The sequence below is a fragment of the Triticum aestivum genome, chromosome 7D (assembly GCF_018294505.1).
Source record: "Triticum aestivum cultivar Chinese Spring chromosome 7D, IWGSC CS RefSeq v2.1, whole genome shotgun sequence".
In the NCBI taxonomy this organism is placed as follows: Eukaryota; Viridiplantae; Streptophyta; class Magnoliopsida; order Poales; family Poaceae; genus Triticum; species Triticum aestivum.
This window is the reverse complement of record NC_057814.1, coordinates 312784193-312856281: the sequence shown is the minus strand read 5'-3', so window position 1 is coordinate 312856281 and position 72089 is coordinate 312784193. Positions and strand designations below refer to the sequence as shown.

At 47.3% G+C, this 72089-nt stretch overlaps 1 protein-coding gene across 1 annotated transcript; it reads right to left on the bottom strand.

Moving 5' to 3' along the window:
* Nucleotides 1–33681: 33681 nt before the first annotated feature.
* LOC123163744 (transmembrane ascorbate ferrireductase 2) lies at nucleotides 33682–58678 on the bottom strand. The gene is made up of 4 exons (XM_044581105.1): nucleotides 58404–58678; nucleotides 40287–40335; nucleotides 34312–34511; nucleotides 33682–34199 (listed from the first exon to the last, which is right to left on the bottom strand). The coding sequence occupies exons 1-4, from the start codon at nucleotides 58551–58553 to the stop codon at nucleotides 33894–33896; spliced, it is 705 nt and encodes a 234-aa protein (XP_044437040.1). The 5' UTR covers nucleotides 58554–58678; the 3' UTR covers nucleotides 33682–33893.
* Nucleotides 58679–72089: the final 13411 nt, after the last annotated feature.

Here is a 72089-nt window from a genome sequence, read left to right as displayed (position 1 = left end):
GTGATCAATAACTGGTTTGGCGTCTTTCTCCAAATTTATTTTGTGTTGACATAGAGTGGGACTAATGCCCTTAAGATCATCAAGAGTATATCCAATAGCAGCACGGTGCTTCTTCAGAGTTTTCAATAATTTCTCTTCCTCCTTCTCTGAAAGGTTAGCACTAATAATAACAGGATATATCTTCTTTTCATCAAGATAAGCATATTTAAGAGTATCAGGTAATGGTTTAAGCTCAAACACGGGATCACCCTTGGGTGGAGGAGGATCCCCTAGGATTTCAACAGGCAAGTTGTGTTTCAGAATAGGTCCCTGTTTAAAGAATACTTCATCTATTTCCCTTCTTTCATTCATAAACATATCATTTTCATGGTCTAGCAAATATTGTTCTAAAGGATCATTAGGAGGCACGGCAATAGAAGCAAGACCAATAATTTCATCTTTACTAGGCAATTCCTCATCACGGGGTTGTCTACGAAATTTAGCAAAATTAAACTCATGAGACATATCACCCAAACCAATAGTAACAACATCCTTTTCGCAGTCTATCCTAGCATTAACAGTGTTCAAGAAGGGTCTACCAAATATAATGGGACAAAAGCTATCTTGTGGGGAACCAAGAACAAGAAAGTCAGCAGGATATTTAACCTTCCCACACAAGACTTCAACATCTCTAACAATCCCAATCGGTGAAATAGTATCTCTATTGGCAAGCTTAATTGTAACATCGATATCTTCTATCTCAGCAGGTGCAATATCATGCATAATTTCTTCGTATAAGGAATGAGGTATTGCACTAGCACTAGCACCCATGTCACATAAGCCATGATAACAATGATCTCCTATTTTAACAGAAATAACAGGCATGCCTACAACAGGTCTATGTTTATCTTTAGCACCAGGTTTAGCAATTCTAGCAGTTTCCTCACAGAAATAAATAACATGCCCATCAATATTATCAGCCAAGAGATCTTTAACCATAGCAATATTAGGTTCAACTTTAACTTGCTCAGGGGGTTTGTGTGTCCTAATATTACTTTTGTTGACTACAGTTGAAGCTTTAGCATGATCCTTTATTCTAACAGGGAAAGGTGGTTTCTCAACATAAGCATCAGGAACAATAGGATCATTATAAGTGATAGTCTTTTCTTCAACTTTAATAGGTGCAACTACTTTTACTTCAATGGGAGGATTATATTTAAACCACTTCTCCTTAGGGAGATCAACATGAGTAGCAAAGGATTCACAGAAAGAAGCTACTATCTCAGAGTCAAGTCCATATTTAGTGCTAAATTCACGGAAAGCATCGGTATCCATAAAAGATTTAACACAATCAAACTTAGGTGTTATACCTGACTCCTTACCTTCGTCGAGGTCCCAATCTTCAGAGTTGCGTTTAATTCTTTCCAATAAATCCCATTTGAATTCAATAGTCTTCATCATAAAAGAGCCAGTACAAGAAGTATCGAGCATGGAGCGATTATTGAGAGAAAGCCGAGCATAAAATTTTTGAATAATCATTTCTCTTGAGAGCTCATGATTGGGGCATGAATATAACATTGACTTAAGCCTCCCCCAAGCTTGAGCGATGCTTTCTCCTTCGCGAGGCCAAAAATTATATATATAATTACGATCACGATGAACAAGATGCATAGGATAAAACTTCTGATGAAATTCCAATTTCAATCGTTTGTAGTTCCATGATCCCATATCATCACATAGCCTATACCATGTCAATGCCTCTCCCTTCAAAGATAAAGGGAAGACCTTCTTCTTGATAACATCATCGGGCATACCTGCAAGCTTAAATAATCCACAAACTTCATCCACATAGATTAAGTGTAAATCGGGATGCAATGTTCCATCTCCTGCAAAAGGATTAGCTAGCAGTTTCTCTATCATACCCGAAGGAATTTCAAAGTAAACATTTTCAGTAGGTTCAGTAGGTTGAGGAGTAGCTATTTGCTTCCGGTCGGGGTGAAGATACCCCGAACAAGCCCCTCAAAGGATTGTTTTCCATAGTAACAAGTGACAGTAAATTTCAGCACACTATATAAATTTTTCCTTACCAAATTCCACCTACCAAAGGCGCTTCACTCCCTGGCAACGGCGCCAGAAAAGAGTCTTGATGACCCACAAGTATAGGGGATCTATCGTAGTCCTTTCGATAAGTAAGAGTGTCGAACCCAACGAGGAGCAGAAGGAAATGATAAGCGGTTTTCAGCAAGGTATTCTCTGCAAGCACTGAAATTATCGGTAACAGATAGTTTTGTGACAAGGTAATTTGTAACGGGTAACAAGTAAAAAGTGTAAATAAAGTGCAGCAAGATGGCCCAATCCTTTTTGTAGCAAAGGACAAGCCTGGACAAACTCTTATATAGAGAAAAGCGCTCCCGAGGACACATGGGAATTATCGTCAAGCTAGTTTTCATCACGCTCATATGATTCGCGTTCGTTACTTTGATAATTTGATATGTGGGTGGACCGGTGCTTGGGTGCTGTCCTTACTTGGACAAGCATCCCACTTATGATTAACCCCTATTGCAAGCATCCGCAACTACAAAAGAAGTATTAAGGTAAACCTAACCATAGCATGAAACATATGGATCCAAATCAGCCCCTTACGAAGCAACGCATAAACTAGGGTTTAAGCTTCTGTCACTCTAGCAACCCATCATCTACTTATTACTTCCCAATGCCTTCCTCTAGGCCCAAACAATGGTGAAGTGTCATGTAGTCGACGTTCACATAACACCACTAGAGGAAAGACAACATACATCTCATCAAAATATCGAACGAATACCAAATTCACATGACTACTATAGCAAGACTTCTCCCATGTCCTCAGGAACAAACGTAACTACTCACAAATCATATTCATGTTCATAATCAGAGGGGTATTAATATGCATAATGGATCTGAACATATGATCTTCCACCAAATAAACCAACTAGCATCAACTACAAGGAGTAATCAACACTACTAGCAACCCACAGGTACCAATCTGAGGCTTTGGGACAAAGATTGGATACAAGAGATGAACTAGGGTTTGAGAGGAGATGGTGCTGGTGAAGATGTTGATGGAGATTGACCCCCTCCCGATGAGAGGATCGTTGGTGATGACGATGGCGATGATTTCCCCCTCCCGGAGGGAAGTTTCCCCGGCAGAACAGCTCTGCCGGAGCCCTAGATTGGTTCCGCCAAGGTTCCGCCTCGTGGCGGCGGAGTTTCTTCCCGAAAGCTTGCTTATGATTTTTTCTCGGACGAAAGACTTCATATAGCAGAAGATGGGCACCGGAGGCCTGCCAGGGGGCCCACGAGGCAGGGGGCGCGCCCAGGGGGTAGGGCGCGCCCCCACCCTCGTGGCCAGGGTGTGGGCCCCCTCTGGTATTTCTTCGCTCAGTATTTTTTATTAATTCCAAAAATGACTTCCGTGAAGTTTCAGGACTTTTGGAGTTGTGCAGAATAGGTCTCTAATATTTGCTCCTTTTCCAGCCTAGAATCCCAGCTGCCGGCATTCTCCCTCTTCATGTAAACCTTGTAAAATAAGAGAGAATATGCATAAGTATTGTGACATACCGTGTAATAACAGCCCATAATGCAATAAATATCGATATAAAAGCATGATGCAAAATGGACGTATCACTGTACGTGGGTGACACATGTCGCTAGGATGAGAAGGGTCAGGGGCACATTCGTCCATTTTCTTCGGGCGAGCGGTTTTTCACCTCGGCTATAAATACCCCTCACCCTCCTCAGACTGCATTTACCCCGCTCGACCTGGCTCCCCTCGCTCGAGCTCTCTGACCTATCGCCGCCGCTACTTCCATCATCGCCGGTGAGGAAGAGCTTCACTGCCTCGACCTCGTCGCCGTCGTACTCGCGCCGGCCACGGAAATCTTCACTCCGCCGCCGCCGTAGCTGTCTTCCACCGCTGAGTTAGTGCATGGAAGATCTGAATGGACGAACTTCCCATCTACAACTCCCAGTTCGTCGTGTTCTTCGTCAAGGGTAAATAAAATCTATTTTTACTGCCCTTGTTGATTCTGATGATTTCAGAAAATCTTCAAAAGGTGTTTATTCTTCAACTTCCACACTCATAAACACCACACCTGCATCTGTTTCTTGATTTGTTTCTCTAAGCAACATTTTTCTTCAAGATTCCTCAATTGTGTGGATTTTCAATCTATACAGCTCTGGAACCTAAGTCAAAGATCCCTTAGTGAAATTCCACAAGACACTCCTGGTCAAATTCCTCAAACTTGTTTCTTTTGAAAAAATTCTGAGAACGCATATGACCTCTCCAAATTCTTCGCACCTATACTCTGTTCACAAGTACACATGTACGCTGCTGAATCTCTAGGTTCTCATCAACTTAACTCATTTGCAGCGTTCCTCGAAGATAAATTGCATACGTCATCAGAGAATTCCAATGTTCAAAATCCTCAGCTAAAGAAAATTGCTGATGGCAAGAGACCTCAGAAGGGAGGTAAGAGACCAGAAGTGAATACTGCTTTTGAGATACCTGATGACATCTATGAGGAATATTGCACTCCTGATGAAGCCAAATATGGCAAGGAGAACAAAAATCAGCGCAAGGTGCGCATACAGAGGATCAAAAGGAGATGGGCACGGGAATGGAGGGAGTACACATATGTAACTCCGAAGTACATGAAGAAATTCGCTTTACACCCTCCTTGCCCAAGACCTCCATTGGCACCAGGCCTAGTTGCAGATCCCACTAGCCTCAAGTGCGGTGAGGACTATCTAGATAAATGGGCAAAGCGGCAAGCCAAGTTGGCCAAAATGGCCAAAGAAGCAGTGAGGAAATTCAATGAAGATTTTGTTGCTGCCACTGCTGAGGCCTCTGCTAGCAAGCCCAAGAAGCCTGCGCACAAGCCCAGTTCCTCAGCAATGCCCTCACGGCCAAGCTCATCAAAGCCCTCATAACATATTCCTCAAGCAGCTCCAGTCCCCACTGTTACAAAACCTTCAGCTGCTGCTGCAAAGTCCTCGGCACCTGTGCACCTCGCCTCTTGCCAAAGGACCACTGGTATCTCTATTGCTTTAGGAGCATCTGCAAGTTCTTCAGCTCCTCCTCAGCCCTCAACAAGCCCAAACTTTGCTGAAGACAAAGGCCATTGCTGGACGAGGCACAACGCCAAGTCCTCACAAGAAGCAGGTTGCCTTCCATGTGCCGTCTAGTGAAGATGAAGCTGATGATGAGGAATTAGCACAAATCATCACACGCAAACAGCAACGGGCCGCTAGAGCCAAAGGCAGCGAAGTGCCTCTTCTGCTGGATCCCAAGTTGATCCTAGACTTCATTGATATCTGGCACAAGGACCCCAACACTCATATGCCTGATTTCAATCTTACGCCTGGCCAAAGTCATATGCTGACTGTCTTCATAGGCGAAGAAAAATGGAAGTTTGAAAAGGCCAGGCAACTGAAGAAAGCTAGTACAAGAAGGAGCGATTTTTGAAGAAGCATGTAGTCACTATGACTCCTGATGAACTTGTGGCCATGCAAACTGAGATCAAAGCACTCAGTGATGAATTTGACGCATACCGTGCAGATTGGCTAGGAGCCAAAGTCAGATTCGTCAGAATGGCGAAGGGATTCACCTCAAATGTTGCAGCCTCAATGCAACGAGAAATTCCTTAGGCTAAAGCATCTGCTCGGCCTACTGAAGAACATGCTAGCACCGCTCCTGAAAATCAGGCTGCTGAAGAAAATGAGAGCACCAAGGCTGATGAAGAAATTCCAGCCGCTGTTGAAACTACCAGGGCAACCTCTAGTGTTGCGCCTGAAGAACAAGCCAGGCCTGTTGAAGCATCTACTACAGTGCCTGAAGAAGTTGAACAAGCTAGGGCAACTGCATCAGTTGTGCCTGAAGAAACTGCACCAATTTCCTCTGCTCCTCCTGCATAGACAAGCATCAACCTTCCTTCTGCATCAGAAGCGAACAAAACCAAGGCTGCGAAGTGAGCGGCTGTGAAGAAAAGGAAAGCATCTGCTTCCTCGGAGTCTTCAGCTCTGAAGAAAGTGAAGACTTTGACAAGCTCCTATGCAAATCCCATAGATGTTGTTCCAATATCAAGCATGCCATCAAAGGAGATTGTTCCCTTTGGTGAGGAATATGTGATTCCAAGTGAATCTGATGAAGAAGATCCTTCTGCTGCTACGTCAGAGCAGATTGATGAAGAAATTAAAGTGGACAATATCACTTCAACTCCATTGGTTTCATCGCCCATGCCTCAGTTCACAGCTGAAGAGGCATGCGTTGAAGAAATAGATGAGGAAGATGAAGATGTGGATATTGGGTCTACAACTCCAATTCTGAATGATGACTACTAGGAAAGTCATCACCCCAATTCACCACTCTACACCCCTCTACAACAGATTCCTCAGTCCCCGGTTCAAACTGAAGAAATTCATACGGGCTCTGAAGAACATCAAGCTTCTCTTCTCACTATTCCTGATGAAGTTCCAGCCACTAGAGCTGATGATAATGTAGCTGAAGAAATGGAGACCCAGGCTGCTGCTGATGACATTGCTCCTGAAATTCCTCAGCCAGCGGCTCCAGAGTTTGTGATTCAAGAGGCTGTGGTGACTTTGATTGCTAATCCTCAGCCTACGCCACAGAATCCTCAATCCAAGAAGCAGAAGTTCAAGGCTGAAGAATTCTTCAATGAGCACATTTTCTTCATTGACTACAATCCATATGACTCTGCTCGTCTTTGACGCAAGCGTTTTTGGACTGCTAGCCAGATGAACTTCTATTCCTCGCTGCTGTTTGATAAAGACAAGATCTTTGACCATGAGCAAATTCCTCATGTGGACATGGAGTCTCTACCTTGCTTCACCCCAGTCCTCAGTGTTCTTCATGACGCTGGGTTGCTCAACCTCTGCACCGACATCTGCGACTGGAATGAAGAGCTCATTCTTCAGTTCTATGCCACGCTGCACATCACTGGCAATGTTAAAGATGTGAATTCATGGGTATTGGACTGGATGACAGATGATACTCACTACAAGGCTTCGGCCTCTGAATTACTTCATGACATCTTAGTTAGTCCTCCTCCTGAAGGTGCAAGGCTCATCTATGCTGACCTTGAACTTTCTAATCATCTGATGCAAGTGCTAATGAAGCCTTTGAAGCCAGGCCAAGCTCCAAGGACCAAATTTCTCGTCAAGGAATTGCTCTATGTGCCATGGACTGTGTACAGGATATTGACCAAAACCCTCAGTCCAATCAATGGCCACAACTCTGATGATGAAGGGGTTGTTGGCATCATGAAGAATCTGCTATTCAACATCATTCATGGTATTCCTATCAACTACCACGATTTCTTCATGAGAACTTTGGCCAATGTAGCACTATCACCGTTTGAATTGAAGCTCTACGCTCCCTGGATCATGAGATTCATCAGATCAAGGTCTTCAATCAACTACAAGGCTGATTTTCAAAATCACCTCGGCTATTTGCCCCCAATTGAAGTCCTCAAAAGGGCTATTTCCTCAGCTAATGTGAAGGGCAAGGCGCTGTTATTGATGAAGGCACTCGTCCATTGGATGGATAGTTTCGAAAAGCTACTTCATATTCCACCAATGATGACTCTGCCACACATGATACTGCCGCAAATGCTTCAAAGCAAAATCCTCAAGCCACTGCTCCACGGGTGATGACTGATCGTGAGCTTCTCCTCGGTCTTCATCAGAAGGTCAATCGCAACCACAAATGGGTCAAGCGTCAGTTTGGTCCAATTCTTCAGAACATGACAATCACGCAAAACACTGTGAAGAAGAACCATTACTACCTCCATGAATTTTTTGATCGCACCTGGACTGTTTTGTCTCACCTCTATGGTGATGAAGATCTCAAGCAAATGGGCTTCAAGCAGGACTTTGACTGGTCTCAGCCACCTTCGAAGAAATTCAAGAAGGTCAAAGTTCCTCACTTGGTAGCCAGCTCATATTCTTCATCACGCGAGACTGATGAACATGAAGACTTGGACGACACTACAGCAGGCCCTACATCAACAGACGGCCCCAACAACGCTGGCGCTCCTCCATCGACATCATGATGATATTCCTCAGGGGCATTAGTCCTCATTTTTCGTCCCTTTTGGTCATTTGATGACAAAGGGGGAGAAATTTGAGTTAGTCTTCCAGCGGTTCTCTATATATGGGCATTTTTTTGCTAAGTTACAACTCTCGTTCTTCTGAAGTATTTGTTGGATCGAGTTGTAAACTTAAGTCCGATGGTTGTCTGATACTTTTGCTCTATTTTTCTGCATGCTATTTCCTCATATATGTTAATGCACGCATGTTGAATTACATCAGACACCATATTTCATCATGCATTTCAAATTCTTCATATCATATGTTAAATGCGTGTATGAATTACAAGATATAGGGGGAGATCTCCATGATTCTACTCTACAATGTGCAATTGCTATTCAAGGCAATTTCCTCACATATGCACATCTTCAGGGGGAGTTCTTCTATATCTTGCAATCAAATTCCTCAATATCAGTATCTACACTTCATATGTTTATCCCCGTTGAAAACTTAACCTATATTGTCATCAATCACCAAAAAGGGGGAGATTGTAAGTGCATCTAGTGCCCCTTAGTGATTTTGGTGTATTGAAGACTTATAGGTTAAGGGACTAATGCGTTTTTTAGTGTACACAGGTCTATAAGTCTATGAGGAGTTTGATATTTACAGTGAAAGTCGACCCCTAAAAATGAATGTCTTCAACTGAAGACTTTGGCTTTCTGAAGACTTTGAAAGTGAAGAATTTGGTGTGATCCTGAAGACTTGATATTCATGCGAGGAATATGAAGCGTGAAGACTTTTGTTTTCATAGTTTCGTTTTCTCTTTCTTGAGTCATAGGAAACACCGTACTGTTAAAGGGGGTCGAGGTAAAACTAAGGAAAAGTTTCCAAGTGATGCTCATCTCAAAATCCTACACCTACCAAACCTTTCGAGTGAAGCCATTGGACATCTCATACAGTTCAGTCAATTTCTTTAGTGACAAAAGATGAAGATCTTCTGGTCTCTGAGGATATTGTTCTGACTGAGGAGTTAGGAATTCGCCAGTGCGGATTGCCTACAAGTGAGGGACATGATAGCCCTGAGGAATTTGATAGTCAATTTTCCGACTGTTGCTATGCTATGCGCCAGCTGTTCCAAAATATCTACCCACCTAACGGTCATATCATTGAAGGGCACTTATGTCTTATCATGTCGGGCTGCTCCCTAGGCTATAAATAGCCGGCCCCTACAACCACTAGCTGGTTGGCTGCTCCGAGAGAAACTAACACTTGTCATTAAGAGCATCCCATCCTCCTAGGACTTTGAGCAAAAATCATCAAGTGAGGAAAACCCAAACCCAAACACCTACAAACCCAAAGTGATGAGCATCACTGAAGATATTGTTCCTGTGTGGAACCGACGCTTGTTACCTTTGAGGACTGTGTATCCTCCAGACAGTTAGGCGTCATGGTCTAGAGCATCCAAGAGGAAACAGTGGATCGCCGAGTGACCGAGTCTGTGAAGGTTTGGAAGTCACCTGAAGACTTACCACGAGTGATTGGACGAGGTCTGTGTGACCTTAGCTCAAGGAGAATACAACGAGGACTGTGTGTCCGGGACTGTGTGTCCTCAAGTTTAAATACCTAGCCGCTCCAACCAGACGTACTACTGTCATAGCAGTTGGAACTGGTCTACCAAATCATTGTCTTCACCGAGCTACTGGTTCTATTTCCTCAACCCTTCCATTTCCTCATTCACATGCTGAAGTACTTGATCGTTACTGTTTAAAGACTTTGACTGAAGACTTTCTCAATTTCCTCAATCCCATTTCTTCAGTCAGTTTGTCTTCAGCCTGCTTATCCCGTGTTTACGCTACTTGTACTCTGTGCTTGTTTTCATTTCATCATGATGACTGTGCTACTGCTCAGTTATGCTTGCATTTGAGTACTTATTCCGCTGCTAGTCATTCGTGACTTATGAATTTCCTCACCTTGAAATTCCTCAGTGACGAATTTGTAAAAATCGCCTATTCACCCCCCCCCCTCTGGTCGATACAACGCACTTTCAGATATCAACATTGCGTTAAAATAATTGTGATGTAGTATGATGATATGGTATCCTCCTCTGAATGTTCGAGTGGCTTGACTTGGCACATGTTCATACATGTAGTTGAATCAAAACCAACATAGCCTCTATGATATTTATGTTCATGGTGTTCATATCCTACTCATGCTAGTGTCCAATGTTACTTATGCATAATGCATGTTCATGACCGTTGTTGCTCTCTAGCTGGCCGCTTCTCAACCTATTTGCTAGCCTTTGCCTGTACTAAGTGGGAATTCTGCTTGTACATCAAAAACCTTGAACCCAAAAGTTATTCCAGATGAGTCCACCATACCTACCTATATGCGGTATTACCCTTCCGTCCTAAGTAAATTTGCATCTGCCACCTCTAAAAACTTCTAAGAAATATCCTTTTTGTGTGCCTGGATCATTCATGGAACGACAGGAGGTGGTCGGTATCTTCCATGCTAAGCGGGTTATTCTTAGGTCGAGTGTTTATTCACTCGCCATCGCACGAGAAAAGGGCGGTAATAGGGATGCCCAGTCCCAAATTGCAAAAATAGTTAATCTCTCAAATAATCAAATAAAAACTCCCAATGGAGTCAAAACCTTTACTTTTATCGCTTGGGAACCGCCACTAGCGTGCTTAGCATGGAAGATATTGATAACTGATAGTCGTGAAGTAAATGAGAAGGATGCATGTCTCAAAATATCATTTACCTCTGTTTAGAAACTTGAGCCTTGGCACCTCTGCAAATCACTGCTTCCCTCTGCGAAGGGACTATCTATTTACTTTTATGTTGTGTCATCACCTTCTAAAATAACCGCCAGAACCTGAGAGCGCAGTTGTCATAACTTATGCATTGTGTGTAGCTAATGTTGGGTGCATCATGACTGGATCTTTTCTACCATGAATTACAATGTTAAGTCGCTCCTTGAACTTTGGAGGTGCTCTGCATTTATGTTTTGCGGTCTCAGAAAGGGCTAGAGAGATACCACTATTGTCATATTATATCATGGTTGTTTTGATAACGTGTTGCCGTTTGAGATATCTTACTATTGCTCACTAGCTGATTATGTCATTGATATGAGTTAATATAATCTTTAAGAGTTATTGTCGGCATGGTTAGTTATAATGTTGGCTGAAAACTTGGGTGTTGTTTAAGCTTATTTATGCAAACAAGAGCAAAAGAGTTCGTAAAAGTTTTTCTTTTTCACTTTCAATTTATCAACTGAATTGCTTGAGGACAAGCAAAGGTTTAAGCTTGGGGGAGTTGATACGTCTCCAATGTATCTACTTTTCCTAACGCTTTTCCTCTTGTTTTGGACTCTAATTTGCATGATTTGAATGAAACTAACCCTGGACTGACGCTGTTTTCGGCAGAACTACCATGGTGTTGTTTTTGTGCAGAAATAAAAGTTCTCGGAATGTAACAAAACTTTGTGAGGATTTTTTAGACAATGAAAGAGAATTTCTGGAGCCAAGAGCCACCAGAGGGGGTCACCTGGGTGGGCACAACCCACCAGGGCGCGTCTGCCATCCCAGGCACGCCCAGGTGTGTTGTCCCCACCTGGTGGCCCCGCACACCCTGAAACCGACACTATAAGATCCTATTTTTCCAGAAAAATCAGGGAGAAAGAATTATCGCGATCCACGAGACGGAGCTGCCGTCACCTCCTGTTCTTCATCAGGAGGCCAGATCTGGAGTCCGTCTGGGGCTCCGGAGAGGGGGATCTTCGTTCTTCATCATCACCAACCCTTCTCCATTGCCAATTCCATGATGCTCCCACCGGGAGTGAGTAATTCCTTCGTAGGCTCGCTGGTCGGTGAGGAGTTGGATGAGATTCATCATGTAATCGAGTTAGTTTTGTTAGGGCTTGATCCCTAGTATCCACTATGTTCTAAGATTGATGTTGCTATGACTTTGCCATGCTTAATGCTTGTCACTTTGGGCCCGGGTGCATTGAACTCAGATCTGAACCATTTATGTTATCACCATTATATCCATGTTCTAGATCCGATCTTGCAAGTTATAGTCACCTACTATGTGTTATGATCCGGCAACCCCGGAGTGACGATAGTCGGGACCACTCCCGGTGATGACCGTAGTTTGAGGAGTTCATGTATTCACTATGTGTTAATTCTTTGTTCCGATTCTCTATTAAAAGGAGGCCTTAATATCCCTTAGTTTCCAATTGGACCCCGCTGCCACGGGAGGGTAGGACAAAAGATGTCATGCAAGTTCTTTCCATAAGCACGTATGACTATTTACGGAATACATGCCTACATTATATTGATGAACTGGAGCTAGTGCCGTATCGCCCTAGATTATAATTGTCTCATGATGAATATCATCCAAAAAGTTACCGATCCAATGCCTACGAATTTATCTTATATTGTTCTTGCTAAGTTACTACTGCTATCGTTACTGTTGCACTTGCTACAAAAATACTGCTATCACTGTTACCGTTACTATTGCTGCTGCCACTACTATCAAAACTATCATATTACTTTGCTACTGATCACTCTGCTGCAGATAATTAATTTCCAGGTGTGGTTGAATTGACAACTCAGCTGCTAATACCTTCAAATATTCTTTGGCTCCCCTTGTGTCGAATCTATAAATTTGGGTTGAATATTCTACCCTCGAAAACTGTTGCGATCCCCTATACTTGTGGGTTGTCAATCACTAAGGGAATCACAACATACATACTATCAAGATATCGAACACATATCAAGTTCACATGATTACTTGCAACATGATTTCTCTCGTGACCTCAAGAACAAAAGTAAATACTCACAAATGATAACCATGCTCATGATCAAAGGAGTATTAAATAGCATATTGGATCTGAACATATAATCTTCCACCAAATAAACCATATAGTAATCAACTACAAGATGTAATCAACACTACTAGTCACCCACATGCACCAATCTATAGTTTTGGTAACAAGATTGAATACAAGAGATGAACTAGGGTTTGGGATGAGATGGTGTTGTTGAAGATGTTGATGGAGATAGCCCTCCCCAAGATGGGAGAGTTGTTGGTGATGATGATGACGATGATTTCCCCCTCCGGGAGGGAAGTTCCCCCGGTGGAATCGCTCCGCCGGAGGGCAAAAGTGCTCCTGCCCAAGTTCCGCCTCGAGACGGCGGTGCTCCGTCCCGAAAGTCCTCTCCTTATTTTTTCTAGGTCAAAATGACCTATATACCAGAAGATGGGCACCGGAGGTGGACCTGGGTGAGCACAACCCACCAGGGCGCGCCTGGGCTCCCTGGCGCGCCCAGGTGGGTTGTGCCCACCTGGTAGTTATTTGCTCCAATATTCGTCAAATATTCAATAAAAAATCTCCGTGAAGTTTCAGCTTGTTTGGAGTTGTGCAGAATAGGTGGCCTGACGCAGCTTTTTCAGGTCCAGATTTCCAGCTGCCAGAATTCCCCCTCTTTGTGTGTACCTTGCGTATTATGAGAGAAAAGGCATTAGAATTACTCCAAAAAGCATTATTATGGATAAAACATCATAAATAACAGTAGGAAAACATGATGCAAAATGGATGTATCAGATACCATGCCAAGTTTCATGAATTTCAGACGAGCTTTGCATTTACAGGAAGTTAAAAACCAAGTTTCTCAATGTTTGCGGTCGTGCCACGATGCCGAGGTGTTTGAAATTCATTCCAATATCTTTCATGGCACCTAAACATGCACCCAAGGACATATATGTGATTTTTCAAACCATTTTGGTGAACTAGAGCATGTGCATGTAGTTCGAATTTGAATTATGCACATTAAATGACCTGAAAACTCAGTTAATGTATAAAAATGTCTAAATGAACCCTGAATAATTACAAGTTATAACATGACACTCCTATTGTTCTATGTTGCCTCTAGAAAAATACTCAAGGCGAGAAGAGGCAACGAATGTCATTTCGTCCACAAAGGTGACACATTCCCTAGCGGAACCACAAGGCTTCTTGTGAGAAGCTCTGGTTTGTGAGAAGAAGTTCGTGTGCGTTCTAGTCCAGAACCTCAAACGCTTGAGTTTTGCCAAGTCATAGGGTGACTCGCCAATGAAGAAATTCTTCTCTTTGAAGAATTTGGCACTATCAAACTTTGACCGCTTGAGGCCCTTGCCAATATTGGGCATCACGGGAACGGGTTGAAGATTTTGTCGTTTTGTTCTGACATCAAGTATTGGTCGTGGAGACCCGGTTGAATCATTTGGATCTGTACAGCAAGAGCTCGGGCAACTTCCTCAGCTATGGCAGTTGGAACTGTATCCGTGTCTGCTGAGGGAATTGAATCTGCACGCGGAGGAGACGTATTGATGACATCAACATCAGGGTCATCATGAGCAATGTCATCAGTTGCTGCAGCTGGAATTTCTTTAGGAATACTTTGGAGCGATGGTTGTTGTTCTTTAGAGCCAGTGTGTATTTCTTCAGTGCGCACAGGCGGCTGAGGCTCTCGAGTGAGGGGAGTGGTGACGGGTGAATTAGGGTGAGCTGCTTCCCAAAATTCATCATGAAGAACGGGCGTTGTTGCACCGTCAATGGCCACATCCTCTTCCATTTCTTCACTCAGTGGAGCTCGCTGAGGAGTCTGTACAATTTCATAAGGCATTGATACATTAGCATCAACCTCAATCTCTTCATCCATTTGCTCTATGGTAGCAGCAGAATTGGTATCTTCTTCATCATCTTCATCAGCCTGAGGGATTTGATAATCCACCTCATATGGAACCATTTGAAGATCTTCCAAATTACGTGATGGGGGCGCTGATGAAATTGGAATTGCATCAATAGGAATGACAATTGAAGACAATGTTGCCTTCTTTAATTTCTTCACAGATTCAGGCACAGGTCGAGCAGTCGCCTTTCTCTTCTTTGCTTCTTGCTTAGTAGCCTTTGTCTTCTTCACTTCTAATGCAGAAGGAAGGGTGATGAGCTTCAAAGATGAAGTCGTTGTTGGAGTTGTTACTAAGGAACTGGTTGGAGCAGTTTCATCAGGCGTGACTGATGCAGTCACCCTCGCAGGTTCTTCAGGCACGACACTTGCAGTCGCTGATGTCTCCAACGTATCTATATTTTTTTATTGTTCCATGATATTATATTATCTGTTTTGGAGTTTTATGTCCATTGATATGCTATTTTATATTATTTTTGGGACTAACCTATTAACCTAGAGCCCAGTGCCAGTTCCTGTTTTTTCCTTGTTTTAGAGTTTCGCAGAAAAGGAATACCAAACAGAGTCCAAACGGAATAAAACTTTCGTGATGATTTTTCTTGGACCAGGAGACTTGGAGTGTAAGTCAGAAGAGCCACGAGGTGGCCACAAGGGTGGAGGAGGCGCCCCCAACCTTGTGGGCCCCTCGTTGACCTCTTGACCTAGATCTCCTCCTATATATACTCTTATACCCCAAAAACATCCAGGGGAGCCACGAAACCACTTTTCCACCGCCGCAACCTTCTGTACCCGTGAGATCCCATCTAGGGGCCTTTTCCGGTGTCCTGTCGGAGGGGGATTTGATCATAGAGGGCTTCTACATCAACACCATTGCCTCTCCGATGAAGCGTGAGTAGTTTACCACAGACCTACAGGTCCATAGCTAGTAGCTAGATGGCTTCTTCTCTCTCTTCGATTCTCAATACAAAGTTCTCCTCGATGTTCTTGGAGATCTATTCGATCTTTTGCGGTGTGTTTGCCGAGATCCGATGAATTGTGGATTTATGATCAGCTTATCTATGAATATTATTTGAATCTCCTCTGAATTCTTATATGCATGATTTGATATCTTTGCAAGTCTCTTCGAACTATCGATTTGGTTTGGCCAACTAGATTGGTTTTTCTTGCAATTGGAGAAGTGCTTAGCTTTGGGTTCAATCTTGCGGTGTCCTTTCCCAGTGATAGTAGGGGCAGCAAGGCACGTATTGTATTATTGCCATCGAGGATAAAAAGATGGGGTTTTCATCATATTGCTTGAGTTAATTCCACTACATCATGTCATCTTGCTTAATGCGTTACTCCGTTCTTTATGAACTTAATACTCTAGATGCATGCTGGATAGCGGTCGATGTGTGGAGTAATAATAGTAGATGCAGAATCGTTTCGGTCTACTTGACACGGACGTGATGCCTATATTCATGATCATTGCCTTAGATATCGTCATAACTTTGCGCTTTTCTATCAATTGCTCGGCAGTAAATTGTTCATCCACCATAATAATTTCTATCTTGAGAGAAGCCTCTAGTGAAACATATGGCCCCCGGGTCTATTTTACATCATATTAGTTTCCCGTTAACTTGCCAATTTCCGTCACTATTCCATTACTTTGCAATCTTTTACTTTCTGTTCCATAAACCAAAAATCCAAAAATATTACTTTACCGTTTATCCATCTCTATCAGATCTCACTTTGCAAATAACCATGAACGGATTGACAACCCCTTTATCGTGTTGGGTGCAAGTTGGTGTTTGTTTGTGCAGGTATTCGGTGACTTGCGCGTTGTCTCCTACTGGATTGATACCTTGGTTATCAAAAGATGAGGGAAATACTTACTCTACTTTGCTGTATCACCCTTTCCTCTTCAAAGGAAAAACCAACGCAAGTTCAAGAGGTAGCAGGAAGAATTTCTGGCGCCGTTGCCGGGGAGATCTACGCCAAGCCGAGACATACCAAGTACCCATCATAAACTCTCATCTCTCGCATTACATTATTTGCCATTCGCCTCTCATTTTCCCCTCCCCCACTTCTAAAACAATTTTCGAAAAGACTTTCCCTTCTTCCGTTCGTCTTTTCGCTTGCCTTGATGTCTTATTTGGCTCGTTTGCTCGTTTGGTTGGAATAATCATGAATTTATTGCAAATCAGAGAACCTAAGATTTATGGATCCTCATCCGCTTGCTAATCTTTTTAAGAGATCCAATTATGATGAACCAATTACTAGTGAGTTTTGTGCACTAGATTATCTTTATGAAGTTTTGCTTGAAATTCGTGAATCAGAAACTTATGATGAAGTACTTTATGAAGTGATTCACGATAGATATTTGAATAAAAAGCATGATTGCAATGATGTTATTATAAATTCTATTAGTATCAATTGTGCTAATAATATGCAAAACCCTAAGCTTGGGGATGCTAGTTTTGCTACGTCCACTACTTGTTGCAATGATCATGATTGGGGTGATTCTTCTTATGATCTTGAAAATTTATTTAAGCCCCATGATGAATATGAGATTGATAATAATGTTTGCAATAATATTGAAACTAGGTTTGGAAGAGTGTCAACTTTAGATCCCACATATTTGGATAATGTTCAATCTTATGAAGTTTTTGATAAAAGTGGGTTCGGAGAGGTCATGACTTTAGTTGATGATAGCCCCACTATTTTGGATGAGTGTAAACTTTGCATGCATGTGGATCATGTTGAGAATATTTTATATGATAGCTATATTGTTCAATTTGATTATGATCCCACATGTAATTATTATGAGAGAGGGAAATATGGTTGTAGATATTTTCATGTTGCTAAATTACCTCTCGTTATGTTGAGATTGCTATTGTTTCTTTCCTATTCCTTGCATATGCTAGGTTTTGCTTGCTATGATAATTTGTTTGCCTATAAGATGCCTATGCATAGGAAGTATGTTAGACTTAGATGTGTTTTTCACATGCTATATGATGCTCTCTTTGTGCTTCAATTCTCGTCTTTCATGTGAGCATCATCGAAATTATCAATGCCTAGCTAAGGGCATTAAACAATAGCGCTTGTTGGGAGGCAACCCAATTTTATTTTATGTTTTTACTTTTTAGGTTCTGTTTTGCTTTGAATAAATCATCTAGCCTATGGTTAGATGTGGTTTTGTGTTTTAATTAGTGTTTGTGCCAAGTAAGACCTTTGGGATAGCTTACGGTAATAGTTGATTTGATCTTGTTAAAAAAAACAGAAACTTTGCACTCAGTCCCAGAATTGTTTAAAATCACAGAAGCGTGATAAAATCATGAATTGTTTACAGTAAATTGATATACAAATTGCCTAGGATGTCCTAATTTTCCAGGGTTTTTTGGAGTTACATAAGTATGCGAACTATTCAGGTTACTACAGGCTGTTCTGTTTTCGACAGATTCTGTTTTTCGCGTGTTGTTTGCTTATTTTGATGAATCTATGGCTAGTATCGGGGGGTATGAACCATGGAAAAGTTGGAATACATTAGATATTTCACCAATATAAATAAAAAATGAGTTCACAACAGTACCAAAAGTGGTGATTTATTTTCTTATACTAACGGAGCTTACGAGATTTTCTGTTGAGTTTTGTGTTCTGAAGTTTTCAAGTTTTGGGTAAGGATTTGATGGACTATGGAATAAGGAGTGGCAAGAGCCTAAGATTGGGGATGCCCAAGTCACCCCAAGGTAATATTCAAGGAGGCCAAAGAGCCTAAGCTTGGGGATGCCCCGGGAAGACATCCCCTCTTTCGTCTTAGTCTATCGGAACTTTTCTTGAGGCTATATTTTTATTCACCACATGATATGTGTTTTGCTTGGAGCATCTTGTATGATTTGAGTCTTTGCTTTTTAGTTTGCCGCAATCATCCTTGATGTACACACCATTTGAGAGGGACACGCATGAATAGTGATTTATTAGAACACTCTATGTGCTTCACTTATATCTTTTGAGCTAGGCAAAATTTGCTCTAGTGTTTCACTTATATCCTTTTAGAGCACGGCGGTGGTTTTATTTTATAGAAATTGATAACCTCTCGTACTTCACTTATATTATTTTGAGAGTCTCTAAACAGCATGGTAATTTGCTTTGGTTATAAAATTAGTCCTAATATGATAGGCATCCAAGAGGGATATAATAAAAACTTTCATATAAAGTGCATTGAATACTATGAGAAGTTTGATTCCTTATGATTGTTTTGAGATATGAAGATGGTTATATTAGAGTCATGCTAAGTGAGTAGTTGTGAATTTGAGGAATAGTTGTGTTAAAGTTTGTGATTCCCGTAGCATCCATGTATGGTGAACCGTTATGTGATGAAGTCGGAGCATGATTTATTTTTTGATTGTCTTCCTTATGAGTGGCGGTCGGGGACGAGCGATGGTCTTTTCCTACCAATCTATCCCCCTAGGTGCATGCGCGTAGTACTTCGTTTCGATGACTAATAGATTTTTGCAATAAGTATGTGAGTTCTTTATGACTAATGTCGAGTCCATGGATTATACGCACTCTCACCTCTCCGCCATTGCTAGCCTCTCTTGTACCAGGCAACTTTTGTCGTGCCATAAACCCACCACATATCCTTCCTCAAAACAGCCACCAAACCTACCTATTATGGCATTTCCATAGCCATTCCGAGATATATTGCCATGCAACTTTCCACCGTTCCGTTTATTATGACACGCGTCATCATTGTCATATTGCTTTGCATGATCATGTAGTTGACATCGTATTTGTGGCAAAGCCACCGTTCATCATTTTTTATACATGTCACTCTTGATTCATTGCACATCCCGGTACACCGCCGGAGGCATTCACATAGAGTCAAATCTTGTTCTAGCATCGAGTTGTAATTTTTGAGTTGTAAGTAAATAAAAGTGTGATGATCTTCATTATTAGAGCATTGTCCCATGTGGGGAAAGGATGATGGAGACTATGATTCCCCCACAAGTTGGGATGAGACTCCGGACGAAAAAAAAGAGGCCAAAAAAATGAAAGAAGGTCCAATAAAAAAATAAAAAAATGAGAGAAAAGAGAGAAGGGACAGTGTTACTATCCTTTTTACCACACTTGTGCTTCAAAGTAGCACCATGATCTTCATGATAGAGAGTCTCCTATGATATCACTTTCATATACTAGTGGGAATTTTCATTATAGAACTTGGCTTGTATATTCCCATGATGGGCTTCCTCAAATTGCCCTAGGTCTTCGTGAGCAAGCAAGTTGGGTGCACACCCACTTAGTTTTCTTTTTGAGCTTTCATAAACTTATAGCACCAGTGCATCTGTTGCATGGCAATCCCTACTCACTCACATTAATATCTATAAATGGGCATCTCCATAGCCCGTTGATACACCTAGTTGATGTGAGACTATCTCCTTCTTTTTGTCTTCTCCACAACCACCGTCTATTCCACCTATAGTGCTATGCCCATGGCTCACGCTCATGTATTGCGTGAAAGTTGAAAAAGTTTGAGAACATCAAAAGTATGAAACAATTGCTTGGCTTGTCATCGGGGTTGTGCATGATTTAAATATTTTATGTGATGAAGATGGAGCATAGTCAGACTATATGATTTTGTAGGGATAGGCTTTCTTTGGCCATGCTATTTTGAGAAGACATAATTATTTTGTTAGTATGCTTGAAGTATTATTGTTTTTATGTCAATATTAAACTTTTGTTTTGAATCTTACGGATCTGAACATTCATGCCACAATAAAGAGAATTAATGGATAAATATGTTAGGTAGCATTCCACATCAAAAATTCTGTTTTTATCATTTACCTACTGGAGGACAAGCAGGACTTAAGCTTGGGGGTGCTTGATACGTCTCCAACGTATCTATAATTTTTTATTGTTCCATGCTATTATATTATCTGTTTTGGATGTTTTATATGCATTAATATGCTATTTTATATGATTTTTTGGACTAACCTATTAACCTAGAGCCCAGTGCCAGTTCTTTTTTTCCTTGTTTTAGAGTTTCGCAGAAAAGGAATACCAAACGGAGTCCAAACGGAATAAAACTTTCGCGCTGATTTTTCTTGGACCAAAAGACACCCAGGAGACTTGGAGTGCAAGTCAGAAGAGCCACGAGGCGGCCACAAGGGTGGAGGGCGCGCCCCCAACCTTGTGGGCCCCTCGTTGACCTCCTAACCTGGATCTTCCTCCTATATATACTCTTATACCCCAAAAACATCCGGGGGAGCCATGAAACCACTTTTCCACCGTCGCAACCTTATGTACCCATGAGATCCCATCTAGGGGCCTTTTCCGACGTCCTGCCGGAGGGGGATTCGATCCCGGAGGGCTTCTACATCAACACCATTGCCTCTCCGATGAAGCGTGAGTAGTTTACCACAGACCTACGGGTCCATAGCTAGTAGCTAGATGGATTCTTCTCTCTCTTTGATTCTCAATACAAACTTACAAAGTTCTCCTCGATGTTCTTGGAGATCTATTCAATGTAATACTCTTTTGCGGTGTGTTTGCCGAGATCCGATGAATTGTGGATTTATGATCAGCTTATCTATGAATATTATTTGAATCTCCTCTGAATTCTTATATGCATGATTTGATATCTTTGCAAGTCTCTTCGAACTATCGATTTGGTTTGGCCAACTAGGTTGATTTTTCTTGCAATGGGAGAAGTGCTTAACTATCAACTTTGCACTTTTCTATGAAGATGGAAAATAGACACGGGGGCCATAAGTTTCACTAGTGGCTTCTCTCAAGATATAAATTATTACGATGGGTGAACAAATTACTGCCGAGCAATTGATAGAAAAGTGCAAAGTTATGATGATATCTAAGGCAATGATCATTAATATAGGCATCACGTCTGTATCAAGTAGACCGACTCCTGCCTGCATCTACTACTATTACTCCACACATCGACCGACTCCTGCCTGCATCTAGAGTATTAAGTTCATTGAACAGAGTAACGCATTAAGTAAGATGACATGATGTAGCAGGATAAACTCAAACAATATGATGAAAACCCCATCTTGTTATCCTCGATGGCAACAATAGAATATGTGTCGGTTCCCCTTCTTTCACTAGGATCGAGCACCGCAAGATTGAACCCAAAGCTAAGCACTTATCCCATTGCAAGAAAAACCAATCTAGTTGGCCAAACCAAATCGATAGTTCGAAGAGACTTGCAAAGATATCAAATAATGCATATAAGAATTCAGAGAAGATTCAAATAATATTCATAGATAAGCTGATCATTAATCCACAATTCATCGGATATCGGCAAACACACCGCAAAAGAGTATTACATCGGATAGATCTCCAAGAACATCGAGGAGAACATGGTATTGAGAATCAAAGAGAGAGAAGAAGCCATCTAGCTACTAGCTATGGACCCGTAGGTCTGTGGTAAACTACTCACGCTTCATCGAAGAGGCAATGGTGTTGATGAAGAAGCCCTCTGTGATCGAATCCCCCTCCGCCAGGACGCCGGAAAAGGCCCCTAGATGGGATCTGACGGGTACAGAAGGTTGCAGCGGTGGAAAAGTGTTTTCCAGGCTCTCCTAGTAGGTCTTGGAATATTTGAGAATATATAGGCGGAAGAAATAGGTCGGTGGAGTCACGAGTCCGTCCTTGAGGCCACCTCGTGTACTCCAAGTCCTCTGGATGTCTTCTGGCCTAAGAAAAATCCTCGTGAAAGTTTCATTCCGTTTGGACTCCGTTTAATATTCCTTTTCTGCGAAACTCTAAAACAAGGAAAACAATAATACTTCAAGCATACTAATGAGGCAATTATGTCTTCTCAAAATAACATGGCCAAAGAATATCCCTACAAAATCATATAGTCTGGCTATGCTCCATCTTCATCACACAAAATATTCAAATCATGCACAACCCCGATAACAAGTCAAACAATTGTTTCATACTTTTGATGTTCTCAAACCTTTTCAACTTTCACGCAATACATGAGCATGAGCCATGGACATAGCACAATAGGTGGAATAGAAGGTGGTTGTGGAGAAGACAAAAAGAAGGAGATAGTCTCACATCAACTAGGCATATCAATGGGCTATGGAGATGCCCATCAATAGATATCAATGTGAGTGAGTAGGGATTGCCATGCAACGGATGCACTAGAGCTATAAATTTATGAAAGCTCAAAAAGAAAACTAAGTGGGTGTGCATCCAACTTGCTTGCTCATGAAGACCTAGGGCATTTTGAGGAAGCCCATCGTTGGAATATACAAGCCAAGTTCCATAATGACAAATTCCCACTAGTATATGAAAGTGACAACATAGGAGACTCTCTATCATGAAGATCATGGTTTCGATGTACAAAAGTAGGGGCCTTTCTGTACCCATTTACTTGTGCACGGGCAGTCGTAGCCACACCTACGGCCAGGCTTGGTGGGGCAGAGGAAGGAAAGGTACGAGACTGCCAAGGCAGCACTCAAGCCAGAGGCATGAAGAGCAAAGGGGCAAGATGGACTTCCCCTGGCAACACCCTTGTCGGGGCAGCCTACATAGCTCCGGCAAGAGCCTTGCCGGGGCGACTTGCCCAACACCAGCAAGGCCGCCACCCTTGAGCCTGAGAGTTCCGACACCATCGACAACGTCGAGGCCAAGACTCAGGGGCGCCTGCGTGGTGGCATGCAGATCTTTGTGAAGACCAAAGGCCTGCGAGTCTAGATAAGAACCAGAAGACGAAGACCCTCTGCAAGATCCTTGCCGGGGACGGCCGTGAGACCCCGGCAAGACCCTTGCCGGGGGCATCTGTGGGGTCGCGGCCGGGCCCGCACCTACCAAAGTTCCGCTCCCCCGTGGCCGTTTCGACGTGGCAACCAGCCCACCAACTAGGCAAGCGCATGCGTGGCAGCATGCAGCTTCTAAGCCAACTGGTCAAGCACCTGCGTGGTGGCATGTAGATCTTCGTGAAGGCCCTGTCACCGCACCAGCACGGCGACCAGCTAGCCAGCATTCTACATGCCTCGTCAGCTTGGACGTGCGTCGAAGCAAGATGAAGCGGCGACGGACGGGACGAGCTCTGTTGCCGTCCCCGATAAAGTAAGTGGGCATGCAGGCAGCGCATTAAATGCGTTTGTCCAACGGTGTCAGGCAATAAACTTGTACACTGTAGATACTTTCCACCTCCTGTGTGCCACTGTGGCGACCCCTTTGACATATAAAAGGAGGCCCAAGGCGTACTGTGGAAGGATTCGGACTTTTTGGACTGGGCACGCATAGTAGCTAGTCCAAGAACTGAAGAACACAAGATAAACACAGACAATGTATTCAACATCAGCAGGCACCAGCGGCAATGTATTCAACATCATCTGTGGAAAGTGCCATGCTAGTCTTCTTCTTTGACAACCAACAAACAAGAGATTGTCTGAGGAAATGGCATGTGCCTAATGTAGACTTGCGATCCACACAATCTCCGGCGTAATCAGAATCAGAAAATCCATCTAGATCAAAAGATGAGCCCTTGGGGTACCATAATCCAAGTGTTGGTGTGTGAGCTAAATATCGAAGAATTCGTTTCACAGCCTGATGGTGTGATTCCTTCGGTGTCGCTTGAAATCGGGCACACATGCAAATGCTAAGCATACTATCTGGCCTAGATGCACATATGTAAAGAAGCGAACCAATGATGGAGTGATATATCTTCTGATCAAAATCTTTACCATTTTTGTTAGTGCTGAGTTGACCATTAGTAGGCATTGGAATTTTGAGGCCTTTGCAATCTTGCATGCCGAATTTCTTCAGGCAATCTTTGAGGTATTTCTCTTGAGAAATGAACATGCCATTGGGTTGTTGACGAATTTGTAGACCAAGAAAGAATTTCAATTCTCCCAGCATAGACATCTAATATTCTTCACGCATCATATATGCAAATTCATCACTGAAACGCTTGTTAGTGCAACCAAAGATAATGTCATCAACATATATTTGGCATATGAACAGTTCACCATCATAAGACTTAGTGAAAAGAGTACGGTTTGAACCCCTTTTTCTTCAGGAATTCCTTCAGAGTATCATACCAAGCCCGTGGGGCTTGCTTGAGGCCATAGAGAGCCTTGTTCAGTCTGAAGACTTTGTCAGGATGCTTTGGATCCTCAAAACCTGGTGGTTGAGCTACATATACTTCTTCCTCAAGCTTACTATTGAGGAATGGACTTTTCACATCCATTTTATTTAAGAGAATATTGTGACGGTTAGCATATGTAAGCAATATATGAATAGATTCAAGCCTAGCAACAGGTGCAAATGTTTCAGTGAAATCAATACCATCAACCTGTGTGTAGCCTTCTGCTACAAGATGGGCCTTATTTCTTACCACTTGGCCATTTTCGTCTTGCTTGTTGCGTTAGATCCACTCAGTGCCGATGATATTGTGTTTGCATGGACCCGGACAATTCACAAGCTCCCACACATTGTTGACTCTAATTGTTGCATATCTTATTGCATGGCTTGAATTCACTCAGGCTCCAGAAATGCTTCATCAACTTTGGTGGGCTCTGTGATAGAGACAAATGCGAAATGCCCACAACAGTTAGCTAGATGTGAAGCTCTTGAGCGAGTGAGGGGACCAGGTTCATTGATGTTGTCAAGGATATTCTCAATCTACACTTCATTCACCACTCGTGGATGACCTGGACGAGGGCCTTGTTGAGGTTGAGCATTTTCCTTAGAGTCATTTTCTTTAGTGGTAGCATATTCTTCATGACGAGGAATGATCACTTCTTCTTTAGCTATTTCTTCACTAGGCACTATTTCACCAGTGCCCATCAGCTTGATAGATTCCTCGGGAGTCATTTCATCTATCACAGGAGGCAGGCGCTCTCTTTGCGAGCCGTTAGTTTCATCAAACCGCACATCTACAGTTTCCGCAACCTTGTTGTGATAGGTGTTGAAGACTCTGTAGGCGTGCAAGTCCTTTCCGTAACCAAGCATAAAACCCTCATATGCTTTTGGTGCAAATTTGGAATTGCGATGGGGATCTCTAATCCAGCATTTAGCATCGAAGACTTTGAAATAACTTACATTGAGATTTTTATCAGTGAGAAGCTCATATGAAGTCTTCTTGAGGAATTTGTGAAGATATACCGATCGATGATGTGAAAAGCAGTATCAATTGCTTCAGGCCACCATCGACGAGGTGTTTTGTATTCATAAAGCATAGTGTGGGCCATCTCGACGAGTGTCCTGTTCTTGCGCTCAGCAATTCCATTCTGCTGAGGAGTATAAGGAGCAGATAGCTCATGAGTAATACCAAGTTCATCAAGATAGTCATCAAGTCCTATGTTCTTGAAGTCGAAGCCGTTGTCGCTTCTGATATGCTTGATCTTGATGCCATAATTCATCATGGCACGACTGGCAAACCGTATGAAGACACCCTACACTTCGGTCTTGAAGGTAATGATATGCAACCAGGTGTAACGTGAATAATCATCAACTATGACGAATCCATAAAGTGATGCTGCAATTGTTAGTGTAGCATAATGAGTGGGACCAAAGAGATCCATATGAAGTAATTCAAAGGGACGAGTAGTGGTCATGATTGTCTTCACGGAGTGCTTGGATCTGGTCACCTTTCCAGCCTCACAAGCACTGCAAAGGTGATCTTTGACGAATTTAACGCCCTCGACTGATGTGCTTATTCTTGACAACTATGCTCAAATTCCTCATGCCAGCATGTCCAAGTTGTCGATGCCATAGCTAGCACTCTGAGGCTTTTGCTAGTAGACGCGTAGCTGGTTGAGGGCCTAGAGAGAAATCTACAATGTACAAATCACCTCTCCTAAAGCCTTCGAAGACTTTTGACTTGTCAGATTCCATTAGCACAATGCATCTATATTTGCCAAAGATGACAATCATATCAAGATCACAAAGCATTGAGACAGACATGAGGTTGTATCCTAGGGACTCGATAAGCATCACCTTTTCCATGTGTCGGTCCTTTGAGATAGCAACCTTACCTAGACCCAATACCTTGCTTTTTTCCTTTGTCAGCGTAGGTGATATGCTTCAGATGAGATGGAGCAAGGGGAGCATTGGTGAGGAGATTCCTGTCACCAGTCATGTGATTGGTGCAGTCACTATCCAGAACCCATTTCGTAGCTTTTGGAGTATCATCCTTGGCACCTCTTGCCATGAAGCAATAGGTGGGAGCGTAGTCATCAGCACAGTCTTCAGAGTTGGTGGAGTCACCTTTGTCTTCATGATCGAAGATGGACTTGCTGACGAACTCAGTAGCGCAAACTTGCAACCTCAGAGTTAGATTCCTCAGCTTCCTTAGATTCTTCCTCAGAATCCATTTCCTTTCCCAATGAAAGCGCGACCTCTGCCAGAGGTGCTTTTCTTCTTTGATGAGGACTTTAATGAAGACTTTGACGACTTCTTCTTTTTTTCATCAAAATCGTCATCCTTGCTAGACTTTTTCTTCTTTGACACCTTTTTCTAGAGGGGGCAATCAGCGATGTAATGGCCTGGCTTCTTGCATTTGTGGCAAGTTTTTTTGTCGTATTCTCGAGCATAAGCTTCAGTGTTCTTCGAATCATACTTTGAAGGCTTTGCAAAGCGGTTCCTTTTGGAGAACTTCTGGAACTTCCTCACAAGCATAGCCAGTTCTCTTCCAATTTCCTCAGCATCATCAGTACTGCATTCATAAACTTCTTCTTCTTCAGATGAAGAAATTGCCTTTGCATTAGCCTTTGCCTTCAGAGCGCAAGGCCATCCATAGTTCGGACCATACATATCCCTCTTCTCATCTTGCTAAAATTCATGAGAATTGAGCCTCTCAAGAATATCAGCGGGATCAAGTGACATGTAATCAGGACGCTCTTGAATCATCAGGGCAAGGGTATCGAAGGAGCTGTCAAGACCTCAGCAATTTCCTCACCACCTCGTGGTCAGTAATGTCAGCAGCACCTAGTGCATGTAGCCCATTGGAGATAGCAGTGAGGCAATCAAAATTTTGTTGAACATTTTCATTATCAAGCCTCTTGAAGCGGTTGAAGAGATTGCGAAGCACATCAACTCGAGAGTCACGCTGAGTGGAAACTCCCTCATTGACCTTGGAGGGCCTATCCCAGATCAACTTTGATGTTTCCAGTGCACTCACTCGGCCATCCAGCCCTTTGTTGCGATGTTCACATACGATGTTCTTCGCTTGAGAGTCGAGTTGCTTGAATCTCTTCACATCAGCAGCCTTGATGCTAGGAGCAACAGTGGGAACATTGTTCTTAACGACAAAACAGAGATCGTTGTCAATTGCCTCAAGATGCATGCGCATCTTGTTCTTCCAGTAAGGATAGTCTGTGCCATCGAAGATGGGGCGCGCAGCAGAAACCTTGATCATACCTGCGGTCGACATAACTAAAACTCAAGGTGGTTAAATCAAAATCACACAGAATAAGGAAGTACCTTGCTCTGATACCAATTGAAAGCGCGGGTTATCTCCCAGAGGGGGTGAATGGGAAATTTTTAGAAATTCGTCAAACTCTGAAGAATTTGATGAAAATCAGAGTGAAGAAATAGAAATGCAAGGGAGCATAAGTCATCACAGAATCAGAGTACATGTAATTAGGATACGTAAGAGTGAAGAGCATGCAATCATATGGTCATACAAGCATGAAGAATATGAACTGAAGAAATAAAAGATTGCTTGATGAAATTCTTCAATTCAAGTTCGTCAGAGCACGGATCACAAATTCTTCAGCAGCGAAATAAAGTAAGAGAGGGTGAGGAATTTGAAACCAGGTTGGCTCGGTGAAGACAATGCAATTTGGTAGACCAGTTCCAGTTGCTACATCAACTGTACATATGGTTGAGGCAGCTGAGTCGCAACTCAGAGGACACATAGTCCTCACCGTTCTTGAGCTAAGGCCCGCAGACCTCACCCAATCACTCATGGTAAGTCTTCAAGTTAGACTTCCAAAACCTTCATAGACTTGTTCACCGCACACCACAATGACTCTTGGTGTACTCAGAACTTGACGCCTAACCGTCTGGAAGAATGACAATCTTCAAAGGTAACATGCGTCGGATCACACAGATCAATCTCTTCAGTGATGCTCAATCACTTTGACTCTCGGTTTTTCCTCAGTTAGGATTCTCTCAAAGTCATCAGAGAATGGGTTGCTCTCAAATGATAAGCGTCAAGTTCTCTTGGAGCAGCCAGCCAACAAGTGGTTGTGGGGGCGGCTATTTATAGTAACCCGACATGAATTGTCATAAATGCCCTTCTCTGATTCGACTGTTTTCAGGATAAGGATCCACTTGACAGCTAGCATGCGGCGCAGCAACGGTCGGAATTTGAACTCTCAAATTCGACAGGGCAGTCAATTTCCTCACTTTTAGGCAGATCGCACTGGCGAACTCCTAACTCCTCAGCCTGACCAAATTCATCAGTGATCAGATGAACTTCGTCACTGCCGCTAGCAAATGCGTCAGTTGTACTGGAGATTTCCAAAGGCTTCACTCGAAGTGGCTTTTGTGTATGGGTTTGAGTAGGTTTGAGCATCACTTTGTAAGAAAAGCCTCCCCCTTTCATAGTACGGTTTTTCCTATGACTCAAATAAGAAGAAAAGGAAACTATGAAAACGAAAGTCTTCAAGCTTCAAAGTCTTCACATCAATTTCTTCAAAGGCCATGCCAATTTCATCACCAAATTCTTCACTTGAAGAATTCCATTTTTAGGGGTCATCTTCCATGTGTTAAACCAAATCTTCAGGGACTCTTTCTCCTGTGTATACTCACAAACACATTAGTTCCTCAACTTATTTTTCTTCAATACTTCAAAACCACTAAGGGGGCACTTGATGCACTTACAGGCCTCGAGTTTCCTGGGAAGTACTCGATGTGGGCGGTGGGTGTGATTAAAAAATTAATCTAGTCGGGGGGCTTCGAGGCGCCCTCATGTCCCCTGCAGGGAGAGTGCACGGAGGAGGAGGTTTCTAGGCTTGGTTTTTCATCTGAATCGCCAACCTCACCTAGCTGATTGGTTATGTGTTTATTCATCATCGGAGAGTTCGGATCCAAGGTCCCCTTAAACAGGGTTCCGTTGGTCGAGCTCGTAAAAGGAGTGTAAAGCTCCAAGCAGGTTTCCTGGTCGCGCTTTGTCACCTCAAAGGGGCGCGATTTAGGATCTGGCAGGCCCTTAAATGGCCCGTTGGCGAGAGCCGTTGATGTGCCTATGGCGTCGAGGGAATTCTGATCACCAATTGGCGAGGCCATCGACCCTTAGCGATCCAACAACGGGCTCTCAATAAAAGCACCAATGTCAGTGTCAAGACCGGCAGACCTCGGGTTCGGGGGCCCGAGTTGTTAGATCGGATCGATGGGTAACAAGAGAAAGAACGCACAGCGTTTACCCAGGTTCGGGCCCTCTCTATGGAGGTAAAACCCTACATCCTACTCTTGCTTATATTATGGATGTATCGAAGTACAGAGTTGATCTACCTCGAGATCGTGAGTTGTGGTCTAAACCCTAGGGGTATGATGACGACGAATGTATTAATGGTCTCCATGGACTAAACCCTCTGGTTCATATAGGCACCAGCAGTATCTTGGGTTACACATGGTCGGTTTCCATCTAAGGATTTACATGCCGAATCTAATCAGATATACTTGAAGTACATGTCAAGTATTCGGTCGCCGCACATTGAAGGCCTCTGGAGTCCTTCCTCATTAACATGATGGTGGTCCGGCCCATACATTAGTCTAGCCGGGCTAGGACCCCCTAGTCCAGGACACCGTCAGGGGGGCAAGTAAGAAGAAGAAGAAGGAGGGGGGTCACTCCCCCTCTCTCCCGGTGGTGCCGGAACGCCGCCGGGGGAATCATCATGTGACGGCGATATACTCCAACAACTCCGTCATCTCCCTCAACACCTCCATCACCTTCCCTCATCTATTATCAGCGGTCCACTCTCCCGCAACCCGCTATACCCCCTACTTGAACATGGTGCTTTATGCTATATATTATTATCTAATGATGAGCCATCCTATGATGTTTGGGTAGATTCTTTTTGTCCTATGGGTTGATTGATGATCTTGATTGGCTTGAGTTGCATGTTCTATTTTGGTGTTATCCTATGGTGCCTTCTGTGCTACGCACACATGGGGGATTCCTGCTGTAGGGTGTTGCAATATGTTCATGATTTGCTTATGGTGGGTTGCGGGGGTGACAGCAGCCTAAACCCAAGAAAGGGGATTGTTGTGTATGGGATTAAAGCCATGGTTGGGTTTTACCTTAATGATCTTTAGTAGTTGCGGATGCTTGCTAGAGTTCCAATCATAAGTGCATATGATCCGATTACGGAAAGTATGTTAGCCCATGCCTCTCGCTCGTATAAAAATACGATAATGATTACCGATCTTGTTCTCAGTTGCCTAGGACAATCTCGCAAATCCTACCACCACTATTCCACACTCGTTATACTAACTTAATTGTTCTTTATTAAAGCAGCACCTAACTTTTATGAGGGCGACAGATTTGATGCAGGCCAGCGGGCCAAACCTGGCGTATCTATCGAACACTATCAAGTGTACTCGGCGGATCTTCTTGAAAAATCAGTAGGGTGGTTATTTTTCGCCTACAATCATATTCAATTCAATCTTATTTATGGGAATGAAAAAACAATAAATAGTTTGCCTAGCTACTCTGTTACATTTGATTTTTGCACCAAGGGCACAAAGGGTCATCGTATCCTATCCCATATACCTAAATAGTTGATCCCCACTAACTTCCATTTTCTCAACATGCAACTATGCCACCTCCTCATGCCACATGCATGAGAAAACACTTATATTAACATGCATTATGCATGTTACTCATATTCAATTTCCAATAACTTCAATTCGCTCAACATGCTTCTATGCCACCTGGCCATGCCATCATGCAAGGGAAAACACCCATATCAACATGCACTATGCATGCTACTCATATCAAGAAATATTCTACAACTATAGAATAATCAAATGCAATAAAGTTTATTTTAGTTTCAGTTCACATATTGTTAGTCTAAATACTAATGTTCCATACACCCAATTCTCACTGGAATAGTTGAGACATATTCCCGCCACAATGCGCGGGTATAATCTCTAGTTTTGCATATGGTTGGGACAAAAAAACTTCAAATAGTTCACCTAACTTTTTGGCTGCAATTGGTCTTTGCGCAAGGACGCAACGGGTCATCTAGTCTTACTTTGAAATAAAAAAGAACTCCAGTCCAGGGGTGACTCGAGTGGAACAAAACATCGATCCCCATAAGCGCGGCCTCTCACCGTTGCCTTTATACTACATAACATCTACAATTATCTCAAGAAGCGTAACATAATGAATCAGAACCATGTTCAACTACCCATATGCACGATAAACTACTGCAAGGCAGACTGAACATGGATTCTAAATCAATCAAGCAAGGCATGCTGGGATAAGTAAACCAAAGGAATATATATCAGGGAACAAAATCGGGCCATGACATGAATAGGCATCGAGCACCACTGAAAGCATTGTCAAAATAGGGGTAAATAGCATGGAGTACATTAAAAGTGGATAAACATGCATGACCATGACTAGATTCTATGCACTTCCCTAATCAATTGGGATATCAAGTTTGTAATTTTCTGACTAAAAATGAATTAATTATGATTTATGCATGCTTTAAATGATGAAATCAATATTAATCAAGTGAGTGAAATTTAAAGTGTTCAAAAGTGCAAACTAATGACTATTTTGAAAACTAGTCATTTTTATGAACATGATACATCAATAACTCGTCATTTTGGGAGTTATAGCTGAAGTGATATGAATTCCAGAAGTTTTTGAAGTGAAACTCATTTATGTGCCATGGCAGATTTGCAAATTGGTGTCATGGGGGAGCCAACAACGAAATTGGTTGCATCGACAACGTTTTTCTCTGAATGCTTTCGCATTTTGCCTCCACCGCATTACGCGAGTGTGATGTGTTAAACATTTGTTGAATGATTACCGTCAATGGGGTCCACATGTCGTGCCACTAAATAACCAGGGTTAGCATTAAACTTAAACAACTGCTAAGATAATGGTCAAGGATCTGGATATTATAGGGCTCGGTTAAACCAAAAGGTATGCAAGGCAAGAGGGAGAGGAGGCGGTGCTGGATCTGGATCAGGGAGACGTCTCTGGAGACAATGAGAGACTACTGCAACTAGTTCTTTCTCATATTCCAACAAATAACAGCCCAGAGGGCAATGAGAAAACACTTATATTAACATGCATTATGGTTACTCGTTCTATTTCCAATAACTTCAATTCTCTCAACATGCATCTATGCCACCTGGCCATGCCATCATGCAAGGGAAAACACCCATATCAACATGCACTATGCATGCTACTCATATCAAGAAATATTCTACAACTATAGAATAATCAAATGCAATAAAGTTTATTTTAGTTTCAGTTCACATATTGTTAGTCTAAATACTAATGTTCCATACACCCAATTCTCACTGAAATAGTTGAGACATATTCCCGCCACAATGCGCGGGTATCTCTAGTTTTGCATATGGTTGGGACAAAAAAAACTTCAAATAGTTCACCTAACTTTTTGACTGCAATTGGTCTTTGCGGCAAGGACGCAACGGGTCATCTAGTCTTACTTTGAAATAAAAAAGAACTCCAGTCCAGGGGTGACTCGAGTGGAACAAAACATCGATCCCCATAATCGTGGCTTCTCACCGTTGCCTTTATACTACATAACGTCTACAATTATCTCAAGAAGCGTAACATAATGAATCAGAACCATGTTCAACTACCCATATGCACGATAAACTACTGCAAGGCAGACTGAACATGGATTCTAAATCAATCAAGCAAGGCATGCTGGGATAAGTAAACCAAGGGAATATATATCAGGGAACAAAATCGGGCCATGACATGAATAGGAACAGGGTTAATCGTTCAATTTGCAGATTAAAAAAATAACAGCCCAGAGGGCAATGACACATACATATAAAATTTCCTAGGTTGAAGCAAGAAAGGTGTAGTTTATGACTAGCTGCAGCCCAAGAACAACACACCCATTTCCCTTCCATTCCCTCTCACTCTGAAGAACCTCGGTACGTGTCGATCTTGCCAGCTCCAGGGTTAAAAATAGCAAGAATAACAAGAGCTCCTAGTAGTATCAGCATCATCCCCAGTGAGTTCATCAGCATCGCTTCTGTGGAGAAGCGCCCGATCATTTTTGCACTCTGCATGAAGATTGACTTCTCCAGAAGTCCAGTCACGCTTGTGGCGATGGCAAGAACATAGAGAAATACACCCAAGAACACATGCCAGGGGAGCAGGGACGCTCTGTCGCTTCTAGATCCTCCAGGGTACCAGAAGGTCAAAAATCCAGCAGCCCACTGTGGAGATTCCATGAGAGGAGGAGAATAAATTATATAAGACCTCTTTATCTCTAAACAATTTAATAATGAAAACATCATAAATGCACATGAGATACCATCTCTTCTCTACCTGCAAGCTGAAGATGATGATGCAAGAAAGGCCCAACCAGGAGTGGAGTGTGTACAAGTGGTCAATTTCTTTTTCATCGTGGAACTTCCAGACAGCCCAGAGGCCAACTAGACTCAAAAACATGGCAAGGAACTGCAACGTAATGTGTACTAACTTCTTCAGTTTCTTGGTTCCTGGCACTGTCTTGTACGCCAAAAGAGCTGCATGAAGCACCATATCAACAAGAATTTATAAGATGTATACCCGATACAAATTAAATAACTGAATTCAACTCTAATGGTCTGGTCCCCAAACCTGGTCTTGGGGTTGTATCTTGTTATGACCGGTTTAGCTAGGCCCACCGGGCAATCTAAGCCCACAAGTTATCTTAGGTTAATTCTTATGCAAGTTATCTTAGGTTAATTCTTATGCAAGTTATCTAGGTTATAAATACTAGTAAAAGGGCCGTGCGTTGCAACGAAAAAAAATATCACACGTTCAAGATTTTAGCAATCCAATCACCGACTTGCATATGTCTAGTTCATTCAAGCACTGGCTCTTCTGCCATAACCTCTAAGCTCATCATCGCTTCACTGTGAAGTTGAGAGAGTATCCATATCAACACATATGCCAGATTATTGCTATATCTCACCCTTAGTCTTTTTAATTTTGAAGAGGCTTGTTGATTGTCTATTTGGGGACATATATAAATTGATGGGATCATATGTAAATTTGCGAAGTGGTACGCTTTTTTTGGAGTAGATGATACTTCTAATTAATAAAGAATTTTTTATGGTATCGAAAGCTGGCCAATGACCCAATAAAGAGAATAGTAAAATGGATGTGGCTGAATCATCTTCTAAAAAAAGGGATGTGGCTGAATCATAGGCAGCCCGTGGCACTGCAATAAAAGGTCGCTTTCCATTAAAAAATGAAATAAAAAAACATTCTTTCTATAAAAAGGCAGCTCGTAATGCGCCCAAGCGAGGAGAGGCCGAGCTCTTCCCCGTGATGCCATCTCCGCCGCCTTCCTCTCGGCTCCAGCCGGCGAGCCCAACTGTTCGCTATAACCTCGCGTCGCCGCCCTTCTCTATGCATTCTCCATTCCCTTCCTCCCTCTCCATGGTCCCCTTCTTCTCCCGTATCTCTCCTCTCTCATCTCTCTCTCCTCCCTGTTGTTCCTTATCCCTACTGCTCCTGTACAATGAAGCAATTTGATGGGTAAAGAAGCGTGTCTATCGATTGGAGAATAATTTTATTTGATCGGTGATTGATGTAAAAAAATCCTATTCGGTGAGTGCTCTCCCGTGTCCAGCCCGCTCGTGTGCCCATCGCATTTGCATCTGGCTGTAGACAACGATTCCATGAGCCCTCTCGCACGGACGACGAGTGTCGTCTGACCCCCACACGCATCGTTGTTTGTCCTCCGATATTATCTTTCTTCTTAACCGCCCTCATCCTCGTCTCTCCCCCCATGCCTTTTCTCCCCACACTCTTGATTCTCTCTTCCTTCTCTCCCCTTTTCCCTGTCCAGCGGGGAACTACCACCGTGCGCAGCACTCCCAGTCCCCCCTCAACGGTCGCCACTGCTTCAAGACCTTCCCCGTAGGCTCTCATTCCAGATCGGATCGGATCGAGGCCACCACCGAGCCTCCCGAGCGCCTCCTTTCTCCTTCCTCCACCATATTTCTTTTTCGGTTGGCCATGAGCCAGCCAGCAGGGGAGCTGCCTTCCAGGTCGCTGGAAGCCGGCACCCGTCCCGTCGTCCCCCCTTCGACCGACGCCGATAGAGCTGCCATCGACCGTCCCGAGCCGTCCCTCGCGCGCGCGTGCGCGGGGGGGGGGGGGGGGGGGGGGTTGTGTCTCTGCTTGCCATCGACCGTCCCAGGCCATCCCTCGCGGGCGGGACGCCTGTGTCTCTGCCAATTATTTGGTATTCCCAAGGTTTTCCATCTGAGTCGAGGGATTTGTAACCTCCCCCTACGTTGCAACAAAAGAAAATAAAAACACATACTTCTAGTACAATATAAGCACAACTTAAGATCCCTCCGCAGGTTCATCTTCTATATTTCAACATTGGCCACATCCGTGTTGTCGCTTATCCTCTTTCCTGCCAACCATGGTCGTGGTGTCCACCTGATCGCAATGTATCTGAACGTGGCCAATCCCAAGGTGATGGTCCCGGCCACTACCTAAACGCTAAACCCATACACACTTTCCGTTGAACAACATCGCCGCAAGTGAATGTCTAACAATTCTAACCTAATATCGTCGAGCTGGACATGCCCTTCCCGAGCCACGGCCTGCACCTAGTACATACACCATCTCTCATACGCCCATTCACTTTTAAATTGTATATTTGTTTTTGAAAATGCATCGACATTCTTTTTGAAATACATAAATATTTTTAAATCACATGAATTTCTTTAATTACAAAATATTAGTAAGCATGTGAACACTTCTTAGAATTTTTTTTGCGAATAGAACACTTCTTAGAATTACATGAACAAACTTTTCTTGATAAAAAGGTGAACAAATTTCAATTGGTGTGAGCATTATTTTGATATATGAACACTATTCTTAAAACTACATAAACATTCTAAAATTCATGAACGATTTTTAAAAACTACTACACGGCATTTTTTTAAAGGCACAACCACATAAAATTAGAACATGCGTAAATTGGATTTTAGATGTGTGGCAGGTGATCAGATTACACGTCTGCACGTCTAATTTTTTTTCTTGCTATAGTGAACGGGAGGAGAGCTATTCTCAATGATTTACTCTAGTTGTGCACTGAGCCTGTGCAATTTTCTCGTTCGTGACTACGTGGCTCAGTAAGGAAAAAAAGGGCACTACGTGGAATGCTACACGAAGGATATTTTGCTTTGACTGGTCAAAGCCCATCGCCAAGCGAAGCAAACCGTACAGCGCCGGAGCATTGCGCGACTGCCGGCGTCCTCGCCGCGCACGATAGTTGGGCTTGATTTGCTGTGCCAGCTATGGGCTTCGTTCGCTAGGCCTATTCTGGGTATGGAAGGAAACTGAAACTGTGACAACGAAAACTGGACGGACGAAATTTAGTACCACCTCATGTATATGTTTTAAATTCAAACTGAAAGCGTAAATTGATGGAAAGAAGCGTATTGTGACGGTGAACCCGACAAAGTCAATCCGTGCTTTATTATTATGGAAAGATAGGTTGTAAGACTCTTTTTGAAATCAAACAATAAGAAGAATATTATCTCTATTGCCGGCTCCCAGAGGAGCCGGAACCCTAGCCACCTCTAACCCTAGCCGCCGCCGCCATCCTCCTCCTATGCGACGGCGCCCAGCCGCCGGCGCGCCCGCTCATCGCCTCGCCCTACTCCATCCTTCCCCTACAACCTACGGAGCAGGTCCGGTAGGATCCCTGGTTCTACCAATTTGGTATCCAGAGACTCGGGTTCGATCATGTCGTCATCAACACCCACGCCGCCGCTGCCCATCATCACCACCGCCCCGATGACCACTGCCGGATCCCCAACGCCGCCGGCCCCGATCACCTCCGCGCCGCCGGCCCCCGTCACTTCCGCGCCGCCGACAACCTCCGTCTTCACGCCGGAGGAGATGACCAGCACCCTGGGGGACCTCGTGACGGCCGTCCAGGGCATCTCCCTGTACTTGGCCGGCCCGCACACCACCCCGCCGGCTGCGCCCCCTGCCTACAGCCACCCGGCGATGCACTGGCCGATCCAGACCGCGTCGGGCCCGAGCGGGACGCCCCTGCTGCCGTTCCAGGCGGGCTACACCGGCGGGCCCCCGCCGCTGCTGCACCTGCCCTGGTACTCGGTACCCGCGGCGATCGCCGGGGCCCATCCGTCGCTCCAGCCGCCGCCCGCCCCAGCGCCGTCCTGGCCGCAGTAGCCCGCGCCGGTTCTCGCGGCGCCACCCGCGCCTCCCGCGCCCGCCCCAGCGCCGCAGTGGCCGCACTGGCCCGCGCCGGCCCCAGCCGCGCCAACCGCGCCGGTCCAGCTCCCACCGCCGCCGCCCAGCTCCGGACTGGGCCAGTCCACACCGGGAGGACTTCCGATCCAGCAGGTCCGGTTTCCGCCGTCACCGTCCCCGATCCAGGCCTGGCTAACCGGGACGTCGCCACCGCCAGTTTACACAGAGGCCGGGGACCCACCGGTACCCACGCTGCAGTCTGGGGCCTTGTCCGGCTCCGCGGGGGCCTACGACGGCCTCCCCACCGTTGACCGGGCGCCGTCATCATCACTGCTCCGCACCGCCGAGCCGATCGGCCATGGCGCGCCGACCCAGACGCCGCCACGGTTCGCCAAGATCGACTTCGCCACCTATGACGGCACGGAGGACCCCCTCAACTGGCTCAACCAGTGCGACCAGTTCTTTCGCGGGCAGCGCACCCTCGCATCGGAGCGTACCTGGCTCGCCTCATACCACCTCCGCGGCGCGGCACAGACCTGGTATTACGCCCTCGAGCAGGACGAGGGCGCCATGCCCCCTTGGGAGCGCTTCCGCGAGCTCTGCCTCCTTCGCTTTGGGCCTCCGGTTCACGGGAGCCGCCTGGCGGAGCTCGGCCGCCTTCCCTTCACTTCAACGGTGCAGGACTTCGCCGACCGTTTCCAAGCCCTAGCATGCCATGAGTCGGGCGTGACGGCGCAGCAGCGGGCCGACCTCTTTGTCGATGGACTTCCGGATCACATCCGCGTGGACGTGGAGCTTCGGGGACCCCAGGATCTCCAGTCGGCCATGTACTACGCCCGCGCGTTCGAGCGCCGCGCGGTGGCCATCCAGCAGGAATCACCGTTCCGGACCGCTGGGTCGCTACCCGGGCCGGATTCCGCGCAGGGTCGGCCTGCGCAGGCTTCTGCGGCACCCCTCGCCGCGACCGCGGCGCGCCCGTTCCGCCGGCTCACCTCAGCCGAGCTACTCGAGCGTCGCCGCCAAGGGTTGTGCTTCAACTGCGACGAGCCCTACACGCCCGGCCATGCCTGCCCGCGACTCTTCTACCTGGAGGTTACAGACTACATTCCGGAGGACGCCGTCGCCGCCGACCTGGCCGCCCCAGCTGTCGAGAAGGTGTTTGACGCTGGTTGATCGCCTCGAGGAGTTCCGCAAGCGCTTCCCCACCTTACAGCTCGAGGACGAGCTGTTTGTGCAGGCGGGGAGAAGTGTTATGGCCGGTTTAGCTAGGCCCACCGGGCAATCTTAGCCCACAAGTTATCTTAGGTTAATTCTTATGCAAGTTATTTTAGGTTAATTCTTATGCAAGTTATCTAGGTTATAAATATAGGCTGTAAGACTCTTTTTGGAATCAAGCAATAAGAAGAATATTATCTCTATTGCCCGGCTCCCAGAGGAGCCGGAACCCTAGCCGCCTCTAACCCTAGCCGCCGCCGCCATCCTCCTCCTACGCGACGGCGCCCAGCCGCCGGCGCGCCCGCTCATCGCCTCGCCCTACTCCATCCTTCCCCTACAACCTACGAAGCAGGTCCGGTAGGATCCCTGGTTCTACCATATCTGCTAGGTGTCAATTCAGATTTTACTATTCAAACAAATGAGACTACTTAGTTTGGAGTTTCAGTCTATCCGAATCTGGCTACAAGTTGGATTGGGTTTCAGACATAAATAGGTAAAGTATGCTATTAGTTTTGCTTTGCGGTGTTTCCTTATATTTCTAATGTATACTATGTGACGAGTTGGGTGAACCAAACTTGGTTAGAATCATTTCCAGCATGCCGAGAATCCATATCATTAGCTACATAACATACTTTCTACATATAATTAACCAAGATATAAGATACAATGACAGCTTAGTCTAGTTGGAATACTATGGAACGATATGTATTTCATACATCTAAAATATTGTGCACATGCCAGAAATAGCCAAAGCAACACATTTGGCATGAAATTGAGTGAGTCCATACAAAAAATTATATGCCACAATAACAAGGCCGTTCTGAAACTAAAGTGTTTTCGTCAATATCACTGACCTTCAGCATTCAGGACTACCAATCCAATCAGCATTAGCACAGGGTGTACCTGAAAAGATGCACATTAGTATCACAAGAAGATGAGATCAATATACACAATAATAATATCTAGTGAACATAATTATAATAACCAACTTTGGTACTGCATGCAAAACCACAAACGCATAAACAATATGGTTGGTTATTGGTTGACAAAGTGACATGTGACAAGGCTGGATGTCGCGGCAGTGTTGCTGACAAATGGCATGCACTGAATCCTAGTCTGGTGGTCTTAATAGACAAACATGAGTGCATGACTGAAATAATCCTACTTTCATTCTGAGTGCACAGATAATGTGCACTACACATAGATGTGTACAAATGCAGCTATAGGATGTATGTTCCCTCCCAGACAATATCCCATGTGGAGAATTACTACGTGAAACGCAAGCAGCAGCACAAAAATATAAAAAGAATTCTAGTACCAACTGATTTGTAAAATCAATCCCTCCAAAGAAACATCACCCTGTTTTCCTGAAATCTTGTCATTTAAAGCTTATTGTTGAGATTAATGAATTGTCAAATGACACACAAAAGATATGTGACACAGAGGTAAACCCTACACTCAAGCACCCACCATTGCATGTCAAAATCTACAATCTTTTTTTCACGGAAAGGCTGATGTTTCAAAATGGAATGAACCGGAAACATTCCCCTTTTTTTGCTCAGAGACTTGTCCATCAGATCACATGGCATGCAGCGCAGCACTTCCCATGTAACACTCCAAAAATGATGGATGATCTGGCTGCATGAATTTGAGAAGTGAAGTACACAAAGAGTAATTTTTTCCAAGCAGATGTTTTCTTGTCTATTTCTCAGTTGAATATCAACTGATAAAAACAATGTTTCAAAAGAATTCCGACTTGCCATTCTACACACGGACGTTCAAATTTTCGGTCATTCATTATGCAAGTGTAAGCCCTGCACATCCCAAACACCACAAATATTATCCAAACAATTGCTAATTTCTACCTAAAGGGTTAGAAACTAAGTCTTAGTGACCACTTGTCATAAATGAACCTATTGTCCCAATCATAGTGCCACATCCCCGTCCACCGTCCTGACGTAGACAGACATCAGAGGCTTACCCTCTTCAATCGCTCCTCTCTCTTCTCTACCAAGTCTCATCCCCTACTTCAAATCCCTTAGCTGCATGCGGTTCACCTGTGAGATCCATAGCTGGTGCCTCACAATTGGTATTAGTCGCCACGATTGGTTCCGTCTGCCTCGCTAATCCTCTCGATAGAATGGTAAAATTCCACAATGAAGGGTGTGGAATTGCTTCAGTGAATCCACCCAAAATCACAAGCAGGGTTTGTTTGATGTAAAGACATGTTGCAACAGTGCCGTCGAAGGCTGCCGCTCCGACGGCTCGGACCAGTTAGCCATCGCTGCTATGGGGGAAAGCACCGACCAACTTTAGTCATCCACGGCGTCACTGCTCACCAAGTTTGACCACATGACCACTAAACTCGACAATTTTGGTAAGAAACTCATCACCACCCAGGAGAGCATGGATGAGATTTGTGATAAGGAAGCAATGCTCGAGGCAACGCTGGCAACGTCCACGGCAGCTCCCACACTCACGACGACCCAAGCGGCTCCTCTATGACGTTTGGGTGGTCCCTCATTTGGCGAATCAGTGGTTGCCATTACTGGGGATGCCAGATGGAGTGCCACCATGTACCGGGTTCATCACGGCGCCAGGCTCACCTCAAGATGGAGTCTAAACATGCCACGTCGATGTTCCGGGGCGCGGGCAAGTTCAGAGCGTGAGCGACCATGGGAGCATCAGCTCGAGCGGGATCGACCATGAGATCACGACCACAACCACTATGTCAAGTTGCCAAAGCACGACTTTCCTCGGTTCTCCGGTGACAACCCCCGTATGTGGATCGATCTCGCTCACACTTACTTTGACATGTGTCAAGTTCCTAGTCATCAATGGGTGTCTACCACAACCTTGTATTTGGATGGTGGGTGTCTTCCACAACCTTATATTTCGATGGCCATGTGGCACTGTTGTGGAAGGCATTCAAACGGCGCCACCGAGCTTGACCTTGGGAGGAATTCAATTTTGCTACTCCCTCCGATCCATATTACTTGTCACTCAAATGGATGTATCTAGACGTATTTCAGTGCTAGAGACATCCGTTTGAGCGACAAGTAATATGGATCAGAGGGAGTGTTGAACATGGCCTTGGGAGGAATTCAATTTTGCTATTGAACGGGAATTTGGCCAGGAGGAATATGACACTTAGATGTCACGCGACTGCAGTTTAGGCAAACACATTCAGTTGTGGAATACAGAACAGCTTTCGAGTCACCAATAGACCACCTGATCGCTTTTGACCCCACTCTTAACACAAAAGTTTTTTGTGTCCCAGTTTGTTCTCAGCCTCAAGGATTATATCAGGGCTGCAGTCTGATTTCAGACATCTACGAGTGTAACGCGTGCCGTGGAGCTTGCTCGGATTCTGGAAGAATAGCTGGACTCACACAGCCCTCGTGCACGCACTTGGCCAAGCAAATGCAACAGGTAGCTCCGTAGCTGTTCCCAACACTGTAGCCCCTGTTCCTCCTCCTCAGTGGCAACAACGCAAGACAACTGATGATTTTGTTAGAATCGCTAGATTCTCTAGCTGTCACCCAGGACTCTCACTAAAGAGATGTGCTTTGCTTCACACAGAAAGAGCTACTACTAGTGGGATACTTTATTTGCTACAAGCCTGCCTATTACATATGGCGTGCCTCTCCTTATATATAGGCCTGCAGTAACCGCCATTGCTACAGTAGTATGGCTCATAGCTAGTTCATCTACTGCACAACTCATACCCAAGTAGATGAAAACTCATATAAAGTTAGGATAACTATTGAGTGATGACATATGCCATGACATCATATTCTTCTTGGCTAAAGTTTCATAATGTCCCTCAACATCCAACTCAATTTGACCTCTTCCTTCTCATGCATGTTATCCTGGGATCGTCTTCGTCTTTTCGTACTGCATGATCGTAGCTACTGCATACGACATCCCCTTTGACGAATTCACACACATTTTCTCGTGGACACAACTAACACGAGAACTCTGTTCTTGTGGACACAACAAGCACAAGAATCATGTTGTCTTGTAGATGGCTAGATGCATCTATTATTAGTTATCTCAGTAGACACAGCTAACACGAAATTTCAGCTTCTTGTGGACGCAACTAACATAAGAACTATCTTGTATTCTTGTGGACACAAGTGACACAAGATCTTGATCACACACGCGATTTTGTGGACACATCTAGCACAAGAACCACACACACAACTAACAGGGAATTACCAGGAGCACTACCTCCTGTTGCCGGTGACACACCTTGCCGGGCAACATCTTGATCAATCAGAACAAGGCTGGTTCATCTTCAGCACATGTTGAATTGCCTTCTTTCTTTGCTTGCAGTTGGCACTTGGGATCTTGCATGCGCCATCGAAAACAAGGTCAATTCGCTCCTCTTTGAACTACTCTTACTCTCATATGAGGCATGGCTACTACCTCAAGCGGAGACCCTATATATACTCAGGTACCAAGTACCATCACCATGGAGAAGCAAAGGAACAAGGCCAAACCATGGCGGAAGAGGAGCAAGGAAAGAATGAAGGGGAAGGATCAATTGCTCATTGTCCGGAAGTCCGGACGAAGCCAAACGAAAATGCTCTCTGGACACTTGTCCGGCTTTCCACATCCGGCCCCAGCCGGACACCTACCCGGACATCTGGCCCCTGGAGCAACCTCTTCGACGCCAGCTAGCCATCAACAGACCAGCTACCGTGCCCGGATGTCCAGCTAACTGTCCAGTCATCCAGCCCGAGCCCAGACCCTGCCTGCGTGCAGCCCGACACAAGTGGTCATGTATCTCTCTTGTCCGCCCCTATCTCATCTTGCACTGTAAATAGTCGTCCCCTACCTCCTCTCTAGGGTTAGCAAAGTGCAATTAAACAAATTGAGAGAGCTTTGCTCCTTGTACCTCCTCCTAGAGGAACAAGTCCATCTTGGAGAAGGATCTATCTTGATCTCAAGACCTCCATCTTGGAGAAGGATCTCTCTAGATCATCAAGCCCTCATCCAAGGTTTTTGAGTCGCCAAGTCAAGCCAAGTCGCCGAGGCTGCGGCTAGTGGCTTGCTGGCTTGAGTCAGCGACTTGGCTTGATTAGTCGCCCCAAGTCGCCATGGCACAACAGTACATAGAGCAGCAGAGCACATAGATATACAGCAGCAGAAGAGCACATATACAACAGAGAAAATATACTACATCTAAGCAGAGCACATATAGAGCCCACCCCGCGCTCTCTTTCATATACTATATCTAAGCAGAGCACATATATGGCCCACCCTGCGCTCTCTTTCCTTCGGTCCTCCTCCTTCCCCAGTCCCCACATGATCACATATACAACAGCAGCAAGCCACGCGAGCCAGCGAGTCGTGCGACTAATCGCCCCAAGTCACCGGCGAGCCACGCGAGTCGCGCGACTTGCTCCCTGAGTCAAGTCGCCTGCGCGAGCCAGCCACGCCGCGACGACTTGGCGATTAGTCGGCGACTAATCGGCGATTAGTCGGCGACTCAAAAACAGAGCCCTCATCTTCACTGTGGATTTGGGAAGAACTACCCTAGCTACTCTCTCTCTTAGTTTATTGCGGATTGTGCGGTACTTGTGTAGATTTGCTTAAAGAGGGCATGTGTGATTGGATCTTGTCTTTGAGTGCTTGTTCCCCTTGTGTTCTTGTTTATTCCTCTTGATCCACCTCCATGTGTGAAAGATTGGGCCACCTACGGCTTTGCCCTACATCAATATCTCACTCAACCTAATACACGTGGCTCTGATACTAATTGTTAGAATCACAAGCTTCTCTAGATGTCACCTAGGACTCTCTCTAAAGAGATGTGCTTGCTTCACACACACAAAGAGCTACTACCGGTAGGAAGCTTTATCAGATATCTCAATTTTTACAAGCTTGCACATACGGGGTGCCTCTCCTTATAGAGAGGATTTAGGTCGGCGCTACAGTAACCGACATTGCTACAGTAGTACGGCTCGGAGCTAGTTCATCTATTGCACAGCTCATACACAAGTAGATGACAACTCATATATAGTCGGGAATAACTATATATACCATGACATCGTATTGTTCTTGGCCAAGGTTTCATGATGTCCCTCAAGATCAACTCAATTTGACTTCTTCCTTCTCATGCATGCATCTCGTTGGTATATGATAAGATTAATTGTAACAGATTTTGCTCAGGGACACAACTAAAGAGATTTCAGACAAGCCAATGGACTCTGTTTCCATTCTGGTGACAAGTACAGCAAGGAGCATCAATGCAAAAATGCAACTTCTAACAATCAAGTGAGAGAACATGGGGAAGTACACAATAAAGATGCAGTTCAGGCCTTAGAACTGTTCTGAACCTTATGGAGGAGAATGTTGTCAGTTGTCAGTAAATGCAGTCTCAGGAGCTGAGGCAGCAGAAACAGTACGTCCCGGTGATCAAGTCATGCTCATGCTAGTTGATGCAAATTTTATAGCGTGATGCATTGTCCCTGTAACCTGCACCTGCAGTTCAGGTTATGGTTGCAAATCGACAGCCGATGCAGTCAGTGCAACTGGTGCAGAACTTGAATTGGTGGACACAAGGCACTACTTTCAGTACTACAATGCGAGTGCTTTGACTTGGGGTATATGCCGCTGTGTTGGGCATGGACTGGTTGAAGTTACATAGTCCTATGACCTGTGACTGGGAAGCCAACTCTGCAGTTCCTGCAAGCAGGTGTGCCTGTTACACTGCATGGCATTCAGTCAGTTACTCTAGCCACACTTCAGGCAATTTCTGTTGAGCAAGTTAACAATGCATTGGTGGGCAATGACATTTGAGCCATGCTCGTGATTTCTCAAGAGACACCTGACTCTCCTGTACACATTTCTCCACTAGAGCCTGATATGGAACAGCTGCTTACTGAATATGTGGATGTTTTCGCTGAACCAAAAACGCTAACGCCGCATCGACTGTACGATCAACCATTAACATTGGAACCTGTCCATCACCCTCCCAAACTCTCGCCCTTATCGCTACTCACCACAACAAAAGGATGAAATCGAACATCAAGTGGCAGAGATGATCGTAGCAGGCATTGTCAGCCACAGTATGAGTCCCTATGCATCACATGTGCTCCTTTTGAAGCAGGGGGGCAGTTGGAGATTGCGTAGACTACAGGAAATTAAATGAGGTAACAATTAAGAACAAGTTTCCACTGCCAATTGTTGACGAACTGTTAGATGAATTGGCTAGCTCTAAGTTCTTCTCCAAACTGGATTTACGAGCTAGTTATCATCAAATACGGATGCATGCTTCTCGTGAAGATAAAACTGCATTTAAAACCCATTCTAGCTACTTCCAGTTTCAGTAATGTCGTTTGGACTCACAAACGCGCCAGCTACATTTCAGTTCCTAATGAGTTCGATTTTCGAGCTCCGCATTTGCAAATTCGTCGTTATGTTCCTGGATAACATATATATACTTATCTATAGCTGCATTTGGGGAAAGCATGTGGAGCACTTACAGTTAGTGATGCAGATTGTGCCCGCCAATCAACTGTTTGCAAAGAAATCCAAATGTTCATTCGCCCAATCCAATATACATTACTTGTGGCACATCATATCTAGCGAGGGAGTGGCAACTGACACAGAGAAGACGGATGCAACGCTCAAATGGTGCCAGCCGACAAATGTGACGGAGCTACAAGGATTTCCGGGGCCCACGAGTTACAGCCATAAATTTGTCAACAATTATGGTATGCTAGCTAAACCCCTGACGTCCCTACTTACTAAGAATTCTCTGGACTCCTCAAGCCACAAATGCATTTGAAACACTGAAGCATGCTATGTCTAAAACCCCTATACTGGGCATGCCTGACTTCATCAGCCTTTCACAGTGGAAACTGACGCCTGCGATTCAGGCACCGGAGATGTGCTTTCACAACACAATCATCCTATTGTGTATTTAAGTAAAGCATTGGGGGTTGCTAACTGCATGCTCTCAGTTTATGGAAAGGAATTCTTAGCAGTGATTATCGCAGTTCATAAATGGCGGCAATATCTGCAGCATGGGCCATTTATTGTCCTGACAGACCACAGTGTAACACCCCTGATCTAGAGGGGTTCGGCGATCAGAGGTAGGTGAGGGAGCAGGTGAGGAAGAGGGGATGAGCTTGGAGAAGGGGGTTGGGATTGCAGAGGAAAGGTTGGATACAGAGAGTAGCTTACACACGCATGACTCCCTCGGCCAACAGGCTGGCCTTAGTGAACTATTTAACACATGACGCACACGCTAGCTAGACGGGCCCCGCCTGCCAGGCGTGCCAAGTCACACTGTCCATGGAATGGACAGGTGTGACATTCTCCCCTCCTTAAGCAATGGCCTCCTCTGCCAGATGGTAGCCATTGGAAATGGCCGGCGAAGCACGTCGTAATCTTCCCAGGTTGCGGTGTCAGCGGTTGTGGGTGACCACTGAATCTTGAGCTGTACCACTGGCGCGTCGCCGTGATTCATCATGCGTCGGTCGAGTATCTTGAATGGTTCTGCTGCCGTGGCGGACAGGTCTTGGACGCGGGGAAGATCGGCGAACACCGGCGAGTAGTCCGGCATGAAGGGCTTAAGTTGCGAGACGTGGAAGACAGGGTGCACGCGGCTGTCCGGCAGCAGATCCAGCTTGTAGGCCAGCGGCCCGAAACTTGAAGGCGAGCTTGGCGCACGGGCGAGAGACCACCGAACGCTGCACGTACGGCTGGAGCTTCAGGAGCACCTGTTCACCGACTTGGAAGGAGTGCTCGACGCGATGCTTGTCAGCTTGTTTCTTGAACTGGTGCTGGGCGCGCACTAGGTGAGCACGGATGTTGTCGGTGTGCTCTGCCCAGTCCAAGTCTTCGCCGGCCGGCGCGGCCTCCGCCCATGTCGCCATGGCGCCCAAATTGGCCTCCTTACCGTAAAGAGCCTTGAACGGGGTGCAATTCAGCGAGGCGTGGAAGGTGGAGTTGTACCAGAATTCAGCCATCGGCAACCAGCGGCGCCATTTCTTGGGGGAGTCGTGGACGGCGCAACGCAAGTACATCTCCATGCACTGCTTCACACGCTCGCTCTGGCCATCAGTCTGCGGGTGGTACGCGGTGGAGTACAGCAGCTTGGTGCCCGCACCCGCGAGCAACTCCCGCCACAGATTGGTAGTGAAGACCTTGTCGCGATCCGAGACGATCGAGGAGGGTATGCCGTGCAGCTTCACCACGTTGTCCCAGAACGCGCAAGCCACTTGAGCGGCATTGAAGGGGTGGCGTAGTGGCACAAAGTGTGCGAACTTGGTGAAGCGATCAACAACCACCATGATGGAGTCTTAGCCCTCCGACGCCGGCAAGCCCTCGACGAAGTCCATGGTAAGATCCTCCCATGGTGCAGAGGGGATGGGCAGCGGCGTGAGGAGGCCCGCGGCTTGGTGTGCTCGCGCTTGGCCTGCTGACAGACGGCGCACTGGTGCACGAACTCCTCCACATCCTTCTTCGGGCCGCGCCACTCAAAGTGTTTCTTGACGCTGTGGTATGTTGTGGTGATGCCAGAGTGGCCGCCCACGGCACTGTTGTGGAGGACGGCGATCAGCTTGGTGCGCAGGGCAGTGTTGGCGCCGATCCAGAGCCACCCTTGTCGGCGAATGAGGCCCCAGTGGAGCTCGTAGCCCTCGTCGTCAGGTATGTGGATGGCCAAGTGCTAGAGGCGCTCTTGGGGATCGGCTTCTGTCTCATATGAGTTGGTGACCTCCTGCACCCAGGCCGGTTGACAGGTCGAGAGCGCGGCCACGTCCATGAGCTTGCCGACTCCGGAGAGCGCGTCTAAGAGGTGACGAAGAACTTGGGAGTTAATGGAGGGATCCAACACTAAGAGGTGATACATGAGTTCATCGAAGGCCGCGCGGTAGTCGAAGACGCTGCCGGTCTGGCAAAGCTAAAGCAGCCTGTGCATGACGAGCTCGAATTCATCGACGCCGAACTCCTCGAGCACGGCGGCTGTGAACATGTCCCATGACAAATTGCAGTGGCTCTGGCGAAACGCCTGCAACCAATGCGCCGCCTGCCGCTCGATGTAGAGAGCGGCGGTGGGCACCCAAAACTGTCGACCCACCTTGTAGAGCTCGAAATACGCCAACAGCGATCCAACCAGAGGTAGGGTGCGGTACCATCGAAGTGAGGAAAATCATGCTTCAGAGGCTTGTGGTAGTTGCCCTCGTGGTGTGTGGGGCTGGGCGGTGGCGCAGTGAACGTGGTCATGGTCGCGCCGAGAGGGGGAATCGGGATGAGCGGGAGCCGCGTACCCCCCAATCGGGCGTGAACGGAGGCGGGGCGAGGCGGAGCGGATCGTTGTTGTGTGGCTACTGATGAGGTGAAGGTGGTGTCAGCTGCGGCGGTGGTGGTGGTGCGATCGTGGTAACAGAGCTTGCGGGAGATGACGAGCCCTCGACAGCCTTGCAGGCCGCATCCACGTCGGCATGGCTTAGATCCAGCTGCCGCGAGAGGCCTCGCAGCTCCTGCGAGATCTGGTTGTTGAAGGCGGTCTGCGCCTCGAGCTGCTTGTCGTGCAGGGCCGCTTGTTCGTCGAACTTGGAGAGGAGGGACTCAAGCATCTTGATGAGGTCAGAGTTCCCTTCTTGGCGTCCAGAACATGCCACGTCGCGACAGAAGGCTTGCGGGGAGCCATTGCACTCGCTTGAAAGGGATCGAACCCCGCGCTGGATTTTGTGTGAGATCCAGCCGAAGCAGACTCACACCGGCGCGGTGGATGTTACCGATCCGCTCCCAAGCTTCAAAGAGTGTCGCGGGCGACGAGGGGAAACGAAATTCCGGCGGAAATTGGCTCTGAATACTAATGTAAAACCCCTGATCTCGAGGATCGGCGATCGGAGGTAGGTGAGAGGGAGCAGGTGAGGAAGAGGGGATGAGCTTGGAGAAGGGGGTTGGGATTGCAGAGGAAAGGTTGGATACAAAAAGTAGCTTACACACGCATGACTCCCTCGGCCAACAGGAGTGCCAAGTCACACTGTCCATGGGATGGACAGGAGCTTGTAACTTGTAGAATCAGCAGCTCTGTTATGACCGGGATATTAAGGGCTTACCCAGTGGGTTGTGGCTCAAGTTATCTTATCGTTATTAGGGGCTTAGCCCAATTATCTTATCGTTATTAGGATCGTTTGCTTAGGAGTCAAGTAAACCTCTCTATATAAGGAGAGGAGATGTATCAATCTAATCAAGCAAGAAGCAATCATTATTTGCTCGGCTTCCCGAAGGGAGCCAGGAGACCTAACCCTAGCCGCCTCTTGCGCCGCCGCCGCCTCTTCTTCATCGCGCCACAGCGCCCCGCCGCCGGCAGCCGCGATCGCATCTCCGTCAACCCTCCCCCTCCCGTACAACCTACGCCCTAGACCAGGTAGGATCCTAGCTCCTACCAATTTGGTATCAGGTAGCTCGGTTCCGATCATGTCTGCATCACCACCCAACCCGCCGCTGCCCGTCACCACCGCGCCGCTGGACTCCACCGCCGGCGCCTCCACCGGCCAGACGCCGCCGCCCTCAACCACGCCGCCCGTCGCCATCTACTCGCCGGCGGAGATGACCGGGGTCCTCAACGACCTCGTCACCGCCGTCCAGGGCATACGCCTCTACCTGGCCGGGCCCTATGGGCAGCCGCCGCCCTTGCAGCCGGCCGCCGCGACCGGGCCAGTCGTCCTGCCATGGTACGCGGCCACCACGGCGTCGATCGGGCCTCAACACCACCACTGGCCCGATCAGCCGCCGCCCGCCGTCGCCCCACACTGGCCGCAGTGGCCGGCTCCGGCGATCGTCGCGCCCCCGACGCCTCCCGGTCCGGGCAGCCGCAGCCCCAGCTACCGGCCCCACCGCCGCCCGCTGCCGCGCCTCAATGGCCACAGTGGCCGGCCCCGGCCTTCGCTGCGCCCCCCACGCACCCGGGTCCGTGCTGCTGCAGCCGCAGCTGCCGGCCCCGCCACCGCCCAGCACGGGGCCCGGGTCACCCTCGCAGGGAGGCGTACCGATCCAGCAAGTGCGCTTCCCGCAGTCGCCTCCCCAATACCGACCTGGCTGACCGGATCATCACCGCCACCCGTCTACACGTCAGCTGGAGACCCGCCGGCACCCACTCTGCAGTTCGGCGATCCCTCCGGCTCGGCGGGGCACTCCACGGGCCGCGGCCATACTGACCGGGCGCCCCAATCCTCGCTGCTCCGCACCTCCGAGCCAGTCGGCCACGGCGCTTCGACTCAGACACTGCCTCAGTTTGCCAAACTGGACTTCGCCACCTATGCCGGCACGGAGGACCCCCGCAACTGGCTCAACCAGTGCGAGCAATTCTTTCGCGGGCAGTGCACCCTCGCCTCGGAGCGTACCTAGCTCGCCTCTTACCACCTCCGCGGCGCGGCACGGACCTGGTACTACGCCCTCGAGCAGGACGAGGGTAGCATGCCTCCTTGGGAGCGCTTTCGCGAGCTCTGCCTCCTTCGTTTTGGGCCACCGATCCGCGGGAGCCGCCAGGCAGAGCTAGGCCGCCTTCCCTTCACCTCCACGGTTCAGGACTTCGCCGACCGTTTCCAGGCCCTGGCATGCCACAGGTCGGGCGTGACGGCGCAGTAGCGGGCCGACCTCTTTGTCGGTGGACTTCCGGATCACATCCGCGTGGACGTGGAGCTTCGGGGACCCCAGGATCTCCAAACGGCCATGTACTACGCCCGCGCGTTCGAGCGCCGCGCGATGGCCATTCAGCAGGCATCACCGTCCCGGGCCGCTGGGCCGCTACCTTGGCCGGATGTTCCCCCGCAGGGTCGGCCTGCTCAGGCTTACGCGGCACCCCTCGCCGCGACCGCGGCACGCCCGTTCCGCCGGCTCACCTCGGCCGAGCTACTGAAGCGTCGCCGCCAAGGGTTGTGCTTCAACTGCGACGAGCCCTACACGCCCGGCCACGTCTGCTCACGACTCTTCTACCTGGAGGCTGCAGACTACATTGAGAAGGACGCCATCGCCACCGATCTGGCCGCCCCAGCTGTCGCGAAGGTGTTTGACGCTGGTTGATCACCTCGAGGAGTTCAGCAAGCGCTTCCCTACCTTACAGCTCGAGGACGAGCTGTTTGTGCAAGCAGGGAGAAGTGTTATGACCGAGATATTAGGGGCTTAGCCCAGTGGGTTGTGGCCCAAGTTATCTTATCGTTATTAGGGGCTTAGCCCAATTATCTTATCATTATTAGGATCGTTTGCTTAGGAGTCAAGTAAACCTCTCTATACAAGGAGAGGAGATGTATCAATCTAATCAATTAAGAAGCAATCATTATTTTCTCGGCTTCCCGAAGGGAGCCGGGAGACCTAACCCTAGCCGCCGCCGCCGCCTCTTCATCGTGCCACGGCGCCCCGCCGCCGGCAGCCACGATCGCATCTCCGTCAACCCTCCCCCTTCCCGTACGACCTACGCCCTAGACCAGGTAGGATCCTAGCTCCTACCAATTTGGTATCAGGTAGCTCGGTTCCGATCATGTCTGCATCACCACCCAACCCGCCGCTGCCCGTCACCACCGCGCCGCTGGACTCCACCGCCGGCGCCTCCACCGGCCAGACGCCGCCGCCCTCAACCGCGCCGCCCGTCGCCATCTACTCGCCGGCGGAGATGACCGGGGTCCTCAACGACCTTGTCACCGCCGTCCAGGGCATACGCCTCTACCTGGCCGGGCCCTACGGGCAGCCGCCGCCCTTGCAGCCGGCCGCCGCGACCGGGCCAGTCGTCCTGCCATGGTACGCGGCCACCACGGCGCCGATCGGGCCTCAACACCACCACTGGCCCGATTAGCCGCCGCCCGCCGTCGCCCCACACTGGCCGCAGCGGCCGGCTCCGGCGATCGCCGCGCCCCCGACGCCTCCCGGGTCCGGCAGCCGCAGCCCCAGCTGCGGGCCCCACCACCGCCCGCTGCCGCGCCTCAATGGCCACAGTGGCCGGTCCCGGCCTTCGCTGCGCCCCCCACGCCACTCGGGTCCATGCTGCCGCAGCCGCAGCTGCCGGGCCCGCCATCGCCCAGCACGGGGCCCGGGTCACCCTCGCAGGGAGGCGTACCGATCCAGCAAGTGCGCTTCCCGCCGTCGCCGTCCCCAATACCGACCTGGCTGACCGGATCATCACCGCCACCCGTCTACACGTCAGCTGGAGACCCGCCGGCACCCACTCTGCAGTTCGGCGATCCCTCCGGCTCGGCGGGGCACTCCACGGGCCGCGGCCATACTGACCGGGCGCCCCAATCCTCGCTGCTCCGCACCTCCGAGCCAGTCGGCCACGGCGCTCCGACTCGGACACCGCCTCAATTTGCCAAACTGGACTTCGCCACCTATGACGGCACGGAGGACCCCCTCAACTGGCTCAACCAGTGCGAGCAATTCTTTCGCGGGCAGTGCACCCTCGCCTCGGAGCGTACCTGGCTCGCCTCTTACCACCTCCGCGGCGCGGCACGGACCTGGTACTACGCCCTCGAGCAGGACGAGGGTAGCATGCCCCCTTGGGAGCGCTACCGCGAGCTCTGCCTCCTTCGTTTTGGGCCACCGATCCGCGGGAGCCGCCAGGCAGAGCTAGGCCGCCTTCCCTTCACCTCCACGGTTCAGGACTTCGCCGACCGTTTCCAGGCCCTGGCATGCCACAGGTCGGGCGTGACGGTGCAGCAGCGGGCCGACCTCTTTGTCGGTGGACTTCCGGATCACATCCGCGTGGACGTGGAGCTTCGGGGACCCCAGGATCTCCAGACGGCCATGTACTACGCCCGCGCGTTCGAGCGCCGCGCGGTGGCCATTCAGCAGGCATCACCGTCCCGGGCCGCTGGGCCGCTACCTTGGCCGGATGTTCCCCCGCAGGGTCGGCCTGCTCAGGCTTACGCGGCACGCCCGTTCCGCCGGCTCACCTCGGCCGAGCTACTCGAGCGTCGCCACCAAGGGTTGTGCTTCAACTGCGACGAGCCCTACACGCCCGGCCACGTCTGCTCGCGACTCTTCTACCTGAAGGCTGCAGACTACATTGAGAAGGACGCCATCGCCACCGATCTGGTCGCCCCAGCTGTCGCGAAGGTGTTTGACGCTGGTTGATCACCTCGAGGAGTTCAGCAAGCGCTTCCCCACCTTACAGCTCGAGGACGAGCTGTTTGTGCAAGCGGGGAGAAGTGTTATGACCGGGATATTAGGGGCTTAGCCCAGTGGGTTGTGGCCCAAGTTATCTTATCGTTATTAGGGGCTTAGCCCAATTATCTTATCATTATTAGGATCGTTTGCTTAGGAGTCAAGTAAACCTCTCTATATAAGGAGAGGAGATGTATCAATCTAATCAAGCAAGAAGCAATCATTATTTGCTCGGCTTCCCGAAGGGAGCCGGGAGACCTAACCCTAGCCGCCTCTTGCCCCGCCGCCGCCTCTTCTTCATCGCGCCACGGCGCCCCGCCGCCGGCAGCCGCGATCGCATCTCCGTCAACCCTCCCCCTTCCCGTACAACCTACACCCTAGACCAGGTAGGATCCTAGCTCCTACCAAGCTCACATCTGATTTGCAACGCAAGGCGATGTCAAAAATGGTAGGTCTTCAATTTCAATTTAAATTCAAGTATCATTCACAAAATAAAAATCAATTCAAGTATCGCCGCAGGACTAACAACACTGCGGCAAATTCTCTCTCTCGCAAAAATTCAATTCATCGAATCAAAGCCGGATGGATGAAGTAGGGCAAAGCTTCTGGCATTCTCTGTGAGAAGAGACTGCCACAAAAGCTAAAAGACAAGTTCTATAGGACGGCAGTTCGACCCGCAATGTTGTATAGCGCTCAGTGTTGGCCGACTAAAAGGTGACATGTTCAACAGTTAGGTGTGGCGGAGATGCGCATGTTGAGATGGATGTGTGGCCACATGAGGAAGGACCGAGCCCGGAATGATGATATACGAGATAGAGTTGGGGTAGCACCGATTGAAGAGAAGCTTGTCCAACATAGATGGTTTGGGCATATTCAGCGCAGGCCTCCAGAAACTCCGATGCATAGCGGACGGCTAAAGCGTGTTGATAATGTCAAGAGAGGTCCGGGTAGACCAAACTTGACACGTGAGGAGTCCGTAAAGAGAGATCTGAAGGATTTGAGTATCACCAAAGAACTAGCCATGGACAGGGGTGCACTGAAGCTTACCATCCATGTGCCAGAACCATGAGTTGGTCGCGAGATCTTATGGATTTCACCTCTAGCCTACCCCAACTTGTTTGGGACTAAAGGCCAATGAAACATCCCTACACTGCTTTATTTGTGGCCACTACTTTTGTTGATAATGTGGTCCGATTACATGGAGTTCCAGCCTCAGTTGTGTCTGACGGAAATCGAGTTTTTACCGAGTTATTCATAAGAGGTCGGAACCAGACTATGCTACCCCACTGCCTACCATCTGCAAACTAATTGACAATCCGAGTGCATCAATCAACATTTAGAACAATAATTGTGTTGTGCAGTTCATGAGCCCAAAGCAACGGAAGAAATGGCTCCCTATGGCCAAATTCTGGTATAATTCTTCATTTCATTCATCACTGCGGTGTTCTCCATTTAAGGTTGTCTACAAAATTGAACCAAACTTCGGCACAATGATGTTGGTAGGCTGCGCCTACTTCTCTAGCAGAGCTTGCAACGGGCCGTCAGGATTTTCCATAATTGCTTCTTGAGTAGTTGCGCCATGCGCATGAGCACATCAAGGTTCAGGCGGAGAAGCGCCGCAAGGACAAGGAGCTCGTCGGCGGCGAGGATGTGCTTCTCAAGCTACAGCCCTATGCACAGTCCTCCGTCGCCAACAGACCATGCGCCAAGCTTGAGCTCGAGTTCTGTGGGCCATTTCTGGTCACTGAACACATCGACAATGTTGCCTACCGCCTGGACTTGCCGCCGGACAGTTGTATCCATCATATATTTCACGTATCACAGCTCAAACCCTTCAGCGCGAACTAATCGCCGGTTTTCTCCAAACTACTGTCTCCGGTTGATTTGGCGGCGGGACCTCTGATTCCACATGAGATTTTGGAGCGACACATGGTGAAGAAGGGCAACGCGGCCATTCCGCAGATCAAGATAGCTGGTCTTCTGTTCCAGTGGAGCATGCCACCTAGGAAGATTACTATGTGCTCCGGAGGCGTTTTCCGGCCGCTACTATCTAGGAAGGAGCTGAAGCTCAAGAAGGTTAAAGTGTCACATCCCCATCCTCTACCGTAGTCCTGACGTGGACGAACACACAGAGGCTGGCGCCTGGGCCTGAAGACAAGACCAACAAAGTGGCTGGCTGAGCTGAGTCAGCAGTGAGGTGCAGCCCACAAGCCGTTGGGTGAGTGTGTGCGTTATTTAAGTGTGTAAAACCTGAGGAGGCATTCTGAATAATGAGAAGTATCGTCTGAATCTCACCCTCTTCTCTGATCACATCTCTCTCTTCTCTCCAACTCTCATTCCTTCAAATCCCTAGCTACCATGTGGTTCCCCTATGAGATCCATAGCTGGTGCCTCACACATAGCTGGCAAGAATCCGGGTCGATCGGATTTAGGAACGATGATCGAAGGATGAGGATCGCAACGATTGAAATCGAGGGTCGAAGAGGGGTACTATTCCTCAACACATTATTCTGGGTCGGGATGTGAGCCCTCAAAAAATCCGGATAGATGCTGCAATCAGAAAATATATTTCAAAGAAAATAGAGAAAAAAGATCATGCGTTTTTGCTTGTTCTAAGTACGAAACTACTAGACTCCACTAAAGCCAAATAGTGGCCCAGGGCCCTAATTCAACTCTGTTACTGGACTCGGTACACCGCCGCTTCTGCTTCATCTATCTCTTGTTCAACACACGCGCCTCCATGTTCTCAAGCAACTACTCATCTCAACCATTGAAGAAAGCTGCAGCAGGACAGGGAAGGATTGACAGTTGATCCGCCATCATAACATGGCAACACCTACATTTGGGTCACGTCCCGGCGACCAAACCTTTTCGATCCAGACTCTACCCCGATCCTCGATTTGGGTTGACGACCCCATGTCACCAGAAGCAGGACCAACCCGCGTTCCAGGCTACTTCCCAATCCAAAATTTTGTAAGTCTGAACCCAATTCCGCCATCATAAACATGGCAACACCTACATTTGGGTCACGTCCCGGCGACCAAACCTTTTCGATCCAGACTCTACCCCGATCCTCGATTTGGGTTGACGACCCCATGTCACCGGAAGCGGGACCAACCCACGTTCCTGGCTACTTCCCAATCCAAACAAAATTAAGTCTTAACCCAATTCCGCCATCATAAACATGGCAACACCTACATTTGGGTCACATCCCGGCGACCAAACCTTTTCGATCCAGACTCTACCCCGATCCTCGATTTGAGTTGACGACCCCATGTCACCGGAAGCGGGACCAACTGGCGTTCCAGGCTACTTCCCAATCCAAACAAAATTAAATCTTAACCCAATTGAAAGAAATTAACAAAGTTTCACCACAACACAAAGTAGAATAATGTCACACAAAATCACACGGAAAAGAAGCGGTGAAAAGGAGAAGCTTTTCACCAAGTTCCAATTGTGATTTGCTGCTGGAAATTAAAACAGCCCTTGATCACATACTCGATACTCGGTAGTCAATACGAGATCACCCCAAGCCTTGAATTACCCACCATCCTAAATCTCACAGATTCGCTACAAAAACTCTCACATTGCTACTTTTGCAGGGTTCAGATGCAAGAGCTAATCGCACTAATTTAGTTTTGTATGATACTGTGAACAGGCCTGCTTTGGACTGGTTTTGGTGGGTTGGTCCGTACATAATAGTGGAATCTAAACCCCTCAATCCTGATCTCAGGATCGAGTAATAAAACTTTTCCCCACTAGGCGGCAGCAAGATCAACAGGTGATCCGTGGTCCGAAACGAGATATGCAACAGAATAGAAGGGAAACAAGAGATGTTTTTTCTTGATTACGTTGAAGATGAGTAGCTTGTCTTTCTCGGCGGAGAGCGCCATACCGCCGCGGAAGTGGACGGCCCAGACGAGGATGACCGCTGCCGCGGTCACGCCAAGCAGCCGTACGAGGCCGAACAACGGGAACCTCACCGCGGGTACCGCCGCCATCGCCTCGGTCGGCAAGATCGAGCGCGTAGAGGGAAGGACGATTAGGGAAGCTTAGAGCAAAGACGCCGATCTGTGCAGTCATCTTGCGAAGAGGACGAGAGTGAGTGTTCACGGGCTTCAGCAGAGAACGTTTTCATAACTATATAGGCGTATTTATGGAAGGAGCTTTCAGTTTAGCTATACCCTATTTTTTCTTTCACAGCTTATAGGCGTGGGTCGACCGGCTCAAATTTTGACTGGTCGTGGTGCAGCCACCCAATTCGGCTTTCTCGAACTGTACGATTACTTCGTCCTCCTGCCCCACATCCAGCCCTCTTATAGTTTCACCAACAAAATTCGCTCTCGCACACAGAGACGGAGCCAGGATTTTGGTATAGAGAGGCCAAGTCAAGTTCCTAAACTTTCTTAGACAAAAAAATTACAATCATCATACTGTAATATATGCTACGCGCTACAAAACATTGATACAGTTATATGAGTTCAAATTTGCCTTTACAATTGCCAATAAGATGACAAAAAATTAATAATTTCACTGAAAGAGAACTTACGCTTTGTAAAAAAATCAACGTTTATTTAAATACATTATAACCGAGCATTTTTCCTGCCCTCTCAGGCCATTAGCATTCGTATTCGTTGGATCGCCACTTTTAGGCTCCTCGGCCATCCGATCAGCTCTTAATCGCACGCAATCCCGCGACCAGGTTCACGTAATGAGCCCTAACGTTCTTGGGCCGCTGCTCTGGCGGGTTTTTTCGGCTTCTGAGATTTAATTGGGCCTACTGGGCCACCACGTTTCTGTGCGACACAAAAGTGGAAAACCCTAAAACATTCGACCCTCGTGACCCTGCTTTCGTTCGCTGGCAGCCTCGCATGGCGGCGCATCTCCATGGTCGAGCGACCTAGGTGTCCATCGATGCGGGAGCTTGGACTCCCATGGCGACTGCGCTAGGTTTCCACCGACGCGACAGATAGCGCAGGCAGAGATAAGTCTACCATCCTTTCCTCCAGCCCCGCCCTGCACAATGGCCATGGGCGTCGCCGGCAGCCCGTCATACCTCTTCCTCGCTGGCAGGGTGAACTGACTTGAGGACTGCTTCTTTCCTGGTGAGACTTCTTCTCATATGTGGAATCCTTTTCCTGTAACATATGTGCATTGGGCTTACAACTGAACGGATGGTAGGGATGATTGGCAGAGCTCGCAAGTCATCCTTTGTTGGAGGTGCAGGTTATTTCGGCTTCGTGCAACTTGAGGCGTAACTAGCCCCCTCGGCCTAATGAGAAGCAGTAGGACAAGCCGGGTGGCCCTGAGGTCCAGCAGGTGCCGCCCGCTGCCTATAGAGTATATTGCGATTAGATGGATGCTTCTCTGCCTTGTTTGTCCATAGCATTTCCTAAAAAAAACTGAGTTATGTTCTCCTTAGATGTACATACATAAAGGAAGTGGAGTAAGTAATAGAGTATATGTCGGGTGGTAGGTGCGACATATGCCAACGGGTGGCTTATCATGGTGGGTGCCAGTAAGACGTCGCCGGTGCCTGGAAACGGGATGAGGCGAAGACATGCACGCCGGCGAATCTTACCCAGGTTCGGGGCTCTCTGAGGAGATAACACCCCTATTCCTGCTCTGCGGGGTCTCCGCATGATCACTAGATCAGAAAGAGTAGCTACAAATGCTCCTAGAGCTGTTGGGTTCAAGGGAGAAGAAGAACAAAGCTAGCTCTTGCTTCACTCTCTCTATGGTGTGTGTGTAACTCTAAGAAGCCAACCCTATGCATGGGTGTCCCGGGGGTTTATATAGGCCTACCCCCGGGGGTACAATTGTAATCCGGCTGGGCGCTGGTCCCAGCCGTCAGTGTCTACGCTCGCCAGCTTCTCCGCCGACTGGTGGGTCCCGCCGGCTGCCGGCCTCTTGGTCGACAGGCCGGCCCCACCGCCTAGGGTCTTGTCGGCGGCTGCTTACTGTAGCCTCGCCCCTGATGACGAGGGCTCCGTCGAGGTAAGCGTGGCTACAGTGTGCCGCCTCGAGGGCTCTCACTGTAGCCTTACCTCGTCTTGTCTCCTTAATGTGGCACATGCTTCGAGGGAGGGGGTAGCCGGCTTCCGGGAGCCGGCTACGCCCTTGGCCGACTGGGGGAGGCCGGGCCGCTTTCGCGCCTCTCTCTGGCTGAAGGGGCCCGCCGCCCGTGGGCCGTACTAACGTCTGTCGTGGGTGACGTTGAGGCCAGCAGGGCTACAGTGCCGAGCCGGGCGGGAGGTGGCCGTCCCGTACGGCGTCCTGTGGCCATGCCTGCCTCGGGCTTCGGGGGTAGTGGGCCACACCCCGTCTTGTCACCGTTATGTGGGTGTAGTTTTGGTGGTTGCGGTCTTGGCCGGCTTCTTGGAGGCGGCGCTCTTCGCGGCCGGCTCTGTGGAGTCGGCGTTCTTCATGGCCGACTTTGGGGAGTCGGTATCCTCTATGGCCGGCTTCCCGGAGTCGGCCATCCCGTGGTTATCTTGGGGGAGGTTGCTGAGGCTGGGTGGCCTTCTGAGAGTCGGCTTCAGAGGTAGCCGGCCAGGGAAGGCGGCCCAATGCTTGAAATGCTTGAAGGCCCAAATGCCCTGATAATTTTCTGAAGAGCCAGGGGCAGTCGGTTAGGCTACCCGTGGCTATTTACTCCGACAGTATACGAGGGATAAGAAATCATATCTGCATGCATGTAATGTTTGAAGTCATTTCTCATTTGATATCATTCAGAATATTTCATTCATCCAATTACACCTTATAAATTTAAATAGGCTACAATGACTATCTTCACTTTTCCTACAAAACAAACAAACAAACAAACTATTTTCATTATTCTGTGCATGTGCTGCCAATGTCTTACATTGAATGATTTCTTTAAGAAAATAATCACATATTGTATCCATGCTGCACTTTGCCGAGGAGAAGCGGCAACATAAAGGCTCCTAGCGGAAGCAGCTATTCCCGTGAGATGAGCAGTGGCTTCACCTCAAGCGGCAACATCAAGGAGACCGATGCCTAAACCACACTCCTGGCTCCAAGGGTTGGGCGTTGCATCAACATTTTATTCTGACATGTGTTTGGCGTGTTATATACACCATATTCCTTGTTCAGCCTAACACATGTTCCTTTAGCCGCTTTGACCATATTCCATGGATCAGGAAGTATGCTTATTGATGGTTGTAATCTATGGAAGGTATTAAGTATGCATACTCTATATCATCCAAGCGAAAGAGAGATGGTTGAGCATTATTTGATAACTACAGTTTGCACTATTTGTAATGAACTTTGCTTACCTCTACGAAAACCTGCAATCTCGTATGTTCTCAGATTTTGGCTTCATATAAATCTTTACTGTATAATTATTCATCTCATCGTATACATATCTGAACCTTGCTTCTCACGAGCAAACATATTAACAAAATAAAAGATTCTTTTGTCTTTTTTGCATATTCTGTTCCTCATGAACCGTGAAAGGATTTGTGTGAGTATAGACCAGCTGTGCCCATTTATTAAAATCAGTGTTGTTTGTTAGTACACACATCCGGTTTGAGTCGAGTTTGGTGCAGAAATATCTTCCAAAGTTGAGAATGTGTGGCATTGTGTGCAGGTTAAATCCACTACACTAACTAATGCATGATCTGGGATCGAAGATGATTTGTTTGTAGACTACCAAAAGATTCAAAGGGAAGCAAGGTACATAAAACTTTTTGTTTGTTAGTTCCTCCCAGCGAGTTGATATCAGGAAGAATAACATCCGATTTTCACTATATCTTTCCAAGTATTTCATCACCCTTGACTTTGCAGAATTAAAATTTACTTGCAATGCTGGAACCAGGAGATGAATCTTCATATGCTTAGTGTCCCTCGTCGTAATAGTAATGTTGTTATTGTGGTCTTCTGTTGTCTTATTTCTATGTCCGAATTTCATGTTTTTATACTCATTGCCTACAATATCTTGGAACACATTGTCTTGCATTGTAGACCCGATGGTCTTTTTCTTGAAATGTGACCCAACTGTAGTTGTAACTATGTATTCATATTTCATTAGATATTTGGATTGTCCAAATTCTCATACTCTCACATAATTCAACAGATCTTTCACTAAGACACAGGCATGCTAACAAGTGCTTTGATGTGTGCCAATAACAATTCAATTGTAGAAATAGACGGGCGCAGCAACGCGCACCATCATTGATCTAGTGATCATGCACAACGCAAGTAAGTCTCCAGTTTCACGATGTCCGGCATATCCTGATCATGAGTGTCAATTGGACTGGATTTGTGACTTGCACATCAGCCTCATTAACAATTTCAGTAGAGAACTTGAAGCAACCGACTTAAAAAATGAATTAGTGTTAACCGTGTTTGACAATGCTTTTCTCTTCATAGCTGCTTTGCAATATCACAATTAGCTATATTGGATAATTTTGACATGGGGAAAATTTACATCACAAATAATTACTCATACAAGATAATTTGCATCACGGTCACACTAACTTTTAGGACATGTACAGGATAGGAATTCTTCATAGAATCGTAGCATTACAAATCAGACTACCAAAACATGTAAACTGGTAAAATCTGATGTATATGTTCAACAATGATACAAGATGAGAATTGAGGTTAGTAGATGAATGGTCTGATGTGCTGATGTGCTAAACCTTGGGTCCTTGGCTAGTTTCCGTTGGTTGGAATCAAGCCTGCGTCGTGCCATTGTAGTTATGCCGTATGAATAGAATTGGGAGAAGTAGGGCGGGGAAAAGAGGTGGCCGGGCGGGCGAGGGCACGGAACGGCGGCGACTAAGCCACGTACAGGGTTTTTTCATAAGCCTAATCCACCTACAGGCTAATCACGCGAGAACGCAAAGCCCAGACCAGACCATGGGACTAGCGAAACCTGGCCGCTAGCGTGGGCTTCACATGGACCTTTTCTCTTTTTCACAAATTCACGTTGTGACATAGCGTCAAACAGGAGAGCTTCCGCGCCAGGCCACGAGTGATCGTAAGAAAAAACGCTACGAACGAAAAATCATAGTCTCGTTGGATTCGAACCGGCAACCTTACGCTGTACGGCCGCGTCATCAACCACTGCACCTAGCGACTCGGATTGGTTGTAAGTACTCCCTCTGTCCCAGAATATAAGAACGTTTTTGACACTATGCTAGTGTTAAAAACGTTCTTATATTTTGGGACGGAGGGAGTACAACGTAAACTTGAAGTACTATGTACGGATGCAGATCCGGTTTGTAATCTTAATTCAAAAGAATGTATGTTTTCCTGAACAAATTTTGAAACTCGAACAACTGTTAAAAAGTGTTTTGTTTCTGGAAAACGTGAACAGTTATTCAAAACATGAACAAAAGTTATTGATTTTTTAATATAACGATGAACGATTTTCAAATATACATTGAACATTTTTTAGATATACGATGAACAATTTTTAACTACACAGTGAACATTTTTGTGTATACACTTAACAAAATTTTAAAACATATTGAATATTTTTGCGATATACGATGAACAAATTTTATACATTGAACATTTTTGTAAGTATAATCTGAACCATTTTTAACTACACATTGCACAATTTTGTGTATATACGCTGAACAATTTTGTGTTCACAGTTTTAAAAATGATATACCCATTGAACATTTTGTGATATACGATGAACAATTTAAAATTGCAAACAAAATTTGAAAAGGTGAATAAAATTTTAAAACTGTGAACACTTTTTGAAACGATGAACAAAATTTGGGATGTCAAAGCATTTTCTTGAACATAGTATACAAATAAAATCGAAAAATCATAAAATGAAAGAAAAGGAAAAAAGAAGATAAATAAAAACGTAAACAGAAAAAAGAAAGAAAAACGAAAAAACTAAAAAAGAAAACAGGAAAAAACCGGCAAAAGGAAAAAAAAACGGTTCAGGGAACCTCCTAGAAGGTTCCCAAAACCGGGTGCTGGCTCGAAGTGGGCCGGCCCGTGTTGCCTCCGTCGCCCGCTTAGGTTAGCGAGCGCTCGAAGGCGAGCCATAGTGGGCCGGCCCAGGATCGGTCCCGTGTTGAAAAACAAAACTGCCCAGGATCGGTCCCGTGTTGAAAAACAAAACTTGAAGAAAAATTCTATGCAGCGCTATAACATTCTGCGAGACATGGGATTCGAACAGGCACGACAACGTCTACAGGATTGGCGCGTCAACCACTGCACCGCAAACAATCTGATGATTTATTACTGAAAACGACGCTTTGTTACCGTTGTTTCAGTCTCAGTTAGGATTTTTCGAGAAAAAAAAACGTAAATATGAAACAAAATTCACGAACATTAAACATGTTCAGCGATTTTCAAAAATGAATTCATGAATTTCCCCAAAAAGTTCACAAAACCGAAAAAGTTCACGAATTTGGAAAACGTTCACTGGATTTTTGAAGAAAATTTCGCATATTTGAAAGAAGTTCATCAATTTTGTCAAAAAGTTCACGAATTTGAATAAAGTTCACCGGATTCTGAAAATAAGTTCACTGATTTGAAAAAAGTTCATCGATTTTGATAAGAAAAGTTCACGAATTTGAAAAAAGTTCATCGATTTTGAAAAAAGGTTCATGGATTTTCAGAAAAGTTCACGAATACGGAAAAGGTTCATCAATTTTGAAAAAAACTTCACGAATTCTAAGAAGTTCACTGGTTTTGAAAAAATTCTTCAATTTTGTGAAAAAGGTTCACGCATCTTTTAAAAGAGGAACTAGAAAAAAAGAAAAGGAAAGATAAAAGAAAGGAAAGAACGGAATAAAAGAAAGAAAGGGAATAAATGAATCAGATTACATTGGTTGTCTAGTTGGTTAAGGTAGGTACCCTCGAACGAGGAGGTTGCAGTTCGAATCTCACCGGGACATAGTTTTTTGCCCTTTAAAAAAAAGGGACAAATGGGCCGGCCCAGCGTGGAAGGGGAGGTGTGCGCCCGTTGGTGGATATCGAAGTAAGGGGTGCTAAAGGCGCCGAATAGGGTTTGGCAGTGATCTGCACCGGTCGTCCGGCCCAAGCGCTGTGCCGGTCCTACCGCGATCGTTGGATTACTTCATCTGTGCCCATCAGATTAGAACCCCCACGTCATCCTTTCTCTTCCCCACCGCTTCATCTCAGATCAGAGAGAGACACACACAGAGTTGACCTGTTATACATATCTGCCTCCCGCAAGCCGCCTCGTCGCCAGCGGCACGCCGTTTCACCATGGCCATCGACGCATCACCGGCGCCTTCGCAGCCCTCGCCGCCGCCGTCGTCCACACTAACCGTCTCGCCATCCTTCATGATCTACGCATCACGCCCATGCCGTTCGTGGCCCTCTCCTTTGTCGGTTGCAATACTCGCCATTGCAGCTCCCCTCGCCGTCTCTCATGCAACCTCGCCGTCCCAACACAAAAATGAGCAGCCATCACCGTCCCAGCAAATAACTATGCCAGCCGCAGCAAAAATCGCCGGGACATAGTTTTTTGCCCTTTAAAAAAAAGGGACAAATGGGCCGGCCCAGCGTGGAAGGGGAGGTGTGCGCCCGTTGGTGGATATCGAAGTAAGGGGTGCTAAAGGCGCCGAATAGGGTTTGGCAGTGATCTGCACCGGTCGTCCGGCCCAAGCGCTGTGCCGGTCCTACCGCGATCGTTGGATTACTTCATCTGTGCCCATCAGATTAGAACCCCCACGTCATCCTTTCTCTTCCCCACCGCTTCATCTCAGATCAGAGAGAGACACACACAGAGTTGACCTGTTATACATATCTGCCTCCCGCAAGCCGCCTCGTCGCCAGCGGCACGCCGTTTCACCATGGCCATCGACGCATCACCGGCGCCTTCGCAGCCCTCGCCGCCGCCGTCGTCCACACTAACCGTCTCGCCATCCTTCATGATCTACGCATCACGCCCATGCCGTTCGTGGCCCTCTCCTTTGTCGGTTGCAATACTCGCCATTGCAGCTCCCCTCGCCGTCTCTCATGCAACCTCGCCGTCCCAACACAAAAATGAGCAGCCATCACCGTCCCAGCAAATAACTATGCCAGCCGCAGCAAAAATCGCCGCCGGTCCCAGCAAAAACAAGTTGCCGGTCGCAGCTTTTTCTCCGTCGTCGGTGGGTCGTAGTAGCAAACGGCAACGCGGTTGTAACAAAAAAACAACGTAATTGTAGTAGAAAAACAGACGCCAGTGGTGCGTGGTAGCAAAAGAAAATGCCTGTTGTAGCAATAGCTGACGTGGTTGTAGAAAAAAATCGACGTCGGCGATGCGTTGTAACAGAAGGAGACGCCGGTTGTAGCAGGTTGCTAGCCGGTTGCAGCATCATGCGCAGTGCTTGTAGCAGGGCATTGCTCGTCGGAGCAGCGCCGCCGTCCTCGAACTGCCGACACCGGTGGGTCATAGTAGCAAAACAAATGCCGCTTGTAGCAAAAGCCGGCATGGTTGTAGCAAAAAATCGACGTCGGCGCTGCGTCGTAACAGTACGAGACGCTGGTTGTAGCATCCACGCATGGGCTTGTCGCAGGGCAGTGCTGGTCGGAGCAGCCCCGCCGTCCTCGCACTACAGCTCATAGCAGGTCGCGTCCGCGCGCACTTGCCTAGCTGACTAGCCCTCCCCCTCCTTGCAGCATCAGGTTGCTGGGAAAGAGATGCGTGGGGAAGGGCGGAGGCGGCGTCATACTCCATGGTGGGCCAAGACCGCAAGGATGGGCATGGGAGATGGGGAGGTGTGCGCCTGTTGGTGGATATCGAAGTAAGGGGCGCTAAAGCCGCCGAATAGGGTTTGGCAGTGATCTGCACCGGTCGTCCGGCCCAAGCGCTGTGCCGGTCCTACCGCGATCGTTGGATTACTTCATCTGTGCCCATCAGATTAGAACCCCCACGTCATCCTTTCTCTTCCCCACCGCTTCATCTCAGATCAGAGAGAGACACACACAGAGTTGACCTGTTATACATATCTGCCTCCCGCAAGCCGCCTCGTCGCCGACGGCACGCCGTTTCACCATGGCCATCGACGCATCACCGGCGCCTTCGCAGCCCTCGCCGCCGCCGTCGTCCACACTAACCGTCTCGCCATCCTTCATGATCTACGCATCACGCCCATGCCGTTCGGGGCCCTCTCCTTTGTCGGTTGCAATACTCGCCATTGCAGCTCCCCTCGCCGTCTCTCATGCAACCTCGCCGTCCCAACACAAAAATGAGCAGCCATCACCGTCCCAGCAAATAACTATGCCAGCCGCAGCAAAAATCACCGCCGGTCCCAGCAAAAACAAGTTGCCGGTCGCAGCTTTTTCTCCGTCGTCGGTGGGTCGTAGTAGCAAACGGCAACACGGTTGTAACAAAAAAACAACGTAATTGTAGTAGAAAAACAGACGCCAGTGGTGCGTGGTAGCAAAAGAAAATGCCTGTTGTAGCAATAGCTGACGTGGTTGTAGCAAAAAATCGACGTCGGCGATGCGTTGTAACAGAAGGAGACGCCGGGTGTAGCAGGTTGCTAGCCGGTTGCAGCATCATGCGCAGTGCTTGTAGCAGGGCATTGCTCGTCGGAGCAGCGCCGCCGTCCTCGAACTGCCGACACTGGTGGGTCATAGTAGCAAAACAAATGCCGCTTGTAGCAAAAGCCGGCATGGTTGTAGCAAAAAATCGACGTCGGCGCTGCGTCGTAACAGTACGAGACGCTGGTTGTAGCATCCACGGATGGGCTTGTAGCAGGGCAGTGCTGGTCGGAGCAGCCCCGCCGTCCTCGCACTACAGCTCATAGCAGGTCGCGTCCGCGCGCACTTGCCTAGCTGACTAGCCCTCCCCCTCCTTGCAGCATCAGGTTGCTGGGAAAGAGATGCGTGGGGAAGGGCGGAGGCGGCGTCATACTCCATGGTGGGCCAAGACCGCAAGGATGGGCATGGGAGATGGTGGGCCGAGAGGGTCATCCATGGCTGCATCATGTGGAGGTAGGAGACGACATGTGCAGGAGGGGAACGAGTGGACGAGCTGAGAGAGGAAGGGATAAGACGAACGAGACGAAACGTAAACCGAAGGATGCGTCAGATCCAACGCGCCTCGTGCGACCGGCGCTGGCTTCGGTCGGACTGCCGTAGGGAAACGTTTCACTAATTACATAGCATCATTCGACTATTAGGGGGGCCAGGCGCCTGCTCCCACCCCGTTGGCTCCACCACTGCTCGCACGGTGTCGCCGACCTCCGCCATACCCCGCGCGAGGCAACCGAGCTCGCAACACCACCGCAGCTCGCCGCACCACTAGTTTACTGTCGCTCGCTGCTCTCGCAGATAAACCCCCTCCCCCCTCCCGCTCAAAAAAAAACTGCTCCCATGGTCATTGCTGGTTCCAGCAAAATCAAACAATGGTTCTAGTAAAAACGACGGGGAAAACATGCGATGTAGCCACCTCGTGAAATTGATGTAGCAATCATCAATAAAACATGGTAACAAAAACTGACAATGGTTGCATAAAAAACATAGTCATGGGTCTTGGCACATCGTGGGGATGGATGTATCAAAAATCAACAAATGCCGGTAGTAGCAAAAACCGAAACGGTGAGTGCGAAATGGGGCGCTAGTTCCAACAAAAAACAAGCAACATGATAGCAAATTTGGTTGGCTTCACCAAAAAGTGAGTAGGATGGTAGCCAACTAGTTCGCCAGTTCCAGCAAAAATCACCTTGGTGGAAGATTTTGGGTTGGTGGTGGTAGCAAAAAAAATGGAATGGTACTAGCAAAATCACAACAGGGTTGCAGCAAAAAAACGCCATTGACGTGGTCGATTGCATCTCGGCCATGGCGCCTAGCACATCTGGTTACCGCGGCCATGGAGAGGAGCAAACCCAGCTACGTACGTCGATGGCTGGGGATCCAACCCCTTCGACGGCTGGATGGAACACTAGTTCATAGCTGTGGTTATGGGAGGTTATCTGCGAGACCGGCGAGCAGCGGCGAACTAGTGGTGCGGCGAGCTGCGGCGGTGCTTCGAGCTCGGTTGCCTCACGTGGGGGTATGGCAGAGGCCAGCAGAACCGTCTAGCAGCGATTTTTGTTGGGGAAAACATAAGAGGGCTGGATGTGGGGAAGGAGGACGAAGCAATCGTACGGTTCGAGAAAGCCGAATCGGGCGGCTGCGCGGCGATCGGCCAAAATTTCTGCCGGTCGACCGGCGCCTATCACTCGCCTTATGGGAGAGGGATCTCGACGTAGGGGAAGAGAGGGACCTTGGCAAACAGGTAGCCATGGATGCGGTTGCTGGTTTGAGAAGAATGAAGAGAGAAATAAAGGGGATTGGGCTCATGCGGGAGGGAGGGCGAGTGGATGAGAACGCACGTGAAAGGATAAGCAGACTGAGCGGTGCGTGGGTGTAGGATCGTAAGTAGGTCTAGATGGGGTGGTTAGACTAGTTGACCAAATAAAAACTTAACCTTTTTCTAATTTTAGTTCTTGGCAAGTTTTTGCAATTCACACAAGTCAAGCAACACCCTACCCATGCAAGTCTAGATAGTAGGCAGGAGAAAGTAAAGAATTTGCATATGAACGTCTCAGGGGCTACCGCATATTCACTTCGGATATAGCTTTCAAAACTTACAAATCGACCCCCAAGTAAGTTTGTTAAACTAACTCAAGGCTCGGGGGCTATTGTATATACACTATTAAAGCATAAGTTGCATCTGGTAAAATTATGTTAAATAAGTCTTCGGACAACTTTATTTTCAAACTCTGTCCTTAAAGGGCTACTAGGCGTATAAAAGCATTAAACTTAAAACATTGCGGTTGGACTAACTAACATACCTCAAAGCCTTTCGAGAGGCTTATGAAGGCCTCCGCAATTCCGGCCTCTGCGGACCGGAACTGGTTGTATGCCGTGCCCAGAATGGCACACTGCTCGGGATGAATTGTGGAGCTTTGTAAGGCATGCTCTATCTCCTTATGCCACCCCAAGATGGGCGGCCTGGTATCCTCGGCCGCGTTCTTCACTAGAGAGGTGATGGCCGCCCCCGTGCGGCTCGGTGGCGTTGGAGCTGTCAGGGCCAAGGACTCTGGGCGGTCAAGCACCGGTTTTGCCGGAGCCAGAGGAGTCGCTTCCCCTTGGCCCCCAGCAGCCGAGGTCTAGACCTCAGCCGTGAGTGCATCGGTACCGCTCTTTGTGTTTAACATATGATGGTCCGGATGCGAACAAACCTTCCCAAGCTCATTATGAGCAGGCGAGGGATGCGCGCGTGCACCCGAGGAGCTCTCAATCAGCTTGGTCGGAGGGACGGTGTTATCCAACTCCTCTCCAGGAAGGGGGCGTTGCTGGCTGTGAAAGCAAAAAGTGCATCACAATCAAAAGCACACCCATCAAAACTTATTATGTGTGAATGTGTCAAACGAAGTACCTTCTTGGCTATAGCTTCTTCCTTCATGGTGGAGAAAGCACGTCCTCGGAGGAGCCGGAGCGTGTAACATCTCTGGGGGCCGATGGTCAGCTTGTAGGGGCAGCAGAGGCTTTCTGAAGCCTCTTACAAAGCCGAGGAGAGTCGTCCTCCTCGACGTCTTTGGACGCCTTCCTCCTCCTCTTCCTCCTTCCCCTCCTCCTCTGCCTCCTTATCCTCTTCCTCCTCCTCGTGGATGGAGGAACTCTGGGTGTTCCCAGAGCCTAGCGTCAGCAGAAGCTCCTCTGCTGCTGCTACTTGTGAGTTGTGTTGGGATTTTCCCCGAAGTGGAATGGTGAAGCAATATAGTAGTGGAGCAAATACTTGCACCCAACGCGGGTAAGAGGGTTGTCAATCCCCTTGAACTCGTTACTTGTAAGGATTAATTCTAGTAGTGGTAGATAGATAAAAAGATAAGTAAAACAAAAAGTATAGAATTGCATAAAGGTATTTTTGGTTTTAGCAATATGATTAAAGTAGACCCGGGGGCATAGTTTTCACTAGAGGCTTCTCTCTCGAAACAATTACATACAGTGGGTAGACAGACTACTGTTGGGCAATTGATAGAAAATCACATAGTTATGATGTTATTCATCATTGGTGCTGACGTGCTATACAAACGGTTTTAACCCCCTTTCCGCGATGGAGTTTTAAACCGCCGGCTTGCTAGTGTGTGCGATAAGGGGGTCCTTCCCACACAACCCAGAAACCGTCGAGGATGGGTCCTCCGGTCACACACGCTGGGCAAAATGAGCTCGTGCGCGATCGGGCGAGGCATCGGATACAATTATGCAGGCCCAATCGTTTCCGTTTGTATGTACATCGCACACAGTGAATCCCAGAAAAACGTTTCCGTTCGTATGTATATCATAGACGATTTTTATGTCCAAACATTTGTGCAAGGTGGCCTAACCCAAACAGTTCTCTCACCGAAGCCGTGTGGATTATCTGAAATCATCGCCCACGGTGTTGTGAGAGAAACCGTATGCAATAGAAAACCCCAATAAGAAGGCTAATTGGCCTATTATTGATAATCCATTTAGTAATCAAATTGATATTTCTTATAAAACACATCATATATTTCATATACGTATTACGGCAACCAGGATTTCATAATTGA

Excerpts from the sequence above, each read along its gene's own strand:
- LOC123163744 (XM_044581105.1), bottom strand. The coding sequence starts at position 58,553 with ATGGCGGCGGTACCCGCGGTGAGGTTCCCGTTGTTCGGCCTCGTACGG. Across the intron at positions 40,336-58,403 it reads ACAAGCTACTCATCTTCAAC|GTACACCCTGTGCTAATGCT; the intron begins GTAATCAAGAAA and ends GCATCTTTTCAG. Across the intron at positions 34,200-34,311 it reads TCATCATCTTCAGCTTGCAG|TGGGCTGCTGGATTTTTGAC; the intron begins GTAGAGAAGAGA and ends GAATCTCCACAG.